The 72,089-nt window shown below is 37.2% G+C and overlaps 3 protein-coding genes, 2 long non-coding RNA genes and 2 pseudogenes across 22 annotated transcripts; 4 read left to right on the forward strand and 3 right to left on the reverse strand.

Moving 5' to 3' along the window:
- Window positions 1-4,095: 4,095 nt before the first annotated feature.
- On the reverse strand, window positions 4,096-11,490 carry LOC113319007. Of its 5 annotated transcripts, XR_003345005.1 has the most exons (4): window positions 11,057-11,490; window positions 9,090-9,172; window positions 5,262-5,346; window positions 4,096-5,089 (listed from the first exon to the last, which is right to left on the reverse strand). XR_003345005.1 is itself a non-coding variant. In XM_026567312.1 (2 exons), exon 1 carries the CDS (start codon window positions 7,835-7,837, stop codon window positions 7,010-7,012), a length of 828 nt encoding a protein of 275 aa, XP_026423097.1. In that variant the 5' UTR covers window positions 7,838-8,229; the 3' UTR covers window positions 4,096-5,089; window positions 5,262-7,009. The 5 variants fall into 5 exon arrangements, 1 of the variants encoding a protein (XP_026423097.1); XR_003345004.1 differs by having other exon boundaries at window positions 4,096-5,346; window positions 11,057-11,482; XR_003345003.1 differs by lacking the exon at window positions 5,262-5,346 and having other exon boundaries at window positions 11,057-11,435.
- A 5,242-nt stretch (window positions 11,491-16,732) lies between these two features.
- LOC113315290 lies at window positions 16,733-18,805 on the forward strand (annotated as a pseudogene).
- Window positions 18,806-19,112: 307 nt separating this feature from the next.
- Window positions 19,113-22,990, forward strand: LOC113316868 (putative cysteine-rich receptor-like protein kinase 43). The gene is made up of 7 exons (XM_026565025.1): window positions 19,113-19,928; window positions 20,311-20,650; window positions 21,155-21,414; window positions 21,497-21,707; window positions 21,975-22,212; window positions 22,333-22,483; window positions 22,577-22,990. The coding sequence occupies exons 1-7, from the start codon at window positions 19,470-19,472 to the stop codon at window positions 22,916-22,918; spliced, it is 2,001 nt and encodes a 666-aa protein (XP_026420810.1). The 5' UTR covers window positions 19,113-19,469; the 3' UTR covers window positions 22,919-22,990.
- Window positions 22,991-26,562: 3,572 nt separating this feature from the next.
- On the reverse strand, window positions 26,563-29,662 carry LOC113318831. 10 transcript variants are annotated; one of them, XR_003344877.1, is made up of 5 exons: window positions 29,308-29,661; window positions 28,841-28,993; window positions 28,379-28,578; window positions 27,783-28,282; window positions 26,563-27,551 (listed from the first exon to the last, which is right to left on the reverse strand). It is a non-coding gene; the product is annotated as an uncharacterized LOC113318831 (long non-coding RNA). The 10 variants fall into 10 exon arrangements; XR_003344880.1 differs by having other exon boundaries at window positions 28,379-28,583; XR_003344879.1 differs by having other exon boundaries at window positions 28,797-28,993.
- Window positions 29,663-30,297: 635 nt separating this feature from the next.
- On the forward strand, window positions 30,298-34,796 carry LOC113318917. Of its 4 annotated transcripts, none has more exons than XR_003344957.1 (12): window positions 30,298-30,445; window positions 31,860-32,117; window positions 32,231-32,320; window positions 32,425-32,524; window positions 32,658-32,771; window positions 32,902-32,983; window positions 33,076-33,143; window positions 33,346-33,405; window positions 33,488-33,607; window positions 33,693-33,882; window positions 34,027-34,098; window positions 34,221-34,796. It is a non-coding gene; the product is annotated as an uncharacterized LOC113318917 (long non-coding RNA). The 4 variants fall into 4 exon arrangements; XR_003344956.1 differs by having other exon boundaries at window positions 31,860-32,104; window positions 32,629-32,771; XR_003344958.1 differs by having other exon boundaries at window positions 31,860-32,104; window positions 33,982-34,098.
- Window positions 34,797-35,951: 1,155 nt separating this feature from the next.
- On the forward strand, window positions 35,952-39,914 carry LOC113318950 (cysteine-rich receptor-like protein kinase 42). Of its 2 annotated transcripts, XM_026567244.1 has the most exons (8): window positions 35,952-36,690; window positions 36,892-37,497; window positions 37,600-37,713; window positions 37,842-37,981; window positions 38,068-38,278; window positions 38,540-38,774; window positions 38,946-39,090; window positions 39,179-39,914. In XM_026567244.1, the coding sequence occupies exons 2-8, from the start codon at window positions 36,894-36,896 to the stop codon at window positions 39,560-39,562; spliced, it is 1,833 nt and encodes a 610-aa protein (XP_026423029.1). In that variant the 5' UTR covers window positions 35,952-36,690; window positions 36,892-36,893; the 3' UTR covers window positions 39,563-39,914. The 2 variants fall into 2 exon arrangements, with proteins under 2 accessions (XP_026423029.1, XP_026423028.1); XM_026567243.1 differs by having other exon boundaries at window positions 35,952-37,497.
- Window positions 39,915-40,075: 161 nt separating this feature from the next.
- LOC113318951 lies at window positions 40,076-43,882 on the reverse strand (annotated as a pseudogene).
- Between the last annotated feature and the right edge of the window lie 28,207 nt (window positions 43,883-72,089).

Genomic DNA, 72,089 nt, shown 5'->3' on the forward strand with positions numbered 1-72,089 from the left:
TCTTTGTGAGAAAGGCGAAACCCTGATTTGAAAGACTATATAAGGGGACATCTAGCAACTCTACAAACTAATCCCCACATGTCCGTGTGTTACTAGTTTGTAAGCTAGAGTCGATTCTCCTTTAACCTTTGGTTTTCTTCTTTCAAAACCAGGTTAACGACTTAAAGACTTCATTGGGATTGTGAAGCCAGACCGATACTAATTTTATCGTAGTTGTGTAATCTGATCTTGTATTTTCTATCGTACGAGTACAATCAGATTTATTGGCTTGAGATCGTGAGAGTTCTCCGATATGAAAGATATAAAAGTAATCACAAAGATCTTCGTCTCATTGTTTGTGATTCCACGACGTCTTGTTTCGTTACCATTCGATTAAGATTGTTGTGAGGCGATTGATTAATCTAGGATAATCTTCAGGAATATAAGACCGGATTATCAATTGGTTTCGGTTCACCTTGATTATATATCAAAAGACGAAACAAAAACTTTAGGGTTTTTCTGTGGGAGACAAATTTATCCTTTGATAGACTTTTCAGTGTGAGACAGATTTGTTTATTGTTAAAGCCTGCGATTTTGGGTCGTAGCAACTCTTAGTTGTGGGTGAGATCAGCTAAGGGAATCAAGTGCGTAGTATCCTGCTGGGATCATAGGCGTAGGGGTGCAACTGTACCTTGGATCAGTGGGAGACTGATTGGGTTTCAACTACAGTCCAGTCTGAAGTTAGCTTGGAGTAGGCTAGTGTCTGTAGCGGCTTAATACAGTGTGTATTCAATCTGGACTAGGTCCCGGGGTTTTACTGCATTTGCGGTTTCCTCGTTAACAAAACTTCCGGTGTCTGTGTTATTTCTTTTCCGCATTATATTTATTTATATAATAGAAATAATACATGTTGTGCGTTAGATCAATCAATTGGATAGTCCGACCTAACGGTTGTTGATTGATATTGATTGATCCTTGGACATTGGTCTTTGGTACCGTCCAAGTTCATCTCTCTTTGATAAAGACTCGCAGATTTTTATTTGCTTGAGTAAAGATCAAATTGAGAGATTGAGATATTAACTCTTTGAGATACTTTTACCTAGATTGAGTCTGATTGTCTAGTTGATTCTTTAGAAAGTGTTTCGGAGTTAGTCCATACATATTTCTAAGAGAAATATTGGGTGGTGTTGTTAGACCCCCGTTTTTTCAATTGGTATCAGAGCAGGCAAACACGTTAAAGACCTTATAAGTCTGTGTTTATAGCGATCTGATGATGGACGAGTCTATCTCTGACAACGTACAAGTTAAAATATTACCATATGTTTCTCAAATCTTGAATTCACCTAAGAGAAATTTCACATATGGGTCAATATCTAAACATCCTCATGATGTAGAAACTGTTGATAACTGGGAAACTCTCCTGGAAGAACAGTTGGATGAACTTTATGACGAAGGTGACTCAGATATTGATAGAGATGTTGATGAGGAAGTCTCAGAGTATGTTAACTTTTTGGATTCGTTGAAAATGAAGAAGATTACAACTTCTCATGTCACAGCTCTTCTGACTCCTCTCTGTCGAGAAAACAATAAATTGAAAAGGAGTTACGAAGGTCTTTATGGTCGGAATCGCTCTTGTGAATCAGTCCTCAAAGATTTCGAGGAAAACCTGAGTAGAAAGTCACTTGAATGTGATCATGTTTATCAAAAATACTTCTTGTTAGAAGAGAAACTTGCAGAAATTGAAACTAGGATTAATTCCCAGCAAGCAAATTTCGATGACAGAGAAAGCGCTTATCTCGCTCGAGAAAAACGCCTTGAGGCTGATTTAGCTGCTGCTCTTGATAAAATCAAGATGTTGGAAGATGACATGAAAAAGTTCAATACTAGTTCAAGCAAATTAACCACTATGCCAGGATCAAGTAAAAATCATCGTGATACGCGAGGATTGGACTATAAGGGAATAGATGCTCTAAGTACTAGCAAAGAGGTAAAATTTGTCAAGGCTAGTGATTCTTGTCAACAAAAGGTTTCCACTGATGAAAAAAGTGAAATACCTTCATCAGCAGTTAAGGTTCAAAAGAGAAAAGTGTATCAACCTCCAAAACCAGCACACATGAATCCGGGTAAGAACGTTCCTTATATTTGTCATTATTGTAGAAACAAAGGTCACCTGGAAAGGAGATGTCGTTTTCGTATAAGGAATGAAAAACTTCATGATATTCTTGTTTGGGTGTCAAAAGAAGTGATTAAACAGGGATCATATGTTAAGGCTAACACTCTTGACATTACGGGTTGTAAACGTCCAACCTTTAGGCAAAGGAATCAGTGCTATGATAATCCTAGATTTGCCTATAAACGTCATACGAAGTCTTTTCACAATTGTAATGATTATCAAAAGAATAACTTCGTAAAGACGAAGACAAGATATGATGCTCCCAATTGGAGAAAAACTAACTTGCAAAAGAATAGTCAATCCAATTCTCTTCCGAGAAATCTTGAAGAGAGTAATGGGAAGAAGGTTCTGGTTGTTCCTAAACGCACTCAGAAGTGGGTACCAAAGAAAGCTAATGATGCTTTGAGTGTGAAAAGGAATGATCTTCCATAAAATTCCATGACTATGGAGAAGGAAGTATCCATGATGTTGGAACTTAACAAGTTTTTTGGAAAAATGGAATTGGATGTGAAAGGCTCTAAAAGTGATCCCTTTCATGATAATCCAAAGGTCAATTATGGTGAACAAGACATTGTTCACCCCAACACAACTTGATTGTGTTGTAAGTGCATCCTCACCAAGGAATGCCTTGCTATGTATACGGTGAGGGAAGCAGGAAAATTGGGGCGCACAGATTATGTTCGGTAAGGCTGTAGAATTCAATTGGATTCATCTAAAAAGGTATGTCTATAAACTTGAGTAAGATTTGTTCTTTTATTCACGTACCTGTCTTATCGTTCTTTTCTACCTAACTTGATCTGTGTTTAAGGTTCTTAAACGTTTAGGTTTGAAAATAGTAGTCCGGGATGTTTGGACTTCATGGTACACCTACCAGGTATGCATAACATCTTTTAAAATCAAATTCCAGTGGTTTAAGTTCGTGGACTTGAAAATTCGTTTGCAAACCCGTATGCATACTTGACGTCGATATTCGGTAAACTTTTTTTGGCCGTAATTTCTTCGTCCGAACTCGGATTGACCTCATTCTTTTTGCAATAGCTTCCTATTTGAATTCTATTCAAAATGGAGATGAGAAACCTTGAATTTGGATGAGTTAAGATTGGTATTTTTCCTGACTCTTGTTTTTGAGTATCTTGCTCCGTTTCGTTGCACTTGTTCCATTTCTCTTGAACTTGGGCACTTGGATTCTTGGAGTACTACTCTTCTAAGCTAACTTGTAGCTTTTAAAAGAATGTTGTTGGTGAATCACAAAGAAGGAAGTTAAAGAATGAAAAGTAGTACGCCGTGCTATGGAATTCTAGAAAGTTCACAATCATCCTATGTGAATTATGGTGCATGGTCGTTATTGACTTTGTATGTTCTTCTTTGTTAATAAAATCTTTTTATACGCCTGGTAAAAACTTGGTAGGCTAGGAAGAGATACCTACAATTATTCTAACCGCAAGTGCACGGTGTCAACAATGTAAACAGGGCAAATACGGGTCGAACCCACAGAGACTAGGTCGGTGTAACCTTGAATTTCAGAGCCTTACTTTACTAATTCAAATTAAGAGGTTGTTGTCGATACGACAAAGGTTATGAATGATTAGATTACGCAAACAAGATTAAAACAAACACAAAGAGAAACAAGGGCTTCGAATTCACCTCCTAAATGCATAGAAATCCTAAATTTTATAAACCAGTTCTCCTTTCAATCAAGGAGCTATAGAAGTTCTAGCCTCAAACTACCTTGAAGGTGTGATAAATCTCTTTTTCAAATGGATAATGTAACATCAGCAAAATATGTCAGTTCCTAGCATTATCTATCTGTTTAAGGCATGGATAATCACAGATTGAGCTAAATCAGTTCAAATAGTGCTTGAAAACATAGAAAGAATTATTCTAACAACCATGCATGCATGACATACAAGGTGAAAGTAATTTGATGTTTTTCAGAGATTCAATTATGCTTTCAATAAAAGTTCCATGAAGAACAAAGTAAAATCAAGCCAAAAGATTCTAATTATTTAGGGGTTTCATCTCAACCCTAAGAAGAGATTAAAACATAACTAAGAAAATAGAAAATTTAAATTACATATACTACAGCTTGTTGCACCGGCTAATCCGGGCTTGTTTTTGATCTACATCTGCCTCCCCTATTTATACAAAACTCTCCCAAATTCTCAATCCCATTTTTAATGAATTACAATTAGAAAATTAGGGATTTGATGTTTTTGGAACTCACCACTAATGCATAGTCTTCATTATAGCCACCCTATTGTCGGTTGATGACTCGATGTAGTTGCCAGTATAACGTCAGCGGACATAATTCATCATATCATTTTCCTTCTTGCTCAATCAATCAAGCCACCCTACCTATCGCTAGGTTACAACGACAAGAGGAAGTTGATGGTTCTGACCATAAAATGAGAATGGGTTTTGGTTTAGATTTTAGAGATGAGAAAAAGGCTACTAGACAGAGTCTGAGATAAGTGGGGAAGAGTAGCTTTCTCGATGGTGATGGTGGAGGTATGGGTTTAACAGGGAGAGGAAGAAATTGGGAAGTGAATGATCCGGTGATGTCGGCATGATTTGGTAAAGCACTGAAGTTAGGTTTCTAGAGGAAATGGTATGGTACATTACACGTGTGAATCCAAAGTTGAGTGGGTCTTGGTTACCTTTATGGACTCTGGATTTTATATCTCGGACCGTGGAGATTTATATGAACTAGCATTTCCATTTCTTCTTTTCATGTGACTGCCAAGAATGCTCCACTGCCTCATTTATCATTTAACCGTACGACTTTGCAAAAACAATCTCTAATTGAACCGACAGGGGGCAACACCCTTGTAACTCATCATTTTATCAATTCCTTGAGCCAACAAATGCCTCCAAATTAATTTTTTTACGCTCCATTCACCGTCCCGCTGATCTCTATTTCATCATTTGCTCAACCACCTATAATACAATACAAAATGAGATTATTCCGACAAAATTACTCGCTAATGGACATATGCACAATATACAAGATTTTGACATAAAATAGAACATTAAAACACTAGAGATGTGATAAACAACAGCAAAATGATCTAGATATATGCATTATAAGGCACTGATCACACCCCCAAACCTGAATTTTGCTCGTCCATGAGTAAAACAAAAGCTAAGAAAAGTTCTAGGACAAAATATAAGCTCAGATTCCATGAAAGTGATACCTGCATTCAGTTTTAGCTCACATCAATTGGATATGTCAATCTAGCTTTCCACGGCACAATTCTAGCATTGAAACAACTAAGGACATGGGATAAGAATGTAAAGTGTATCTGCCTTAGACATGCATAGAGAATGATTTACTCTAGGAAGTTGTGACTGCCAATTACTAAGAGATAGTTTTTAGGCTAAGAACTGAATTCAAAGCCAAGCTAGCTGTCCGGCTTTACAAGAATTGTGAATGTTCACTTAAGAGTTGGTGATATTTCAGTTTACCCGCATTGTACATCGATGGCTACACCCTCCTTGCATATTACAAGACCATTTACAACACATAACAACAAAGAACATTGACTGCAGTATTTACATCGACTACTCTCATTTTGAGGAAAGAGAGACACTTTATAATTTTTACTGAAGTAGAGCATAATAGCAAACAATGAGTACTTTTTCTTTTCTTTTCTTTTTCTGATTTTTTTTTTTTTTTACTATTGAATTTTTCATCTGACTTTGCAAATACAAGAGATACGAACACAAGATGACGCAACAACTTTACACAAAATCTCAAAAATACATTACATGACACTTTTAGCAAGAGGCACCCCTTTTCGATGCACCCGGTCAAATTCAATGGTTGCTTTCCTTAATGTATCCTCCAACTTCTATCCCAGCCAACCAAAGAACAAGCTAATCAAGTCTCATTCAGTATTCTAGATGATTGGCAGCCTACTTAACCTATGAAACACCGACGCTATACACGCTTGGTTGATCGTGCATGTGCAAATTTTCTATATCACATGTGAATTGTACTAGAATCAGGGGTGCCTCATCATCTAGACTAAGAACCCTAACATATCATGCATGCACAGGTATCATAATTCAAGGAAAATGAGCTCATTTTTTCATTTTTCCATTTTTATATTGCAGAGTTCAGTTTAAAAATATAGCACAGTGACAGTCGATGGTATCTACTTTTCAACCCCAAACCTAAACTAAACATTGTCCTCGATGTTCCTAATAAACAGAATTATAACAACATAGTGACATACCATGAGTAACATGCTGAGTTGGAGAAAAGGAAAGAGATTACCAGATTTCAATGACAGTTCCAAGTGAGAACTCTTTTATTAGCGGTTATAATCCAATCAGAGATCAGCTGAGTGTGGCATTAGATTAGCATAAACATATGTACCACAGTAGTAACAAAAAAAGGGTACAAAGTACAGAGACTCAAACTGATTCGGAACAAAATGCAAGAAAGATTCACCATAGATCAACAATCTAAAGAGTTGAGGATCAACCCAAAAGAAGACATGCAGAAATATCGACAGCCTCAAGCATATATAACATGACAAGGTAAGTAAGACTACGGATACAAATGAGCTACCCCCAAACCTGAAATTTTCAAAGGATACGCTTTTGGGCACAAAATCTGACAATTTCAGGGGTTCATCATGCACAAGGTCTAATTCGAAATGGACTTTGTCAGTGGATGGCAGAGAAACGGGTGGGGATTCCAGATGTGGTATCTCAATAACAGGATATTTGGTGGACAAAAAGTCCAAAAGAATTTGAGATGCACATAACTCTAGCTCTAGGTTTGGAATTTTCAACAACTTTGATTCGGCATACTCTAAATAAACAATTTCCAAGTCAGAAGCAAGACCATCAATTTGCGACTTTAAGCAGGAAAATAGATGTGCCCAAGTTATATTCATTTTTAGGCTCAAAAATATCACCACGCAGTCTAGTTCCTCCCCAGTCAGAAGCGATTAATGCCCTATCATGCTCACAGTCATTGAACAAATTAACAAGCCCTGATTCAGAATAATCATCAAAAGATTTATTCTCATGCATAGACAAATCATAAGAAGCATCATGTTGTGACCTAGGCATGGCATCAGACATGTTAAATTTATTTTTATGCATAAGAACATCATTGTCAACAGCAAATTTAGCCTTCTCTAAGTCAGACACAAGTTGCCTACCATTCTCTCGTTCACAAAACAGTTGCACAAGACCCAAATCAGCACCATTGCGATGAATATCAACATTAGAAGAAACATTATCAACGTAGGTTTCTACATTATGGTCTAGCATTTCAGAAATACAAGACTCGGAAATTTCATTTTGAGAATTAACGACCTCCTCTAACATTGTATCATCATCGTCATCACAAATACATGAAAATCCTACTTTGTCAAAACCATTAGTGTTTTCCGTCCATACAGCTGCCTCTAAAATAGGTGAATATGGATTGACATTTTCAGCAATAGGGTATGAAACACTATATTCAGAATTAAGCTCATCGGGAAAAACAAACATTTCACATTTATAGTCCACATGCTTATCACTTCTTTCATTTTCATTTGGTACAGTGACAACTTGACTCACCGCAGGTTGTAAACCTTGCGTAGAGTCATCAATACATGAAATATTCAGATTGTTTCTCCTTCCTGGTTCACAAGTTGATGAGTATAGGTTATTCTCATGCATTTGATGGGAAGTATTGGCACAATGCAATTTAGACTGCTTAACGGCATGCAATTCAGAGCAGTTCTCAATCAAATGGCCTAAGCTATCACATAAGATACAAAAAGAGAATTCAGTCTGGCTACATAACTTGGGTGCATCAAATTTTCATTTGTGCACCTTTCTAGAGCTTCAACTCTCCTAATTAAGAATTCTATATTTGTATCAGAGCCAAAATCGACATCTGACTCATGGAGATCACCCATATCATGTGACATTGTCCTAGTTTCTCTAATGGATTCCCATTGATGGGTTTTCTCTGCAACTTCAGCTAGAAATGACCATGCATCATCCACAGTTTTATCAATGAACTCACCATTACACATAGACTCAACCATGGCTCGAGATTTAAAGTCTAGACCCTCATAAAGAATTGCGACCAGTCTCCACTTCTCAAAGCCATGGTGAGGACACTCGAACAACAAATCATTAAACCGTTCAAAATAATGAAAAAGTGTCTCTCCATCTAACTGGACAAAACAATTGATACTTTGACGAATATCAATGGTCCTATGATGTGGAAAGAATTTTCTGAAAAATATATTTGTGAGTTGGTCCCAAGTGGTGACTGACTGTGGTCTCAAACTGTAAAACCATGATTTAGCCCTTTCTTTTAAAGAAAACGTAAACAAACGCAACTTTAGAGAGTCCTCGGACATATTTTCAAATTGCATTATCTGACAAATTTGCTCAAACTCTCTTACATGATGATAGGGGTTTTCAGAATCATCCCCTCGAAATTTCGGAAGCATTTGTATCATGCTTGCGTCCAATTCAAATGGGCCATCGGTCTGGGGTAAGACAACACACGAAGACAAACTCACTCTTGCAGGATACATATACTCATGGAGAGTAGGGGGCGGTTCTGAATATCAGCCATTTTCATCCTGTACATGTATATCACAGTTAAAATGGGGTTTCAACTATGTCCTCTTAACCAAATCTAACTAGGCGGTCATCTTGGTCATTGGAAATGAAATCATAATCGAGTATGCACAGCATACTTCCCAACAACAAATTTATGAGTATACCAACCAAATATATGCACAATTCAGATGAAAGATGCTTACGGAAGTGAGAAACTAAATCATGATAGCATGCACACCGTACATTACAGGAATTAAAAATATGCACAGCAAGGACATAGACTCAACAAGTAGACATGGCAATCATTTATCACAGAAGCATCATTCACATCATTGTTCAGGAAAGTTACCAAACGGGGGTAGGCATGACCACCAGATCTATTCTTCCCTTCTTTCTCTTCTTCCTTGGTTTGTATCGCAGCCTTGTCAGCACCTGATAGCTCAAAAGAAATTTTTCAGTACCCAGATACGAAAGCACAAAGCAAGGAAGTAAATAAATTAAACCTATTGACACCTACAGAAAATGAAATGATATGTTACAGGATGACTATGACCTCTAACTACAAATTAAATCAGTAAAAGAACGACGAAAAGCTAAGCTTATTCTTGTTTAAATTATCAATAACAACTAAAACACTAGTATTCTATTACAAAAAAATTGCAAGTGGGAAACATAAATGAATTGACAAGGTACAAAGAGATTCAAAGTTATACTAACAAGACCGAAAATAAAGAGAAAACATAGCTTAAGACGGAAGGGAAGAATGTTGCTAGACTAACACCAATAGACACACTAAATAAGCAAAAGCAAAAATAAAAGAAATAATATGAAAAATATATACAACTGATGCTTAAACAAACTAACACAAGTACTAACGAAAGCTAAGACTAACCCCATGTAATACTAAAACTACAACTACTTACAGTAAAAGACAAAATGAAATGCTAAAACTTCTTAAGACCTGCAGGTTTAGAGATAACTAACTTGACTATTTAAACATGACAGATGCAATCTTAACCAAAATGCAAAGCTACAAGACAAGTGAAATATGAATCAAAAGGCTAGTGAACAATGAATACTTTCGAACTAAAACTTAAAAAAAAAATGAAACACTAAAGAATTCTATACTATTACTATGAACGCTAAACAATACAAGAGCAAACTAAACCAACATATACAAGATACAGAGCAACAAATTCCTAAACGTACTATCAACACAAAAGCTACAAATACAAAGGAATCAAAATGGAATGCAAATTCAAAAAGCTACAGGGTAAGGTCTAATTATGTACAGTCCTAATATATTACTACAAAGATATTTTATGACTGACAACTATATTACTAACAGCACAGCTACAGGTTTTGATTTTATTTTTTTTGATTAAATTGCTTGTAATCTAACTATAGGGCTGAAGCAAACTAGAAGAGATATGATAGCAATGACAGAATGCAAAAGCTACATATTTATAGTCCCCGGCAGCTGCGCCAAAAACTTGGTAGGCTAGGAAGAGATACCTACAATTATTCTAACCGCAAGTGCACGGTGTCAACAATGTAAACAGGGCAAATACGGGTCGAACCCACATAGACTAGGTCGGTGTAACCTTGAATTTCAGAGCCTTACTTTACTAATTCAAATTAAGAGGTTGTTGTCGATACGACAAAGGTTATGAATGATTATACTACGCAAACAAGATTAAAACAAACACAAAGAGAAACAAGGGATTCGAATTCACCTCCTAAATGCATAGAAATCCTAGATTTGATAAACCAGTTCTCCTTTCAATCAAGGAGCTATAGAAGTTCTAGCCTCAAACTACCTTGAAGGTGTGATAAATCACTTTTTCAAATGGATAATTTAACCTCAGCAAAATATGTCAGTTCCTAGCATTATCTATCTGTTTAAGGCATGGATAATCACAAATTGAGCTAAATCAGTTCAAATAGTGCTTGAAAACATACAAAAAATTATTCTAACAACCATGGATGCAGGACATACAAGGTGAAAGTAATTTGATGTTTTTCAGAGATTCAATTATGCTTTCAATAAAAGTTCCATGAAGAACAAAGTAAAATCAAGCCAAAAGATTCTAATTATTTAGGGGTTTCATCTCAACCCTAAGAAGAGATTAAAACATAACTAAGAAAATAGAAAACCTAAATTACATATACTACAGCTTGTTGCACCGGCTAATCCGGGCTTGTTTTTGATCTACATCTGCCTCCCCTATTTATACAAAACTCTCCCAAATTCTCAATCCCATTTTTAATGAATTACAATTAGAAAATTAGGGATTTGATGTTTTTGGAACTCACCACTAATGCATAGTCTTCATTATAGCCACCCTATTGTCTGTTGATGACTTGATGTTGTTGCCAGTATAATGTCAGCGGACATAATTCATCATATCTTTTTCCTTCTTGCTCAATCAATCAAGCCACCCTACCTATCACTAGGTTACAACGACAAGAGGAAGTTGATGGTTCTGACCATAAAATGAGAATGGGTTTTGGTTTAGATTTTGGAGATGAGAAAAAGGCCACTAGACAGAGTCTGAGATAAGTGGGGAAGAGTAGCTTTCTCGATGGTGATGGTGGAGGTATGGGTTTGACAGGGAGAGGAAGAAATTGGGAAGTGAATGATCGGGTGTTGTCGGCATGATTTGGTAAAGCACTGAAGTTGGGTTTCTAGAGGAAATGGTATGGTACATTACACGCGTGAATCCAAAGTTGAGTGGGTCTTGGTTACCTTTATGGACTCCGGATTTTATACCTCGGACCGTGGAGATTTATATGAACTAGCATTTCCATTTCTTCTTTTCATGTGACTGCCAAGAATGCTCCACTGCCTCATTTATCATTTAACCGTACGACTTTGCAAAAACAATCTCTAATTGAACTGACAGGTGGCAACACCCTTGTAACTCATCATTTTATCAATTCTTTGAGCCAACAAATGTCTCCAAATTAATTTTCTTATGCTCCATTCACCGTCCCGCTGATCTCTATTTTATCATTTGCTCAACCACCTATAACACAGTACAAAATGAGATTAATCCGACAAAATTACTCGCTAATGGACATATGCACAATATACAAGATTTTGACATAAAATAGAACATTAAAACACTAGAGATGTGATAAACAACAGCAAAATGATCTAGATATATGCATTATAAGGCACTGATCAACGCCTTTAGTAGTTATTCTTGGTATAAATCCGGGCGAAAAAGAATGATTCTTCCCTCTAAGGACAAATCATCTTGTATGTGCATTACGAGTTTGTCTTGATGCCTAGTAAATCTTCTATTTTTCATGTTTTTGTTAGAAGAATAACTAGAGTTTGGAATAGCCATTATTGTGATTACACATAGCTGTGTCCAACGTTTTCATCTTCGTGTTTTTAGATTTACTGGTTTAAATTCTAAAACTGTTTGGAAGATGATTTTTGCAGTATTAATCTTTATGATTTTATATATTGCAATTTATTATGGGATATATGTGTTTGCGTCCGTGAACTTGAATGTCCCATACCTTGTCAAAAGTAAAGTCGTTCATGATCGTTATTCATGTATTGATTTAATGATGAATAGACTTTTGACAAACACAAAAGTTAAGCCTAAGCCTATATTGTCAATTCTTTAATGGAAGATAGGTTAGAATCTTTTGTGAACAAGGATAAAGTCTATTATTGTTATGCAAATAATGATTGAAAAATAGAATAGATCCTTACGTATTCCACAGTATTGATCTTCTTTGATTCATATCCTATAAAATACTGTGAGACTCCGTAATATGTCTTATGTTGAGCACGATACGACTAAGTTGATTATTTTTGATTAGCTTGGTTGGTTGTTCCGTAAGGTATGTTATGTTGAGCATTTGTAAACTAAATTAATCATCTCGTTTGGTTATTTAGTTAATTGCTCCGTAAGTTCTCTTATGTCGAGCAAAACAAATGACAATTAAATTGATTGCTTTCATGATTAGTTTGGTTATTTGTATTCCAATTAGATTAATTATGGGTTCTCTTGTAATTAATCTAGTTGAGCATTCATATATTCCATAAGATTTTTCTTGTGTTGAGTATATGAACGGCTATCTTAATCATTTTCCAATGGTTTTGGTAGTCATATGTTCCGTAAGTTTACATATGTTGACTATAAACAATTAAGTTGAACAACTTGTGTATTTAATTTGATTGTGTATTCTAATTAAATTAATCATGGGTTTACTAGTGATTAATTTGATTGAGTTTTTAGATATAGAAAATCACTTATCATGGTTCTTGGTGTCCAATAAAAATCCTTCTTTCCTCTCGAAATTAAGGTCGCTCTTGTTGTTCCCTTGGGAATGACATCAAATGGGGGAGAGTTCTTTTGAACTTGTGCTTAATGGTAATATCTTGAGGGGTGTGCGGCTGTGGAATTTTAGAGGGGTTATCTTGTATCTTTAAACTCCTTGATGAATGCTATTAGCTTCGGCTATATGATTGCATCTAAATTAAGATGATGTGCGTATTTTATTTTAGTCATGAAATGTATCTCGTGGAAATTTCATTATGATCCCGTTCTTGTACCTTTACCAATTTTATTGACAAAAAGGGGGAGAATTAATATGTAGTTCACACTACAAATACATATGGTTTTCGGATCATTGAGTAAGGGGGAGTGGTTTCCATGATCGAGATGGAGTACTGACTAAGGGAGAGTGATACATATCACCATAGTATTATTGTTGAAGTTGTGATACAATTGGATTTAAACACTGTGTAGTAATACTATGACACTTTATAACGATGATCGAGAATCTCGAGTTTTCTCATCGTTATGGCTACGGATCTTCAACAACGGTGATGCTAAACTTACAACCTTTGGGATCATTGGAGTACTTGGAAGGACGAAGATTTCAAGGAATGTTGAAGATTAGACTTATGGAATAGGAGCTACTAAAGTTTCATTATCTTTTTTGTATTTAATATGTATTGATAGTTTTGTCAGTAAAATTGACAAAGGGGGAGATTGTTAGAGCACTGCTTGGTCAAATTCGCATGCGTTGCTATCTCAAGCATGTTTGTCAATGTTAGTGATCAAAACTATAAGTCTTGATTTCTAGTCTATTATAGCTAAGTCTCGGACTAGGATAGTAAGTGTAGTTGAGTTCAAGGACTTCATGGCGATTCATCATACAAGTGGAAGAACTACTCAAGGAACCGGTGGAACTTCTCGAAAAAAGGTATGTGAAGACTTGAACTTATCTGTCACTCAAAAGTCTATCTATTCTATATCCTACTTCTTGAGACAAAAGTCGTATGCTATATATATAGACTTAGATTATACACATTTGGTATTTCGAGCGGAGTATACCTCGTCTATCTATATCTCGAAATATGTGTTGGTAAGTGTTTCGCTTCGATCATGTTTTTTTTACCTAGTGACGCAAGTCATGTATGTTTCGATCATCTTGAAAATTGCTTTGACGAGAAATAGTGTAACAACTATATAACGTCCTCTAAGAAGGTTTCAATGATTGGAATGAGAGTTTAGATTACATAACCATAGTGGACATAAGTATGTTGTGGAAACACATATGTGCATAAGTCCCATGCTGGAAATCGGCTAGTAGCCAAGTCCGCGAACTGCCGAAGTTCTCAAACCCTAGAATTTCTGTTGAGTTATCAAACTGTGTTGCGTGAGCCAAGTCCATGAACCCAGTCCGCGAACCAACGAAGCTCTCGAACCCGAGAACTTCTGCTGAAGTTTGAAAATTATTTCCAGTACTTCAAGTCCGCGAACCTAGTCTGCGAACTTGTATAGGTTATATATCTAAAGATGATTTCTGAACTTAACTAATAAATACTAAGGAATGCTTTTGCAAACAGTGGCTACAAAGTTCATGAACCGATTCATGTGAATCGAATCATCTTTGCTTCAATTGTGTCTTGTGTAGTACATGAGATTTCCTTGCAATTGAACAACTCTCTAACTAGTTCATGTGAGTCATTTGAACTAGTTATGGTGAAGAAGAAAATGGTTGGTATGAAATGCTCGAATGGATAACCTTTTGGTTGAATATTATTGAACCAACAATGCACACGTTTGGGTACGGTTTACAAACCTAGAAGCGTGCAGTTCATTTGTGTATGACAAGCTAAGATTTTGATCTAACGGTTGAGATATATTAGCTTGAATCTAAATCAGTTTTTCATCTAAAGGTGGATAGCGTTTACTTTGTGAGCAAGGAAAAACCCTGATTTGAAAGACTATATAAGGGGACATCTAGCAACTCTACAAAATAACCCCCACAAGTCCGTGTGTTACTAGTTTGTAAGCTAGAGTCGATTCTCCTTTAACCTTTGGTTTTCTTCTTCTAAAACCAGGTTAACGACTTAAAGACTTTATTGGGATTGTGAAGCCAGACCGATACTAATTTTATTGTAGTTGTGTGATCTGATCTTGCATCTTCTATCGTACGAGTACAATCAGATTGATTGGATTGATATCGTGATAGTTCTTCGATAGGCAAGATATAAAAGTAATCACAAACATCTTCGTCTCATTTTTTGTGATTCCACGACGTCTTGTTTCACTACCATACGATTAAGATTGTTGTGAGGTGATTGATTAATCAAGGCTGTTCTTCGGGAATATAAGACCGGATTATCAATTGGTTTCTGTTCACCTTGATTATATATCAAAAGACGAAACAAAAACTTTAGGTTTTTTCTGTGGGAGACATATTTATCCTTTGATAGACTTTTCTGTGTGAGACAGGTTTGTTTATTGTTAAAGCCTGCGATTTTGGGTCATAACAACTCTTAGTTGTGGGTGAGATCAACTAAGGGAATCAAGTGCGTAGTATCCTGCTGGGATCAGAGGTGTAGGGGTGAAACTGTACCTTGGATTAGCGGGAGACTGATTGGGGTTCAACTACAGTCCAGTCCGAAGTTAGCTTGGAGTAGGCTAGTGTCTGTAGCGGCTTAATAAAGTGTGTATTCAATTTGGACAAGGTCCCGGGGTTTTTCTGCATTTGCGGTTTTCTCGTTAACAAAACTTCCGGTGTCTGTGTTATTTTTTTTCTGCATTATATTTGTTTATATAATAGAAATAATACAGGTTGTGCATTAGATTAATCAATTGGATAGTCCAACCTAACGGTTGTTGATTGATATTGATTGATCCTTTGACATTGGTCTTTGGTACCTTCCAAGTTCATCTCTCTTTGATAAAGACTCGCAGATTTCTATTTGCTTGAGTAAATATCAAATTGAGAGATTGAGATATTAACTCTTTGAGATACTTTTACCGAGATTGAGTCTGACTGTCTAGTTGATTCTCTAGAAAGTGTTTCGGAGTTAGTCCATACAGATTGCTAAGCGAAATATTGGGTGGTGTTGTTAGACCCCCGCTTTTTCACTATTAGCGAGATGATCAAGCACAACAAAATAAAAATAAAATAGCGAAAAAAAATAAGCTAACCAAAACGGAAACTAACCCTCGCTTGCAAAATCAAAACGGATAATCAATCAATAGTAAAGGCTCTTTCATGGAAAATATTTTTTTAAAGTTGTAGAGAACAGATGAAATTCAAATATGCACATTCAGCCTCTATTCAAGAAACTGCGATCATTTACCATTACATTCAAATGATATAAATTTATCAAATCAGACATGCTCGGCGGTGTGTTCCCTTCAGAGTTCTCATGAATTCTCACCACGTGATGGATCTACTAGTACTGCCTATACCCGTTTTTACTCTAGGTTTGATTTTTGAGCTTTAGGAATTTTTAGGTAGTTACAGAATACGACTGAGCTGCGCGTTACATGCATGTTATGTCCTTTTTCATTCACGTTTCTATATTTTTTTTGTGTTTCCATATTTTTTGTGTTTCCTTCTTTGCTCCGGACTATATTTTATGTAATGTTCTCTATATAAGTGTTAGAAAACATTACAGGAGGATCAGTAATTTCTTGTTCCAGCTAGGGTTTTACAATGTCGGCAAAAATAGTTAAAAAACAAATTTCAAAACTTACGACCAGTATTAACGAATTATTAAGCGCTCGAATCACAACTGCTACTAGTTTTGAAACATCAAACGCCAATAAGTTTGCTACAAAGATTGATTATCTCACCGAACGTTTACAAGATTTGAAAACGCTGCTGGGTGTGCAACAAGTACCAAATCATGCTGAAACGTTGAGGTCATCTGTAAGTTTTTGATGTTTTTTTTATTTGTTAGGGTTTTTTCTTAATTTCTTAGAATCAATCTATATATATTATTTCCTCATGTTTCAACAGACAAACAATGAAGAACAACAACAACAAGAAGAAAAACAAATTGTAACACCGAACGAAGTATAGGGAAGAATTAACTACGACAAACTCGTTGATGAATTTGGTTGTCAAAGATTAGACGAAACCCTTATTGACCGACTCGAACGGGTTACAAAACGCCCCGCTCATGTCCTTCTGCGGCGCGGCAAATTCTTTGCTCATAGGGATCTTAATTTGATTCTTGATGCATATGAGAAAGGGGACAAATATTATCTTTATACTGAAAGAGGACCATCATCTGAAGCCTTGCATTTGGGACATCTCATCCCCTTTTTGTTTACAAAGTAAGCCTTTTCATATAATATATATATATATCCTTTTTCATATATATATCCTCATCTGTTAACAAAGTTATATATGTAAATATATGAGATGTGATCTTTGGTTTTGTACTGGTGTTGCAGATATTTACAGGATGCATTCAAAGTCCCCCTCGTGATACAACTAACAGATGATGCGAAGTACGTCTATAAGAATCTTTCAGTAGAAGAGACCAAGAGACTTGCTCGTGAAAATGCCAAGGACATCATTGCATGCGGCTTTGATATTTCAAGAACCTTCATTTTCTCAGATTTTGGTTATGTCGGTGGAGGATTCTACGAAAATGCGATCAAAGTTTTAGGTAACACCACAGGCAATCAGATGCATGGAACATTTGGTATCACTCTTGCAGATCCTTCTGCGAAGTTCATTTTTCCAGGTCTGCAGGCAGCTCCATCCTTCCCGGGTTAGTTCCCTCATTTGTTCACGGGCAAAGAAAAGTTACGCTGCTTGATTCCTTGTGCGATTTTCCAGGATCCGTATTTCAGAATTACACGAGATGTTGCTCCTAAGCTTGGATATCAGAAGCCTGCTTTGATCGAGTCTTCTTTCTTACCTGCTCTCCACGGGGACTCGGGGAAAATGTCTGCTAGTATTCCGAATTCTGCTGCATATGTTACTGACTCGGCTGAAAACATTAAAAGCAAGGTAAACAAGGCTCACACTGGTGGAGGGGACTCGTTAGAGAAACAACAAGAACGTGGTGCAAATTTGGATAAAGATATACCATTCAAGTATCTAGAATTTTTTGTGGAATACGATGCTGAGCTTGAACATATAAAACAGGCATATGGACAAGTATTCGCAGATTTCTATTTGCTTGAGTAAATATCAAATTGAGAGATTGAGATATTAACTCTTTGAGATACTTTTACCGAGATTGAGTCTGACTGTCTAGTTGATTCTCTAGAAAGTGTTTCGGAGTTAGTCCATACAAATTGCTAAGCGAAATATTGGGTGGTGTTGTTAGACCCCCGCTTTTTCACGAGATGATCAAGCACAACAAAATAAAAATAGCGAAAAAAAATAAGCTAACCAAAACGGAAACTAACCCTCGCTTGCAAAATCAAAACGGACAAAAAATCGAAACGCAGTCACTGAGATAAACAAAAATCAAAAGGATAATCAATCAAGAACCCAAAACTACGTAAAGATAAATTTACCATAAAGCACAATCAGCTACCGCTGCCGAAATGAAAATAAGAACACGCGATAAGACTGAATCTAAAAGGAACAGTGAACAAAAGAAACAGAGAAAAAACGCAGAGATGTGACAGCAGAGAAAAATAAGAACAGGAATTAGGGTTTTTCAAAGAAATTGCTTTATTTGTTTTTTTGACCGGCCTGCTAAAACCATAGGATATTAAAGCCTCTGAACAACTGGGAATACAAAAGAAAACAAATGGATGAAAACCTACATCCTAATCTCCGTTTTGCACCTCCGCAGTAGTAACTTCATAAGAGAAATGGAAAAAAAAAGATGTTTTAGGGGAAGATGGAAACGAAGAAGCAGAGACCTAGGGTTGTGAATAGTAAGTAACAATCTTGGCGAGTGATAGTCCGGTATTCATCGCAGAAAAAATTTCAAATCCTCGATTTCTATTGGTCGTGGGCCAAGAACTCTAAAATTCAAGCTTTTGACCTAACTTTCGATGTGAGGCCACCAATTTGTACTCAAATTATATATACAATCGCATACCACCTACCTAGATCTTTATAAGATGTGATACGCATACAATCCACACGAATCATTCACCTCTCCTTCTTCCCCTTCTTCCCTGAATTTTATAAACCCTAAAAACTTATGAGGCCTCATAACTGCATCATCCATCCAAGATCAACTTGATTAATAGACAAGCGTGATCTTCCAAAATTCCTGTTGATCATTTAGTGGCTAATTTAGGTGATTGATCACCCAAATTAGCCAATTTCAGTTGATGCTATGTATGTATATTTTTAGGGATTATTAGTTTCACCACTTTTGTCTTTCAACCAAAACTAAACCACATATCAAAACATTAACTTAAAAAGCCTAAAACAAATCTCTCTTGTTCTGCATGTCTTCCTCTCTTGCATGGCAGAACATCATCATTCTTTCATGTTCTTCCTCCTACGTCTATTATCGGTGATACAACTAGTAGCAGCGGCACAAGAACTAAAAGAACCGTCGACAAAGGAGGGTGGTAGTCATTTCGATTTGCTTACAAAGGTTTGCGAAAAGAAGGAGTTTGAAAACGTGACGAATTTTGTAGTGAATTTCAACGAAGCTAATAACATTCTTATAAGGGAGAACTTTTTTGCTCCAAAAGCAGGGCAAACATCGACTGGGAAAGAACCCTACAAAATATATTTAATGGCCGCATGTTATGAAGACCTCTCAGAGGATCAATGCAATAGTTGCTACATTCAAGCTCGTTACCATCTCCCAACCTGCTTCCCACGGGCAGGTGGCCTTGTTCATCTAGGTGGTTGCTTCCTTAGAGCTGCTAATTACAATTTCTTCCATGAATTTCTGTCTCCCATGGATGTAACGGTACATATACTACCTACTGCTTAAATCCCTCACATTTTAATTTTAAATCATGTCCTGTAATATATGCATATCCCCAGGTAACTCCATGCGCTTATAGTCCTTATTCCTTGGATCACTAGGCTTGAATGCATCAAGGCTAGACAAAACCCCTAGGTCTTGCTGTAAACTAAGTACATCTAAATAACCTATGCTTTTAACACTCAGTATTGATTGTTTGGTTGTTTTAAACCGGCAACAATCTTATGTTCTTAGGACAGATATATAAGTGATGCATTAAAACGATTACCTAATACATTTACTAGGTTATTATTATTAATAACAAATAGATTAACGATCTTGGTTTGGTTCTCCTTCATTTGGCATTGGACAAAAATAATAAAAGATTTGTGGACCGACACTGAAAGATGACAAATCCCGCAAAGAATCAATTAAAAGAATGGTGTATGACACGGTTAAGAATTTCAAGAAGGCAAATGGGGAAGCTTACACAGAAGATGAGTACACATGGCCACTGTTCTGGGGTTCACCCCTTTATGTCCAAGCTAACTGCTGGAAGACCTTGGACAAGTTTTCATGTGCCTCTTGCCTTGATAAGTCTGCCTCAACTATCGTTTCTTGTCTTCCTGCTACTGAAGCTTGGGATCTCAGAGCCGGTTGTATGATTCACTACTCTGACTATCCATTTTTTAGAGAAGGGAAATCATCAAGAAGCTCTGTTCGTAGTAAGTTATCTTAATTATAATCTGCTATCAAATTCCTGCAATCCTGCTAATGTCACTTTGTTTCCAAGAGACTCGGTCAATTTTGAAGTAACAATATACACTGACTAATTTCAATTTTATCTTGGCAAGTATGAAGAGCATAAGCTAAAAATCATGCATATCATAAAGTCTACTTCCATGGAATATGCTGTCCTTCACACCCTATAGGCACTCTGTCATTTCTTACTCTCAGGAACTAGTAAAACTGAAGATGTTTCATGGAGTTTGTTGCTTGTGTCTGGTTGATGACAGCTTAATTATGCTAGATTAATCTTCGTTAGTATTGGAGTTTGCTCCAGAAGTCAGAATATATTTTTTGCTACCTTATACAGCCTTTCATTATATCACTTCCTCTAAAATTGGGGCAAAATGTCACAAAGCATCAATTTTTAATTAATGAAATTTTTTACTTCAAGTTAGAATTCTGACTTTGTTCGTCCTTTTTTTTCATGATTCTTTGCGTAGATACGACTATAACGTATATCGAGATTGTTCTTGGTGCTACTATGGTTTGTGCATTCGCTATTTGTATTGGAATCTTCGCGGGGAAATTCGTATATGATCGAAAAAACAGACAACAAGCTACAATGATAGCAGGAGCTGATGGAGATCAATCACTGTTCAAGAGGAGTTTGAAATTCAAGTACTCAACTATAGAGAAAGCAACTCACTACTTTAGTGAAGCAAACAAACTTGGTCAAGGAGGTTTTGGTGAAGTATTTAAGGTACTTAAAGTGATTCATAAAACAAATCCAACCTATTTATTTATTTCTTAGGTATTTATACAGTTGTGTGTGTGTCAAGTAGGGAACTTTAGCTGATGGTAGAGAAATTGCCGTAAAACGTCTTTACGTAAGCCCTACTAACAGAAGTGAGGAGATATTCAATGAGATGAATGTGATCAGTCATTGTCACCACAAGAATTTGGTTCGGTTCCTTGGTTGCAGCATTACAACTCTAGATAGCATTCTTGTATACGAATTCGTTCCGAACAAAAGCCTCAACTTGTTCCTATTTGGTAATTTCAAAGTATTGTTCAAGCAACGCTCATGAAATTAGTACTTGACTCGAGATTAGTTAATCTATTTCCAACTCTCACTCGTATACTTTGCTTACACATCTCATTTGTGTGAGATGATCTGTATGAGCAAGCGTGAGCGAAGTGGGAGAATAATTGAGTTTTGTGACTGTAACCCCTCCCTTCTATTCATTATAATGCGAGGTTTTGGCAAATAGATAAGCTGATTAGTGTTACCTGACGTTTCTTTTCGTGTTAGTAAAACAGATAATGAAAAGAAGACAGAATTAGATTGGAAGAAGAGGTTTGGAATCATAAAAGGAACTGCAGATGGCCTAGCATATCTTCATGAAGATTGTCAAATTGTTATTGTTCATAGAGATATCAAGGCGAGCAACATCTTATTAGACCTCCGATTTAGACCCAAAATTGCTGACTTCGGTCTAGCCAGATTTTGTGCAGATGATACAGGAAATCCCAAGGGTATAGTCATTGCTGGCACATTGTAAGTACCTAACTGTTAGCATGGTGTCAGAGCTTATGCAACTGCATTCAACATGAGAACAATTGCATACATTATTGAATCATTGCTTGTTTCTGTTTGTTTTTTTTTCCTTTTGACAAGTGGGTATATGTCCCCGGAGTACCTGACTCATGGACAATTAACAGAAAAGGTTGATGTTTATAGTTATGGAGTTATAGTCCTCGAAATAGTCACTGGTATCCAGAGTAACCATTTCACTGCAGATGAATCGCTCGAAACATTAGTAACTTGGGTATGTCATTTCTCATTACTCTTAATCAGAAAACTAGGCAACTACATTCTGTCTCGCTAAATCATCATTATTAGCTATTCTCTTGTTATACAGACATGGAAGCATTACAAGACGAATAAAGTGTCAGACATAATAGACGAAAGTATCGAAATAGTAGAAGATCATGAGGAAGTGAAAAGGGTAGTACAAGTGGGTCTGTTGTGCACACAAGAAGCAGCAGCATTAAGGCCAACCATGAAAGAAGTAATACAAATGCTGAGGCAAACTGATCAACCACTTCCGGAACCTTCTAAACCTCCTTTCTTTGACGAAACTTTTGGAAGCGCCAAAAACGCCAACTTTTTATACGGGTCAAGTCACGGTCACAGTCATCATCACGAAAATGTTCCTGATTTTTGTAAATCTCATCATAGTAGTACCAAACAGCGCCACTAGTTAAATTAGGTTCTTTTTTTCCCTTTCTTTTGGTATAAAACAGTCTCATTCGTGCATTAGACATTTCACAAATTTACGACTAGGTAAACATATCGCTACTAACTGCCCCATCAACAGCACCAGATGTTGATTGTCCATTGAAAACATTTTCTTTTTAGATCAAAATCAACATCCTCGGCTATAAAGAAACTCGCGAAAGTGAAGAAAGACTCGTGTCCATTACAAGCTCATGCATTGTTGTCCCTCTTTATTTTTGCCTTTGTTTTTTCTTCATTCCATTTGAAGAAAGAACCATGTCCAGTACAAGCTCACACATTGTTCTCCCTCTTTATTTTTGCCTTTGTTTTTCTTCTTTCCACGCAGAATTATAGCAACGATTCACGCTAAAAAAGATCTAGTCCTAGAAATTTATTTGGCGTCCCATTTTCGTAAATTAAATTTCCAGAAATGCTAGCCCAGATAACTCTCCCGCAAGGTGGCCAAGTAAGAGAATAACTTTACGGTTTCTAATATGGAGGGAGGATCCGCTCACACTTCTATTCCCAGATTATCTCACGTTAAGAGCACCATTTTTAATATGGAGGGAGGATCCACTCACACTTCTATTCCCAGATTATCTCACGTTAAGAGCACCATTTTTTTTTAGTGAAATTTAACAATAATTATTGACAGCATAATTTTCCGTAAAAAATCTCGTGCCCAAATGTTTTCTTACGTGGTTGGATCAATGCTATATTTTAGGTACGTCAATTTTGAAGTTTCTTTTTTGCTTTATACATCTGTAAATCTAAACCGTTGATGTGGTTGGTCAAATCGACATTAAAAACATGATTAACTCAAAAACCATAATTATTTCATGATCATCATCTCCTTCGGATCCAAAAAACATCACTATTGTAATGAATATCGGATGTAAATTGGAATTAATGAAACTCAATTAGTTACAGAAATAGGGAGGTAGCTCTATTTATTACACTGTAGAAAGAGAGAAAGGAAAGAGAGACGACCACTAGACAACCTGTGTTCATTCATAGACAGACACGTGGACTAAAAAGGACACACAATAATGACCAAATATAAACTGAATGTAAACCAGAACACAACAATTATCCCCGCTCAAGCTAAATTTGCCTGTAAGGAGTGACTTTCAGCTTGCTCCTAAGGAAAGAAAATCTTGGACCTGTAAAACCTTTAGTGAAGACATCTGCCACCTGATCAAGTGTTGACAAGTAGGTAACTACGAGTCTACGACGTCTTATTTTAAACCAACTCTCTTACAAAGTGATAATTAATAGCAAAATGTTTCATCCTAATATGAAAAATTGGATTTGAAGATGGTGAAACTGCACTTAAGTTATCACAGGAAGTCGTTGGTGGAGAAGCCAGAAAAATATGTAGATCCTTTAGCAATTGACATACCCAAACTGCAACAATATTAGCTAAACATATGTATTCTGCTTCAGTTGAGCTCCTAAAAACACCATTTTGTCTCTTACTAGACCAGGAGATAGGATTAGTTCCAAGAAATATGCTGATTCCCCTGGAGACCTCCTAGTATCAATGTAATTTGCCCAATCAGCATCACTGAACTCACAAATAACCAACATTCTTTTATAAAATAGTAATCCATAGTCAAGAGTATGTTTAATATATCTTAGGATCCTTTTGGATGCAATAAGATGCAGATGTGCAGGTAATTGCATATATAAGCATACTTGATTGACATCAAAACCAATATCAGGTCTAGTCCAAGTTAAGTACCACAAAGCACCAACTAGTAATCAATATCCACTGGCATCTGATAAAACAACACCATCATCCTTAGACATCTGTCAAACAGGAGAAATTGGAGTTGTACATGGTTTGCACTAAACATATTGTATTTCTCTAGTTAGTCAAGTTCATACTTAGTCTGACTAATTAAGAAAGAGATCCTGGTTTGACATCTGATAAGATAACAACCATCAAATTGAATTTTTTTTCCAACTCTATTGCACCATTCGAGCCGACACATTTGCTCCACATCAAATGCGTTTTGGCCATTTTGTCGGTTTCGATAGCCTTCAGCAAGTGCAGCATCAAACAACTTCACATCCTTGTTGATTATTCCGAAGCGATGACACAATCCATTTGCATTTCGATTATTGAGGTTCAATGTTTCTTCTTGAAATCTCTGAAATATGCGGCTCCATACAATCTCTTGATGTTGATGTTGTCCATCATTGACCATATCTTGCATAACAAAAACATAATGCCTGCAAATGCATTCTCGAACTCGAACTGACATATTGGATTTGTGAAGTGAACGAATGGAGATTGAAAAAATGGTGTGAGTTGAAATGAAATTTGATATCGTATTTATAGGGCTGATGAAATTATGACCGTTAGATGAGATGATCCCAGTGTCGAGTCTAGACCGCTGGCGGTGGAAACTACACCTAACGGTCGAAACAGTTTCGACCGCTCGGTGGAAACTTTACCTAGCCTGGCTAAGTGGAAAATTTGTCACTTAGCCAGGCAAGTTTGCTTGTTTTCCAACTCCATAGTGGGTGCAAAACTAGCAAATCAATTGATTTGAACACCCAAAGGAACCGCCCTAAGAATAATCCGGTTGACTGCCACGTACACTTCCATGTGTTTCTCCATTATACTTCACTCCAACTATAAATACCCACTAGATTTGTGCCCGTGCTACGCATCGGGCATTTTTCTTCTTTTTATAGCTTGGTGTACGCGGGGCTTTTTCGGCCCCGTGGTGATGTGCATTTTTGATTTGGTGTGCGCCAGTTGCCCCGTCCCATGGAAATGTATTTTTGATTTGGTGCTGCCCAAGTGTGGTGAATTTTTAATTTGGTGTGTGCGAGGCTTCGTCCCACGCCAATAAGCTCTTTTCTTGAAATTTTTAGTAACCGTATATCCGTAGCGATGCAAAAATATATAAACCATTTTTTTTTTGGAACGTTTATCAATTATTTTATTTTATTTTTGAAGTTTTACTAGTGCTTACAAACCAGTTTTCCATTTTCTTGTCTGTTTCTCTGAATAACCGATTTTTTTTTTTTTCTGAAAATATTGTCGTGTTTAAATCTAATGGAACATAATGTTACATAGAAAGGTTTTAGGAGCAAAAGATTCTGCCTCAAGCTCCTAGCAATCCTAGTTGCTTATTTTTCGAAACTCTTTGAGTTGATGTTGATTATAGGCTGCCATGATTTTGACGGAAACTGTTCTGTAGGATAATTTTCTGAATAAATTAGTTTCCTTTCTAACACGAATTCCACACTAACACAATTTCCTCAATTAAGCTGGAAACAAATAATTTCCTATCATCGGAACAATTGTGAAAGTCTGATTTCCTTATTGACGTAATATTGTGTGTCCTAATTAAAAAAGAATACCTTAAACAAAGCAGGTAATGGTTGAAAGCTCACGCGTCATTGCAAATGGTATAAACATTGAACAACACTACTTTAGGGACAAATAAACCAAACGTGGTATAGCTAAACTATTCACCACCCAGCCAGATCCTTGAGATATGTATATTACTGAATTATTGATCCAGAGTATAAGTGTTTTAATTCCCTTTGCAAATAACTTGCACAAAGAAGATCAAATTAATAGTGAACGAAAATGAAAAAATAGTATCACAACAAAAAAAGGTTACCGAGATTTTATTCACTTAAACGCAAACAGCGATAAACCAATTTGAGAACTCTGAATACAAATATTATTTACTGCATCAACTACGTACTGCGTACAGCCACATAATTACCACATGGATGCCAACAACGGCCAATTTATCGATACCGCACTTCAATCAACTTGTCAGAGAGAACAGTAGGAGGTCGTCCACATTGAACCTCCTCCTACGCAAAGACTATGTCACTTTTATTGTCTACATCACCATCTCAGTCAGCAGTGGTATTCTCTCCCTTCAATTTGACAACAAAAATCACTCTTTTATCAACTTCACGTACATGTTTCAATCCCAAAAGAATTTCTGTTGAAAAAAAAAACAGTTGCTTCGCAAAGAAAATCATTAGTTGCATTGTCTAGAACATAGGATTAGTAAGTAACCTAAGGGACAATGAACTGAAGTTTCTTTAAGCATATGACCCACTGCTATTCCTAAGTTATGAGCATCAAAAACATCTCTAGCATCAAAAGGTGGAGGCTAATTTTGTATGAAACCTCCATGCCCATTATGTTCTCCTCTTCTTGCTATTTTTGGTCATTAATACACTATTTTCAATTACTTTTACTACTTTGTAGGACTCACAGAGTGAAAGAGTTGTTTTTGGTGTCTGCAAGTTGAGATACTAAAAGTTGTTGAGATTATCCAAAACTTAAAATTTTCACAACTGACTTCTAACAATAAGAAAATGTATTTGCAGTGGATTACTCATCATAATATCTGCAAATTCACTCTAAGACCACAAAGTAATTATTCGAATTAACATAAATTATAGTTTAAATAACACTTACTGTGCCAATATATAGTCGACAAATTCAAATATCCATTGATAAGAATAAGTAGATATGTAAGGAATTGGATTAGGCGAACACAACAGAACCACAAACAGTCGATTGAAGATCGTAAGAAGAAGGAATGCCAGCTCCAGTCATTCACTCTCTGTAAAACCAGAAGACATAAATTAGTATTGATCTGACAAAAAGAAAATCAGAGCGACTACCGTTGGATCGGAAGATGTATCCTTTAAATTTACAATGAACAACAAAACCAATTATGGGAAACCTAATGGAACTGTTTTGCAGTTTTCTTATCTCTTGGGAAGTTCTAAAAACAACTTTTATAAAATTAATTGGATACATACAGTACCAAGAGTATACATGGTAATGGTACCTTTCTTTTATGTCAAGCACCTCACTTGATTTTTTCAGTTGAATCTGTTAGCGCCAATGGTTGATTAACTCAAACTGCAATCTGATAACTAAGGAAACAAAACTAAGACCAAGAAAATGAAGAAGTGAAAAAACAATTTCTAATTAATAACATGCACATGATTCCAATGTATTATCCAGTCAGTACACTCTCAATTAAATTACACTAAAATAGGCTAATCCAATGAGCTATATATTGTATCTATTAGTCAGTACACTCTCATCAAAAAGAGTTAGTTAAGACTTGGTTATGGTGTTAATTAAACCACTATCCATGGTTTTTAATAGAGATGGGAAATCAATAAGATTACAGTCCAACCTGGGATTCAAGCCAAATTGACGAAGAAGAGCATACCTGTCCTCAAATATCTCGGTATTTTGCATCTATCACGACTTTGCCACTACCGAAAAATGGTGAATGGTCTAGTGCAGATCCAGCATTCCTAAGCGGAGAACAATAACCTTCAAACCAAATACCAATACCAATGACCCTAAGTAGAATAGAAAATTTTATATCTTAAATATTTTGAACTCCTCTAAAGTTTAGAAGTCTCTTACATTTTAAAATGTACCCGACATCTATCATTGGTGGTTCCGTTGCTGTGTAATCGTCCAATTCCAAGTCTTCAATACCACTATCCATGGTTCTTGACACTGTCTTTTACAGTGACGTCCTTATATTCAAATATCTCTAGATCTTTACAGTTTTCCACAGTTCCATTATCATTGTATGTAAGTGTGCAGCAACATCAATAGTCCTGCACTTTACCGATCAAAAAAAAAGAAAAGAAAAAGACATCAATAGTCCTGCAAGTAGCATATATATATAAATCTCTCATGCATGGCTAATTAAATAGGACATTTTAGGTGTAAATTAGAGTTGTAGAAAATAGTGAACTAACCAATAGAAGGAAAATAAATGGAGAACTTAATAACAAATGACTATAAACCGACTGCACCCGATACAAATTCTTACTTCTTAGATTTAGTAACACCAACATCAACAGAAAACAGAGAGACCTGAATTTTTAGATTCATTGATTGTGATTCTTTCTAACTCTTCTCCACAATATTGGATCTTCAATTGCGGAAACCCCAACTGTCAAAATACCACATCCTTGCAATTGGATTTGCAAATAGTTACGCTATCTCCTATAACAATTCCCAGCAGCCCTAAAGATTTCAACAAATTCATTGACACCAGGACTAAAATGATTATTGATAAAAAAAATAAACACTGCACTCAAATAATTACTAAAGAAATCAAATACACACCAACAGGCAACAAAAAAATACAGAGTTTCAAAACCCTGGAATTACAAGCCCAGATAGTAAATTTTGGGTTTGTCTCAAAAACCAAAATTCAAAATTTAGGTTTTTTCCTGTAGGGGAAATTGAATTGTACCTGAATTACTATTTGTTATTTTTATCAAAAACAACAAATCAAAAATCTAAATCTAAGTTTTTTTCCTGAAATTGAATTATACCTGAAGAATTTGAAGTAAAAGAGATTTGCTCGAACGATCCTCAAGGAAAAGGTTTATTTGCATCAACCTGTAAAAAATATCCAGAAGCTTAGAGATGCTTTATTGATGATGGAGATTCTCTAAGATTTTTGTAAAATCTCTGTTATCATCCACAACGAATATTGTTTTGCTTTCTCAATTTTATTAAAATCTTGGTGGATTGGAACACATCTAAGAATTTGTGTAAAATCTCTTCTTAGATTTAGTACAACAAACCGATGGTATGTTCCCTGGTTTCTCCGCAAAGTTTTTATTTTGAAACGATTTTTTTTTTTTTTTTGGTGTCAACGATTTCCTTTTTAAAAGGATTTAGTTTTTAAGAGTTTCATGCATCAAGAATTCACTTTTTTTTTTAAAACTAGTCATAAAAATCCAAGGTGATCAAACTTGTGTCCATTCAAATGTTGGGATCCATTAAAACTTCATCGTAAATAAAATGATACAAAAACGCCAAATTTTTAAAAATTGATACAAAAACCCAAATTTTTAAATTTTTTTATGATGAAACCAACATTTAAATTAGGGGTTTTTGTATTAGTTTTGTTTTCATGGGGTTTTTGTGTTACTTTTGTTTTGATGGATTTTTTGTGGAATGGTGACACCTCTGGGGTTATAACTCGCGGACCGAATTATAGGTGTAAACACGGTTTAAGGTTTGGACGTGAGTTTTGTCCACCCTTACTAAAGTACAGTTAAGTATAGGTGTAAACACGGTGTAACTAAATAATTCAAACTTAAATTCTAACATAAGTATTGTTTACCTACTTTTTTTAACACCATTACTAACAAACAGTTAAGTATTTATCCAAATTGTAATCAAATTTTAATTATTACAACCAATGGAGTTACGTCAAGTGTCCTCACCATAATTTCAATATTAAAAAAATTCTTTCTAGGCCAATAGAAAAACGTGGGTTATATCACCATTTAACGTGTCAGCTTTATGTTATACCCATCGGAATGTACGAACAGAAACAAGTAAGAAGTAAGAAATAAGAAATACAGAAGGAGGTTTCGTTCCCATATTTTCCCCATTTCAATCTTCTCAGTTTACTTGGCTAGTTGTCTAATTTGTATACAACTTGAGTTAACGTTTCAGGTAATAAAACATTTCTGTTTAATTCTTTATTGATATATATTGTCCCCAAGTTTTGTCTATCGGTTTAGGTGTTTCTAAAATTTTGATTTTGCCTCTTTTTTTGTATGTGGATAATCTTTGATCGATTAGTCTGAGAGATTAGCCTTAGGCTTTGATTTGTGTTAGATTCAGTGAAATCCGATGTGTCTTGGGGATTTTTGATGAATCTGAGGATATGGTGGATTTGGCTAGTAGATTGATTTGTTCATGATTGATGGATTTGGCTAGTGGATTTTTGATGAATTTGTTCATGATTGATTTTTTTAGGCACTGTTACATTATCTGATTCGGGTATTAGTATGTGTGCATAGTAGATTTGGCTGATGTGTATATCTGTGTTGACCAGTTTCATTGTAGAGATAGAAATATGTATAGTTGAAAATGTGATTTGAACTAATTGAGGCATAAGTGACCTAGGTTGTGAATTATATAGTACATTTACGGATTAGTGTTCTTATAAGATAGATAATAATGTTGTCGTGCTTTCATAGTTTCATTATGGTTCCAATTTTTATCTTGAAATGAACTAGTTCCATCAGAATATAAGCTGGCAATACCCGTGCTCCATTATTAGGATTCCCTGAACAAGGATCTCATTTTCGTGATCCATCTAGAGCTTCTCTTGTCTTTAATTTACTACTTGTGAAGACTTTCATCATTTTGGCGCGTTTTGGCGCGCATTTTGAAGTGAGAAACAGCCGAGCTATTTGATGAATTGTTCCATTAGTGTTGTTGGTCAATATTTTCAGTACTTCAAATGTGCAAGTATCCACTAACATCTAGCCTATGTCATGATTTTTTTTTTGTAATCAGTTTGTAATCAGAACCTGGACACCTATGAGTTAATTTGATGAATTGTTCCATTAGTGTGGTTGGTCATTATGTTTAATACTTCAAATGTGTTAGTATCCACTAACATCTAGTCCATGCCATGATCCTTTTTTTTTTTTTTTTTTTTTTTGTAATCAGTTTGTAATCAGAACCTAGGCAATCCTACAGAGTGCCTATGAATTAATGTAGTATGTTCAGTTATTTTGATATTAGTTATACAAGCTAACCTGCAAGCCCGCAAGCTTTACCCGTGTGACCCGTAACAAGCCAGCCCCGGCCCGCCCATTTGCCAACTCTAGGTCACTACTATACTGGTCCACAACCTTTGGTGAAATTTTCCTTGGAATTTTTGTAAATTTTATATTTTCATTTCTTGATTCCTGTCTTAATAACTGCGTTCTTGATTGAATTTGTTGCGTGAAAGCTGGTGTTGTACTCAGATTTGGCACACAATATCAATGCTTATATGCTGCAGACGTGCAACGCACGTGCACCCTACTTGTATAGATAGAGAAAGATATCTGACCCAATTTTGTGATTGCAGCTTGTTGTGGTATTGTTGTTGTTGGACAATGGTCAGGACTGCTATGAAAGACGCATCAAAGGAAGTTCAAACCCATGCGAGGCCAAAAGCTCGTAAGGAGAACATATTTGTCACGGTACGAATGAGACCTTTGACCAGAAAAGAACAAGGAGAAAATGAAGAGATTGCATGGCACTGTTCTGATGAGCATACCATTTTGCAGAAGCAATTGAAAAATAAACGGTCTATGGAGCCTTACACCTTTGGTATTACCTAAATGTAGAATAAAGAATACTTGTTATACTGTGTAAAGTAATGAAATCAGATTATAATTTTTTTTCCGGAATTCTGAATGCTGATATTTGGGTTTGCTTTTTTTGTATGAATGCCAGATCGAGCATTTGATATGCATTGTTCAAATCAGAGGGTTTATGAGGAGGGAGCCAAGGATGTTGCGTTATCTCCTCTTGCTGGAGTTAATGGTGAGAGATGTTCTTCTATTCACAGAATTGCCCCTACTTGTTTAGTGATTCAATAGTTTGCACATGTATGGATGCCTTAACTTTCAATCTGTTTCTTCCCGCAGCAACAATATTTGCATATGGACAAACATGTAGTGGCAAGACATACACAGTGAAGGGAATTACTGAAAGGCTGTCAATGATACAGAAGATCACATTAGAAAAGTAAATTTATTAGTACTTTGTTTTGCTGGAAGAAGCATTCCGATATTATTCAAACAGTTTTTACCGATTAACTTCAGTTTTTGGTTATGATTTTGTATCTGAAGGCGTCATCACATATTTGTGATATGTGCAGTCCCCGGAAAGATATTTTGTACTAAAGATTTCTGGCTTGGAGATTTATAACGAGAAGGTCAGTGATTTGTTCAATCCAGGTTCTACCAACCTTATACTTCAGGACCATCCGGAGGTATGTGCTTGCCATCATTTTACGAAGTTTTAAGGCTCCATTTGATTCATTTTTTGCCTTTTTTAAAAAAAAAAACTTTTTGACGTATTGGATATTTGGATTTGTTCTGTATGCTGTTATCTGATTGCAGAAAGGGACAAGTGTTCGAGATCTAGTTGAAAGAGTAGCGAAGGATTGCAATGAGTTGAGGAGTTTAATAGGTCAATGCGAAGGTATGCAATATCAGCTGGTTCACTTGTAAGGTGGTGCTGTTTTAAATTTGGATGTTCAACGTCATGGTATTTACCAGGATTTTTGTTTGCAGCTCATAGGAAAGTCGGAGAAACTGTGCTAAATTGCCAGAGCTCAAGGTCGCATCAGATTGTAAAGCTGGTGAGTCTGATTCTTTAGTTCATTGATTTTTGTGGATTGTCGACAAGTCTGAATATTGATTGAATTTGCCATCTTCATTCCATGCAATATCATTAGTGAATGAGAGATAGAGCATGTGATTTTTTTTTGTTAATCATCAGCGAACAATGTATGTTGACTTTTAAGTGATTCTGATGAGGCTAATCGAACCTATTTCTTTCAGACCATAGAGAGTCGAAGCCATGAGAATTCCACCCATGCAGAGTCATTCGTAGCAAGTCTGGTGTGTTACACTTCTTTTTCCTTGTATGAATGTGCGGGTTGGAGTTTATAAATGCTAATAGGGTTACTGGCTATGCTTGCAGAATCTTGTGGACCTCGCAGGAAGTGAGTTTGCAGAACAAGCAGAAACACGCGGTGTAAGACAGATAGAAAGGGGTCAACAGAAGCCTTTTGGCTTTAAAGTCAGCGATAAGAGCACTCAGGTTTAAATGAAAACAACTTTGATTCCTCTGAATGTGTTTCCGTTCTGACATACACAAATACTTAGTTTTTATCTGGGTTATACAGTGTTGGAGATCGTGTAAAATACCGAGATTCAAATCTTACACGATTGTTGAAACCTTCTCTCGGGGGGAATTCACGATCTGCTATTATATGTACCATAAGTCCTGCCTCGAGTCATTTGGAACAATCACGAAGCACACTCTCATTCGCGAGTAATGCAAAGAAAGTGAAAAACACTGCTGAAGTGAATGTGGTATGTATCCATCAACATGCAACAACCTACATCTGTTACATAACTTGTACCTCTGCCAGAGAAAAAATGAATCATGCTTGATTAAGTTTCGGGTGATAGAAACGCATGTGTTCTTTTCATCCCGTTGCCTTTCATTTCTGTCAGGTTGTTTCAGAGAAGCAACAGTTGAAGCAGTTGCAGGATAAAGTTGCTTCGCTTGAAGCGGATAACAGCAAGGTGTGGTGCTCAATCATTCAGTTCCAATTTTCCTCCAAGGCTAAAGGCCAATAGAAGTCAAGATCGTTATATATTTGCACGTAGTGCCTTAAATTCTAACACCGATTCTCTTCCTTGTACAGTTGACAACAGAGCTTGAATTAGAAAGAGCGAAGAAGAAAAAGAGAACTAGAAGGGCGTCTTTTGAACCTATTATTAGAAGTCCTGCAGTCTTCCCTGAAAATGAATCAGATTCTGAGGAGGATATCTGGTTGGAAAGAAAGAGAAGCGTACTGGCAAGGAATAGACAGTTCAAGAAGAAGAAGAGGAAGTGCAAATGCAATTGCTCTGCTAGTTCTAGATGTATGAACAAGAGGTGCTCATGTTTTATTGGAAATGATTCCTGTAGCACTGAATGTGTTATAGATTGTGCAAACTATTCTGATGGTGATTAGAATACTTTTATGTGGCATATAGAGAGTATGTGGCTGGTATTTTTTCTTTGTGGATGCGTTAAAGGGTAAGACCATAGACAGTTCTCAGATTGCGTGTGGAAACTTGTAAACGGGTATATGACTATCTCAACATTTCTATATTTCTTTATGGGTTGAGATTAGAACATATTCACAGTTTTAGTTTTGCAATTTTAACCAAATTAGTGCTCAATTTGACTAATAAGTTTATCCACCTAAGAAGTTGGCAAGGTGTGTTTCATTTTAGATCGCAAGGAACAAAATAAATGTTACAGAAGTTTGGGGAAAAACCACATGTCTATCTACCCTGCGCCAAATGTTTCGTTTCATTGTAAATTGGTGCAGGTTTTTCCATATGTTTATGCTTTGGTTTTTCTCTCAGATCGCAATTTCAAAAGACATTCAAGACAAAGTTCAACGTTCATATATAGTTTTTTTAAGCAGAAAATGCAAATCCAAATTGGGTTGTTCACATTGTTGCTATTATCGAATATTTGCTTCTAACATATACAGCGTTTGTCCTATCGGTGAGTAAACTCAGTTCTATCTCCGATATCCTTATTATTTTAGTACTTCCATGGTGCTGGTGCATCATACATTTTCGTAGTCAGAATTCACAAAGCCATCAAAGAAATTTAAGTGGATAAGCATAATAATAATAATAACTCCTAGTAGATGATGGTGGTTCTGACTGCAGAAGGTGGAAGCTATGTGAATCGGGTGGAAGCTAAGTGACTATATATGTACTCAAAGTGAATCATCATCATTACAGAAAAATACTACCTAGAGTTAAAAAAAAAAATTCTTTTGGATAGCTGTTGGACACCTTGAATATGTTGTAGGTGAAAGGATTTCGCCTGCCTGGTAGATGTGTCATTGAATATGTTTCCAATGATCACATGCTACTTCATCGCAAGCATGCACATAAAGTTTGGATGTTGTAGATGCCCAAGGAAAACTGGGCATGGGATTTTCCTAACACAGTGATGGATGTTGCCAAGTGTTGTGCGTGAAAGGTTTTTCAGAATTGGGAATTTATATTTGGCGATTAATACCGGCAGCTATATGGAAGGAAGGAGTAAAAGGGCATTTGAATGGGCGGTCGTCAGGTCAAGCATGGTCATTCACGGTTGACCAAAAGACCTTTAATTCTGGAAGAATAGGTCCCAAACCAATGTTCTGGTCAAAATCTGGGTATTTAATTTCCACAAACTAAAATGCCGATCTGTCTTTCTTTTCCACCAACCTCTTATTTAAAAAAGGACAGAGGAAAAACGAAGGATTGGAATGATTAACACCATGAAAAAATGACAAAGAAAAATTAATTAGATAATCCAATTAGATTAACAGATGTATACAACTTTTGCTCCAGTCTAACACTCTAACCCCATCCCCATGGGTTAGATTTTGAGTTTTCAACATCATCTACTTGAGAAAACCTGATAAACTAAAAATCATACTGTATAGAGGGTTTCAAATTCAGTCAAACATTTCTGTAGAAACATCTCCTTTGTTTCATTTTCTTCTGGTTGTTCTGTTTGCAAGTGCAGTGAGGACATCTTTCTCTCAACCTTCTTTTTTGTTGGCTGAGTTGAGTTGGTTGGTGCACCCCATTGTCAAACGTCAAATCTATTTTTCTAAATTAATACTAATAAGTATTATTCTAAATAAACAAACTAGCTACCTTTTCAAACAAACATAAAGAAGGAAAAAAAACACTTAGCCACCAATATAAACATTTTAATAGATTTATGCATCACATTTCATTTCTTAGAAAATCATGTTTTTAAATTACTAGATTTTTTCTTAATTTCTTTCTTTTTCTCTCTTTCCATGCATGAGAGAAAGAGAAAGAGAAAAAGAAAGGAAGAAAGATCATCCCATCAACAACTCCCATTATTACCCGATTCAAACAAACAAGCACAAAAAGGTTGAAAAGAAAATAAGAGAGAAATGGGTTAAAGAAGAATATTAGGAGGAAATTCAACCGACAATATCCTTCGATTACTCCATTCTTAATTTCTCTTCATTGAAATCAACAGAGAAGCAGAAGAAGAATTTGGGTTTGGGTTTGGAAAACATATTCAATCAAGATCAAGAAGAAGAAATTGGTTTCGGAGGAAAAAAGTCCCCAACACAGGTATTAAATTCATCAATATGTCTAATTTAGCCTCATCATCAAATACCCGCCAGTTTCTTCTCATCATCATATTCATATTATTCTCATTTTTCATCTCTATATCATACTCAGACTCAAGAATTCAAGAAGCTAGTTTAAATTGTAGTACAGCAAAGTATCCACCAGCATTAACCAATACATTGATAACAACTTTTACTGCAGTAATGGAAGGATTATTAGGACAAGTAACTAATCAGAACTGGGGTTCATATCATCAAGGAAACAATCCACCCATATATGCATTAGCCAATTGTATGAAAGATCTTTCAAATACTGAATGTCTTCTTTGTTTTGCTGAGAGTCGAACAAGGCTACCCCGTTGTATACCTTCAGTATCAGGACGAGTTTATTTAGATGGTTGTTTCTTACGTTATGATAATTATAGTTTCTTTGGAGAAGCTGTGGACAAGAAGCATGATAAGGCTGTTTGCGGGAAACCATTTGCGAGTATAGTGAAACAAGACTACTCAAAACTGGAGTTTACGCAAAGCGTTATTCAACTTATTCATAATGTAACCAGAATTGCAATTGAGAACGACGGGTTTGGTGTTTCTGATATTAAAAGTGGTCTTGCAACCGTGTACTCAATGGCACAGTGTTGGAAACCCTTGTCGAGTCATAAGTGTAAAGAATGTTTAGATGAAGCCGCGCATGAAATTAGAAATTGTACGCCCAGCATTGAAGGGAGAAGTTTGAATGCTGGGTGTTATTTGAGGTACTCAACAACTAAGTTTTACAGCACCGTCGCTGAAAATATGAACGATACAGGTAATTTTTACGGTTTTATGTTGTTCTTCTTGATAATGTCAGAAATGGTAACGTCATGTCCTTCCACAAGGTTGTTTTTTTAGCTTATTTTTATCTTTCCAGGGTTCTCACATATAGGAGTTACCGTTGCGATTGCGTTAGCAGCTTCAGCCTTTTCTTTGCTATGTCTATTTGGTGCTTGTCTAGGCTACAAAAGACTAGAGGTTTTGAGAATAGGTAGATTTCCTAATGCAGCAACATTCTTACTTCATTCCTATGATAAAATTGGTTTTCTAGTTGCTTCCATTCACAAATGTTCTTTTTCCTTGTTCTGATAAGACCGATGTTCCTTTGTCATGTTATAGAACGTAATAATCTCGGGCGGCTTTCATCTGCTGTTAGCAAGTCTAATCTGAATTTCAAATATGAAACACTTGAAAAGGCAACAGAGTTTTTCGATCCATCGAGGAAATTAGGACAAGGTGGAGCTGGTTCAGTGTTCAGGGTACTTGAGCATTACTGTTGCCACTTTTGTTTTCTCTATTTCATCTTCTTCATCTTCTAAGAATTTATAGCATATTTGTGAATCAGGGGACTCTGCCGGATGGGAGGATTGTTGCTGTGAAGAGATTGTTTTTTAATACTAGACAATGGGTTGATGAGTTTTTCAATGAGGTCAACTTGATAAGCGGAATTAGACACAAGAACCTTGTACAGCTATTGGGATGTAGTATTGAAGGACCTGAAAGTCTTCTGGTCTATGAATATGTAGCAAACAAAAGTCTTGATCAAGTCATTTTTGGTAAGTCATTAATTGAATGCACATTTCATTATCTCCAGGTTTACATTCCTTCTCCACCCAGTTTTTTGACATCAAATCAATGGAGGAAATTTGGTAGACTGGCACATTTCTGATAATCAAATTAGATGTTCACTCTTGCATTTGATGCGATCTTTTCATGTTAGCTGAAAGTATGTGAATATTTGTGCAAAACATCTATACGCCTCTGTACTATATTCCTCTCATACTTTCACCTTTAAAGAAATGGATCCTTGTATTCAGATAAGAACGCAACCCAAACTTTAACATGGCAGCAGCGGTTTGATATTGTCGTCGGTACTGCCGAGGGGTTAGCATATCTTCACGGAGGTACTCAAACTAGGATAATACACAGGGATATCAAATGCAGCAACATTCTCCTCGATGAGAATTTAACAGCAAAGATAGCAGACTTCGGACTTGCTCGATGCTTCGCAGCCGACAAAACACATCTCAGTACAGGAATCGCTGGAACACTGTAAGGGAGTTTATTCATTTAGTTTGTCTGTCATGTTGACTTCACTAGTCTCGCGAGTTGTCTTTACGTAACCTGGTCATTTTTTCTTGTGGTTCGATGTATAATAACAATTCATTCACCGTGGGCAACTTTTGCTTAGTTTTTGTTAATTGTAACTTGCTTTGGTTGCAGTGGTTACATGGCTCCTGAGTATCTTGTTCGAGGACAACTAACAGAGAAAGCAGACGTATATAGTTTCGGTGTTCTGGTTCTTGAGATTATATGTGGAAAGAAGAACAATGTTTTCATGCAGGAGTCGGGTTCCATCTTACAGAAAGTAAGCCTATATCTCTCTTCCTCATGAAGTTCGGATGAGGATTCGAAGCAATCCTAACTTGTACTTTTTGTTCATTTACAAATGTTAGGTTTACAAACATTACAAGGGCAACACATTGACCAATTCGGTAGACCCTTCCCTTGAAGGTAATTTTCCTGAAAAAGAAGCATCCGACGTACTTCAAGTTGGCCTATTATGTACACAAGCTTCTGTTGCGTTAAGACCATCCATGTCTGATGTGGTTAAAATGCTTACTGATAAAGACTTTCCTGTTCCTCTGCCGAAACAACCTCCATTTTTAAACGCTAGTGTGATGGATCCAGATGCCTCTCCTATTTCCTTTGGTATGTCTAGTAAGTCTTCTACTCTTACTAATTCAACATCCTTCAAATCTTCTAGCTCATCAAGTGCATTTGCCCTTCATGATCCTGCATCAATGGGAACATCTACTTCGCAATGGAGAAAGATTTAGTTGAGCAACCAATAATATAAAGAGAATCGCAGAAATCTTTCCTATCCATTTTTCGCCTTCCTGTTTTAGTAATTCATTTTTGAGGTTTGAGAGATGGGTTGCAAATCCTTGAGACATGTAATTGTACGCTCATCCTTGGATCGATATTGTAAGATTGCATAATATTAGAATCTGGGCGTAGAAATTAGAAAAGATGACAGATAGAGACTGCTAGGCAAACTTACAATTTCAAAAGAGAAAAATGTGGTTGACATTCTGTACACCACATTGTGACATTGGATTCATGTCTCCCTTTATTGTAGATATATACTGTAATGCTTCTTTGAATATCAATAGTCAACTAAGTTAACTGAATGTCATGTGTCCCCATTTATGTTCTCCATTGTTCAATATATATGGAAATGTGTTTGGGGTAGGTAAATGAACTGATTCTTGCTGATCAGAGACTGATTCGTTGTAAACTAGATTAGTGGTGGTATTTTAAGCAAACCATTGTTTCAATAAGACTGTCAATTCATAACTATGTTAATGCTAATCTATCAGATTCATTTCAGTAAGGACCAAATGGCCTTTGTTGTATAATATGTACTGTTCATCAAACTCAACTACATACAATAAATGCACAACCAGCCTAGTAATAATATCACTCCCGTCCTCGCATGACTTGTGCTATTTGCAATTTCTCCATCAGCACATGCTGAGCTTTAAAAGGATTTCTCGTTGAAGCTTCAACATTGTTGACATACTTCCACATAATGAAACCCATCAAGATCAGGAAAGCTCGGGAATTGAATAAATATTGCATGGATAATGACCAGAATCCCGAGTCAACCAAAAACCAACCTAGTGACTTGATGAGTATGCATTATAAGTCTATGGATTAGGTAACAAAAAAGTTGAAGATGTTTTAGAGCAGGTCATCTGGCTTCAACTAAGCTGTGTCATTCCCAGAAGATCCAGTGTAGGAATTGGCCTGGGATTTGCAAGTCTCATTTGAAGTGAATGACTTTGGTAAGCTACTAGAACTGAGAAATGGTGGCTGTGTTGGCTGAGGTATGTCATAGTTTTCAGTGAGCATTTTCACCACCATTGACATTACTGGACGCAATTCTGCAGAGGCTTGTGTACAGAGAAGCCCTATTTGGAGTACCCTAGAAGCCTGATCAGCTAGAAACCTACCATCCAGAGCTGAATCAACTTCGTCGCGTAATATCCCTGTACCATAATTGTTCCAAACCTGAACACAAGAAAGTTGTCAGACAAGTTTACAAGCTGATTTTTAGCTTTCAAATGATAAAAGTGCAATGTCTATAGCAAGAAAGTAACTCATTACCATCTGTAAAATGGAATACGAATCTTCAGAGAACGAATTGCTTCTCCTCCCGCAGACAACTTCGATAACAAGCACACCAAAACTATAAACATCTGCTTTCTCAGTTAACTTCCCGCAGACAACATACTCAGGAGCCATGTAACCTCTGCCAAGTGTGAAATTACTCATAAAACATGTAAGCATTTGGAACACTGAATCCAAATGAAGTATGACGGGTCAATTTTGGTGAAGAGGTGAGAATGAACTCAACATGGAAACTTCACTCTCACAATGATCTGAAATTTCCTAAGTAGTGCGGATATCTTCCACACGGGCCTAGCTAAAACAGGCAGAGACAATAATCTAAATAGCACATAAATGAAATGAAGCCTGAACTCACAATGTTCCTGCTATGACAGTGCTGACGTGAGTCTTATCTTCTGGGAAAAGTCTAGCAAGCCCAAAATCAGCAATTTTTGCCACAAAATTGTCATCTAGCAATACATTGCTCAACTTAATGTCTCTGTGTATAATCCTCAAAGTTGACTCTTCATGTAGATAAGCTAGACCCTGCGCTGTTCCCACAATAACATTGTATCTTTCCTCCCAGCTTAGCGGCCGACTGTTATGTCTATCTGCATCAAAGGTAGAATTTCTAACCAAATGATCATACAAAGAAAAAAATTATTTGATGAGAAAATGGATTCACAAAAGGCTTTAACATAGAGGATATCTTTTACCAAAAATGTGTTCCTGGAGACTTTTGTTTGGAACGTATTCATAAACAAGAAGGCTTTCGGGGCCAGTTATGCTGCAGCCCAGCAGCTTAACAAGGTTTTTGTGATGGACCTCGCTGATCAAATTAACTTCATTAAAGAACTGATCCACCCATTGCCTCGTGTTAAAGAATAACCTCTTTACAGCAACAACCTTCCCATCTGGCAATGTTCCCTATTCACAATGGAAAGAAAGCCATCCAGTTGAGACTCTACTGATAACCAAGAAATAGAACAGTCCCTATGAGTGACAGACTGGGTAAGTAGAACTTACTCTAAACACTGAACCGGATCCTCCCTGACCAAGTTTATTAGAGCTGTTAAAGTAATTTGTGGCTCGTTCAAGTGTCTCGTATTTGAAGTTGAGTTCAGATCTATATATAGTGGCTGCTAGGACGCCAAGTTGCTTTCTCTCTGAAAGTAGATGTCGGCATAAATGACAAGAATTGTGGAAATACATGAAAGACATAGAAAATTTGAGTGTATCGTGGATTTGAATGAAAGTACTCTCCTACCTCTTTGCAAGTTTGCTCTTGCCAAAGAAAACACCAGCTGCAACGATCATCAGAAACGCCAAAACAGAAGAAATGACTGCTAGTATAACAGCTAAACGACGCCTTCCTAATCACCATTTGAGAATTACTTTTCATCAGGTTCAGATTCAGAAATTATGTTATATGAATCTAAGAATCAGAACTTGGTAACACTGTAGCTCTCAACTAACAAATCAATACTACAACGTCAATGGATAATCGACTGCTTGACATATTAGTTTTCAAGCAATACACGTTGATCGTTGATGGAAAGAGAAATTCAAATAAAAAGTTGTGCTAAACACAACTCAAGGTACAATAAAACCGAAAAACGCCAACATTTTCACATCAACTACATTATCAAGTATCTTTCAATCTAAAAGATCCAAGGACCTAATGTAACCTCAAATATTCCAGATTAATGAAAATCCCCAAACACACTTCATATTTTCCTTGATTATTTCATCTCCAGAGACTAGGGAGGTGACGTTTGACAAACTACAATACCTACATTATGCCGGATAAAACTCCATCGTTGAGGAGAAAGAAACACAAAAGGAACACACACAGAGATCAACTATCATTACCTTTTCTTGACCATGAGGACTCAAACTAGTAACCTCAACTATCAATCACCATTGCTTCAATACCAAATTTTAATGCTTTAGATATCGAAATATAATCATCACTAAACACATTAAGAAGTTACAAAAAAGGTGATATATAGAATTTACCTCCACTTCCACTTGCGGATGGGGACGCCGTTGAATTGTTATAAAACTTCTGTGGCGAATAGCGCAAATAACATCCAGCATTCAAGACCCTTCCTTCCTCCTTAGGAAGACATGAAGTTATAGCCACGGTAGCATTTTCCAAACACTTTCTACAAGAAGTTTCATTCACGAATGTCCAACACTGCACTAATCCATAGACACTAACATTCCTTCTCTTGAGAACCCCTACATGAAAGCCATTGTTGTTTTGAGCTTCAACACTCAAATTCCTGACCAATTCGACAGTATTCTCCTTGTAAACACTCAAATTCCCACCACCATAATCATTTATAGCACAAACAGTTTTATCTCCAAGACTCATAGCTTCGCCAAAGAAACTATAATCATCGTATCTCAAATAACACCCATCATAATAATTTCTACCACTCTAGTTGCCAACTGAAAAGGGAGACATCTAAGTATCTGCGTTTTACATTGAGCAAAACACATATCACAATCATTTTGTGATAAGTCTTTCATAGATTCACAAAATGCATATACTGTATTGTCTCCTGTACCATTAATAGTTCTTGCATATGTTTGAGATGCTATTTGAGGTGTAACTGAATCCATAGCTGATAAGAAGTTGGAAATGAATATTTGCCTGTTAGGATCTGTAGCTGTTCGGTTAGTGCAAATGAGAGCTGCTGGTGTAGCTCTTGGATCTGACTATGATGAGTTTGTATAGAAACATAGCAAGTAGAACATAACAAAGAATAGAAAATCAAAAAGTGAAGAAGAAGACATGTTTTTTATACACAAAGAAAGAGATGATATTTTGACAAGAGATTAAATGGGTTTACAGAAAATTCTCACTTAGAGTTTTCCATGGGTTGAAAAATGAGAAAGAACGAAGAAATGATGATGATGGTGGTGGAGGAGATAATAAGATAAAAATCAGAGTCTTGTTGTCTGATGAGGATGTTTGCTTTACTTGTTTCATTTCTCCTCCTCTTGGTGTTGTTTGCTTTCAAAGAGGGGGTCGGTCAAAAGTGGGGTAGGTGTAATCAGACACTAACAAGTCAATGGAAGAATTTGGTGTGAGAAGAAAATAAGGAGGATATCAGAAAATATGAGAACAAAGAAACAAGGTGATCAATTTGAGAGTCGAATCGTCTTTACAAAGAGTGTACATTACCTTCTTTCGAGTTGGCTGATATTTGACGGTGTTAATACATTTTCTCTTCTGGACAACGTTAGTTAGATCTTGACCGTGTCATCATACGCTGGGAAACGGGAAGGGAGAGAGAGACTTGCTTCGGAGAATATCGGATGAGGTTGAGTTTAAGAAGAAAGAAGACAAAACAAACGGCTGATGTATTTATATCTCAATCAACCTATGGAATTTGGGTAGAAGTTGAAAATTTAAAGAGGGAGGATCCATGAACACTCTTAGATGGACAAAGTCAGATAAGATTTGTACCATTTTGTCCGGCAAACTCAAACGACAATGAATTTAAGGCTCATATTTTATTTATATGTTCCTATTATAAGACTTTACATTCCTACCAAAAATGAATGTAAATCGAGATAGCAAACCTGACCATCTACCGATCTTAATATCAACCGTTAATTTTGAACGGCTGATATTCAAAGGGGTAAATAGTGGTTTTATACATCTCGAATTGTGCTCATCTTTCGTAGATGTAGAGTCTTATAAGAAGAATATACCATCAAAATATTAGACTTAAATTCATTGTTGTTTGGGTTTTGCGGAAAAAATGGCGTAAATCTTGTCCGACCTTGTTCATCTAAGAGTGCTCATGGATCCTCCTTCAAATTTAAAAAGATCTAAACTGCAATTCACATTTATTTTAACTCAACAACATAGATTCAATGCTTCAACAAAAAAAAAAAAACAGAGATCCATGGAAGACAAGTGTTTTAATTGATGTTGGAAAATGGCCACTGGAGTAGTGAATTCGGAAGAAATAGGATATGCAAGATTGCCGAAGCCAGTACAGACCCCCGAAGATATCCCCAAGTTACTCCCCCAATTGGTGGCATCGGTTTGGCCTCAGCTAAAGATTGTCGTAGCTGAGGAAGAACCATTTCTGCTGGCGCTAAAGCGGGAGCCTTTGATTTTGGTAAAGGAGGGAAGCGTGCATCTCTTGTAAATAAAGTTTTTTTTTTAATCGAAAGAGAAGATATATTAAAAAGTGAAGGAATGTACAAAGAGTTCTACAAGAGCTAGATTAGAACAAAGTAAAAACATAAATCTAAAAATTACATGAATATTGCATTCCAATTAGACAACACTATATTGGAGTAGTTCAAATGAACTTGATGACCTGCAGTTGTTGCCCACGCTAACACTGATGATTTAGTTTCATTAAAAAAATAAAAAAAAATAAAAAAAAATATGATCAACTTCGGTTTTTTCGGGAAAACAAGACAAATATATAAATGATAGAAGAACTTACAGAAAGTAAAGTGCGGGTTAGCTCTAGGAGCACAAAGCATTTTCGCAAGATTGCCTTCTTGGCACAAAGAAACTCTTTATTCGTTCGTACTAGACTATATATGTATATATATATTTTTGATGTTGGAAAGTGGCTTTCCCTCATACTGTGAAGCTCGTATAATTTTTATTTTCTAAATTGCACTCACCCAGGGAGAAAAAAAGAATCAAATAAATAAAAACGAGAAAAGAGAACAAATGGGACAAAGCCTCCAACAGGAAACGACAAACACAAACTAACAAGCTTAAATACTAAGGCGAAGCACTATGGTTAGTGTCACATGCCCATATAATCGCCAAAAAATTTCATGGGACATGACCAGCAATACTATGTGGTTCAGTGAATCAACTTCACCCAAAAGTATTTATCCTTGCGCACTTGCATCAAAGTATGCATTTTCCTTCACTCATAAGGCTTTACGCAACGAAAGTCTTCATTTTCTTTCTATCTACTCTTTATGCCCCCATAAGCATGAGAGGTTTGCCGTGCATCAAACCAATTGATTAACTCACAAAATCAGCAACATCATAAACACAAAGACATGACACAATTAACCCATTTTATTTCATCAAAGGAAGATTACAAAACTTATGTCCAACCAATGGACTAAACAGGCTATCGCCCTCTTGGTGATGCCTTATTCTCCGAAACTTTCCATTCTTCCAAATCCTCTTCGACCTGTGATTCTTCTTTCTCTCAAGGAAAAAAAGAAAATACCTAATAATTTAAACCAAATAACTCACACCTCAATCATTCACAAGTAAAGGAAAATCACTCGATCTCTTCAAAAGCTCCATCGATTATCAACCAAAAAGCCGCTCCACTCAAACAAAATAAGGAGACAATTACCCCTATTTTCCTTCTTACAGAAAGGATGCAGAATCTTTTGAAATCTCACAATGAACACTCCCTAGCAATCAAAGTTTTAGGAATCCCAGTAGATTTTTTCCAACTCAAAAAGGCTTTCTCTAACAGACTTTTCCCGATCCAGTTTGAAAACATGGAGACGAGCTCAACGCCATATATAATACAACTTTCCTTGAAGCATCAGAGGGACAAAGATTTCATCCTTGCAAATCAACCTTGGATCGCTGGAAATCAGGTAGTGTTATTCGAGGACTGGGATTTATTCTTGTTACATCCTAACAACTGCTTCAAGTTTTTTCCGTTTTGGCTTCAAGTCCTAAACCTACCAAGGTTTTTCAATGATGAAACTTCAGTTCCAGATCTTGTTGAACAGTCGAAGACAGGTACAATTCTGCAAGTTGATCTCTCGGGATCAACTCTCCGGGTTTATGTGATGATGGACATCAACAAACTGTTCTTACCAGGAGTAATCCTACCCATAAGAAAAGGCCAATGGGTCCAGTTTGCTTATGAAAACATTCCACTTCTATATTTCTTGTGTGGTTTTCCAGGTTATGTTTTCAAGGATTGCACAAATTTCATGGGGATAGAGCAAGCAACCAGAAACAGTATGTTCACAGACTATGCATATGAGCGACTCAATGCAAAAATGAAGGCAACTTTTACCAAAACCCAGAAGCTGGACTACAAGCAAGGACCAACACTGGCTAACTATTTCTCAGGAGAAACGTCATCACTATAACCTAACAGTATGGATGTAAATGAACCATCGCAACAACAACAACAACAACGGCAGCAAGAACACCACAATCCAAAGAACAAAGATCCAACAGGGAGAGAAGGAAAATCTCTACAGGAAAATCAAAATCAGACTAGGGTTTCCGGTCCACATGCACCACAAACATTCCCAACTCAGCTGTCTGAAGAGATGACTCGTCGTGGACTCACTTGGAACCAGGTGAAACAGCAGACAAACACTGCCACAAGCAAAGAGTGTGAGCCGCAAAAGCAAATCTCGGAAAATCTTGTACATGCAAAAGTACCTGGAAAAACTCCAACCTGCAGCAACTTTGTCGGATATCAAACTAAACAAGATGACCTACCTTGTGACACATCAGCACTACCAACTAAGGAAAAAACAAGTTTCATATCGCATGTGGCAGAACACCTGGCTAAGACTTCTCAGCACCAACTAGGAAGTAAAGGAAAAACAGTATACCAACCTTCTGAGGCCCAACAGACATCACCTGGTTCTACAAATCCATACCCGGCCCGGAAAGCACCTTTACCTGCAAACCTGAAATCCATTCCAGACATTAAAAAAATGTTAGCTTTTCTCACTCTTGATTACACTCAAACTTTACTGAATTGATTGCAGAAGAAAGATGCAAAGGTCAATCTTCTGGTGCACAATATTAATGGGAAACCAGAAGTAATTGTCACCACTAATGCAAGGTCAGAAGAGCGACATCAAGTAATGAAGCCACTCCGTACCTACAAGAGGAGAACCATCATAACTCCAACAAAGTTGTCAGAACACATTCAAATTCCAAACACCCCTGAATTTGCAGCGCAACAACCATAAGCTAAAATGCGAAAATTTGTATCCCTTGCACAGCCGGAACAACACATAAGAAGGGAAGCACCGGCCTTCGAAATACCAACGGCAAGAGCTAGGAAGCCGAGAAGTACCAGAATTAATTTAGACAACCATTCTTTGAATACTAAAGCAATGCAACAGGGAGAGACTAGCACACCACCAACCACCACGGCAGCAACCAAACCAGCCTGGAAACTTTCCTCCGATGAGGCGATTGTTAACATAGGCAATTCGGGAATTTCGCGAGATGTTGGAAACGCCCAACACTCGCAGCTCCCATGAGTTACTTAGCTTGGAACTGTCAAGGGGTTCACAACCCATTTATAGTTTCGAAATTGCGTGAGTTTACACGCAAATTCAGTTTAGATATTTTGTTTTTATCAGAAACTCTAGCACTTGTTGATCACATGTATTTTTTGCAAACTAGCTTAGGTTTTAGTAGTTCTTTTTCAGTTCCTTGTAATGGGCATAAAGGTGGCCTCTGCATGATGTGGACATCCTACTACAATGTCTCAATTTTAGTTGCTAATCAAAGTCTGATACATGCCTACATCGAGCCTACTCAAGTACAAAATACTCCACCGTGGTTTTTTACTGGAATCTACGCTCCCCCACAACGAGCAGCAAAAAAGGACATGTGGTAAAACTTTAACCAAGTTGTAACAACCCCAACATCACCTTGGCTCCAAATGGGATATTTTAATGAAGTGGTAGCACAACAGGAAAAAAAAGGTGGACGCCCTGTAAAAAGTAATCAGGTAAAACAATTCAACAACTTCATAAATTTAAATGCACTCATTGATCAAGGATACCAAGGGGATGCTTACACTTGGACAAATCGACAAGTGAACAATAATTTCATCATGGAAAGGCTAGATAGGGGTCTTGCAACACAACTTTAGCTGGATAAACACCCACAGGCACTCATGAGACACCTACCAAGAATTGGATCAGATCATGCACCACTCTTGCTGCAAGAAAAGGCCATTTCAAGAAAAACTTCACAAAATTTCAGGATTGAGCACCTTTGGTTCTTACATCCACATATGAAGGACATTGTTATCACGGATTGGCAGCAACACGAGACCACTGATCTAGCTAGGAATTTGCAGATAAAAATGCAAAATACAGCTCAAGCTCTCCAACTCTGGCATAAACAAACGTTCAGTCAACTCCCACTACTCATGAAGGAATCAGAATTCCAAATACAACTGGCACAATCGAAATGTGCAACTTTGACTGGAGCTGAACTATTATTTTGGTTGCAACATGAGAGGGATACTCGAAACTCGCACATGATGTTACAACACTGTCATGACACGTACTGGAAGCAACGGTCGAGAATAGAATGGCTCAATAATGGGGATCTCAACACCAAATTTTTCCACAGCAAAGCAACTATAAATAAAAGGATAAATCATATAAGTCAACTCAAGGATGAAAACAACTTGTGGGTAAATAACCAGAGACAACTCGAACCAACGATAGTGATCCATTTTGAAAAGCAATACACTGCACCACCAAATACTATCGACATGGAACTGTTTGAAAATTTTTCTCCAAGAATTTCACATCATCATTGCCTAGAAATGATGCGGCCACCAATAAAAGGTGAAATCCACAGAGCCTTAATGAGTATTGGCTCAGACAAGGCGCCGGGACCGGACGGGTTTACAAGTAAGTTTTCAAGGTTTATTGGGATGTTACTCACCCTGAAATCATTGCCTTGGTTTCAATTTTTTTTGAAAAAGTTGAACTCGAGGCCACATTCAATCACACAAACATCACCCTAATACCGAAAACAATAATCCCCTCATCTCCAGCCGATTTCCGACCCATTGGACTATGCAACGTAGTCTATAAAGTTATCTCGAAATTGTTAGTTGACAAACTACGACCTATTCTCCGATTCATGAATATCCCTTACCAGAGTGCTTTTGTACCCAACCGAGCCATCCATGATAACATTGCAATTGCAACAGAAATCTTTCACCACATCAGAACCGCAAAACCCACAAAAAATCCAAAATTTGCACTGAAATTAGATATCAAAAAAGCTTACGACAGTCCCGACTGGGGATTCGTGAGACAAACCTTGTGTTCCTTGGGTTTTCCACGGAAATTCATTCAATATATAATGTTGTGCATAACTACGGTTACGTATTCGGTAAACGTAAATGGCACACCACAGGGAAAGATTCAACCACAGAGGGGGATCAGACAAGGAGACCACCTATCACCATACATTTTTATCATGTGTGCAGAAATACACTCTACAAATTTGGAGAGACTGGAAAATCAGGGGAAACTAAAAGGGATAAGCATCTCTTCCAAGACGCAACCTCTCCTACATCTTATGTATGATGATGATCTCCTTATCACGTGCTCGGCAGACAAAACTACATGTGATTCACTCAACAACATCATACACTCGTTCTCAAAGTCTGCGGTCCAGGAGATCAACAAACACAAATCGGTATTGATCCATCATCCAAAGCTCCAACAACCAATGATTGATTGGCTGAAATCAACTTTCAACATTCCAACCACTTTACCTCCTAAGTATTTAAGAATGCATTTCAAACAAGGAAGGAATTCATTACCGATTTTAGCACAACTTTTACAAAGAATGGAGAGAAAAGCCAAAGGATGGATGACAAAATGTCTCAACCAGGCGGGAAGGTGGATGCTCATCAACTCTTCCTTAATTCCAACGGTGAATCATGTCATGCAAACCCAACTACTCTCTGCACATGTCCATCAAAAAATGGACAAGATTCCAAGAAACCTTTTTTGGGTACATGAAAAAAACAAAAGGAAAATGCACATAATTGGGAAAGAAAAGCTACATCTTCCTATCAGCCAGGGAGGACTCGGAATTCGAAGTATAAAGAAACATAATTTTGAAATACTAGGAAAAAGAGTATGGTAGATACATTCATCACCAGAGACTACATGCAATCAAATGTACCGCACAAATTACCTGCAATAGAAGTCAATTCTGACAGACTCGATCAAACCTCCAGCGTCAGCCATCCCGACATGTAAAAACATACATAAGGTAGCCTATTTTGTGCAACTGAACTATGCAACACAAATAAGAGATGGCAACTGAATCTGGGAGCAGCATCACCAGCAGGATATCTTTTGGTAAGTACACTCATTGAACCACACTCTTTCAGCTGGAACATTCGTCAAGTACTTCAAGTTTTGCACCCACATGTTGCCAACTCGATTAGATGTATACACATACCAAACCCATAGGTACCAGATATGCCAGTTGTCCCCACTCGAGGAGTGGACTTTACACGGCAAAAACTGGTTATCAGGTACTAATAACACCAACCACCCACACCACCACCAACCATCACCATCAAAACACACATCCCCTTGGTATCCATGGATACAAACAAATTTGGAAAGCAAAGTGCCCACAAAAAATCCAAGTTTTCCTATGGAAAGTCAGCCATGGAGGTCTACCAACCTTCAAAACCCTTAATACTAGACACATCACTGCCTCTAATATTTTCCCAATTTTCCAACTAGTTCCGGAAACAGTGCGACACTGCCTTTTTGAATGTATAAAGGCAAGAGAAACCTGGAGGATTATATGCACTCACCTGAACATGAGAGACACTACATTCAACCCTTATGGACAAATAATTCTTCCCCCACATCCAATACCAAATACAGTGTCACAGCATCATCCTGGTGACTCTCATACACATGATCCTTAACAACATACTCGAGGAAGAAGGTCTAATATATCCGCAACAAACTCTTACAGAGTGTCGTGTAACTTTGAAGATTTCATGAAATTTTCGGATAACAAAGACGACTTCACGTGTGCTGCTATACAATTTGGAACATCTGGCTAGCTCGGAATGACCTTGTTAACAAAAACAGGACACAGACGCCGCAACAAACAAGTACCATAGCAATACTGCTTGGACAAGAATTTCAATGGGCGTTAAGGCACCAATTAAACGCCACGGGAGAACACCAACAATAACAACAATGGAGCAACGTCGAAGGGAGAAGCTTAAATATCATGTGGGTTAAATTGGAGCCCCCGCATGCACATTGGCTAAAGATCAATACAGATGGAGCTAGCAAAGGTAACCTGGGAGAACTATTGGAAATGGTAGGAGCTGGATGGATCTGTCGAAACCCTTAGGAAGAAGTGATTATGGCAATTGCAGCTCTAATTGGCAGAACTACGGCAATGGTGGCAGAAACATGGGCCTTACTACTGGAAACTAGAATGGAGAGTAACCAAAGATGGACCAACATCGTCTTTGAAACAGACTCCAAAGCATTGTTGTCCCTCCTGGAAAATGACAATAACCAAGCACCGTGGATCACTCGAAATATGATACAGGAAATACGACTCCATCTTCAACATATTGGATCCTACTCTATAGCACACATCTACAGAGAAGCAAACCAAGCGGCGGATGGATTGGCAGACCTGGAAACACAACAATAATTACAAATAGGAGAAAACATACGCACTTGTATATGGGACAACTCATGTACGGACTTTCTTAATGTAATTGTAACGAATGATGCGATGGGGCTATCTTATCCCAGGAAAGTGCAATGTTAGTAATAATAAATGGACTGTTCATTCAAAAAAAAATAAAAAAAAATCATTTCATAACCCTTACAACTTGTATTGCACCTTTGGCACGCTTGTGAATCCAATAACCAACTTATAACCGCCACATGAGCCATGTTGCACGCATTTCTGAACTTGGTGTTGATCCAATGCACAACCATTGGCCTTGCATCCTTCTTGCTCTAAGCCAATGCACTTACAATCCTTGTGCTTCAATCATCAAGTCCAACTCCTTAAGCTCATTCTAGTTATTCATGCGTCATATGCTTCACTTTGCCAATTTGCTTGACAATAACAATGCCACTCTTGAATTCCTAGCTTGTTTTCATTACTCAAGCTTTGGCCCTGCTTTGAACTAATGCATAGACCAATTGTATAAGCTAGAGGCGGTTTAACCTTAGGTTTCTTCTCGAGACCCTGTAGGTTAACAACTTGAAGACTTCATTGGGATTGTGAAGCCAGACCCAACTATCCTCTCTGTAGTTGCGTGATCTGATCATACTTTTTCTATCGTATTTAGTACAATTGTAAGATTGGATCGAGATTAATTTCTCCGATAGGCAAGATAGAAAAGTAGTCACAAACATCTTCGTCTCATCGTTTGTGATTCCATAATATCAAGTTTCGACACCATATGATTTAGATTATTGTCAGGTGATTGACAATTCTAGGTTGTTCTTCGGGAATATAAGTTTGGGTTATCGTTTGGTTCTGTTCGCCTTGATTTATCAAAAGACGGAACAAAACTCGTAGGTATTTCTGTGGGAGACTGGTTTATCTATTACTGTAGACTTTTATATGTGATACAGATTTGTTTATTAAAGTCTTCGACTTTGAGTCGTAGCAACTCTTAGTTGTGGGTGAGATCAGCTAAGGGAATCAAGTGCGTAGTATCCTGCTGGGATCAGAGACGTAAGGAGCGCAACTGTACCTTGGATCAGTGTGAGATTGATCGGGGTTCAACTACAGTCCAAAACAAAGTTAGTTTGTAGTAGGCTAGTGTCTATAGCGGCTTAATCCAGTGTGTGTTCAATCTGGACTAGGTCCCATGGTTTTTCTGCATTTGCGGTTTCCTCGTTAACAAAACTTCTAGTGTCTGTGTTATTTCTTTTCCACATTATATTTTGTTATATAATTAAAATATCATAGGTTGTGCGTTGAATCAATCAATTGAAAAATCCGACATTTGGTTGTTGATTGAAATTGATTGATCCTTGAACATTAGTCTTTGGTACCGGTCAAGTTAATTTCTCTTATATTCTATTAGACTCGCAGATTTCTATTTGCTTGAGTAAAGTATTGAATCGAGAAATTGAGATATAACTTTTTGATATACTTTTTCTAAGATTGAGTTTGACTGTCTAGTTGATTATCTTAGAAGTATATTGGAGTTTGTCCATACATATTGCTAAGCGAAATATTGGGTGTGGTTGTTAGACCCCCACTTTTTCAGTTGATATGATTTCGCAACTGCCAAGAGTACGCATACTTAGTATGCATACTTGGTCAATCTGACCTAGTTCCGGAGCTTAAGTACGAAGGCAAAAGTACATCAACTGCCTAAGGTTAAGCATACTCGTTGTGCATACCTTGACGGTACCACGATTATAGTTCGATACATATACACTTCCAAGACAACTTTAATTCATAAATTCTGTCTGGACTTATGGATTATTGTTTAGTCTTGAGTGTTCTTGAACACCATTATTGCTTGTAAGTTCACGGCCTTACTTGGGCTCTATGGACTATCATTGTGCATGGTTTCATAGTGTCCGAACCATAATGCATATTCTTCTGTGTAATTTCAAGAAAATATTGCACGCTTACATGAATTCTTAACTTGGAATTTAATCTAAATTGAGAAAGTGTTACCTTGGATTCTTAGAAATCTTATCTTGAATTCAAATCTACTTGTAGCCTTGAAAATCAATAAATACAGAGAATATTGCAGTTGGATTTCTTAATCCCTGACACTCTCGTGTCCTAGTTTGAAATGACGAGGGTATCAAGTATACCACAATCTATTTGGTATCAACCTATAAAAGACATACCTTGTGTAATATAATACAGACAAGAATTGTCAAGGAGATTACAACAACAAGATGTACGCTTGGTACATAGCATAAGTTCGAAACCGGAAAAACTATGAGATCAAACCAAGTGTTTGATTGATGTACCAGTGTATTTACTTTAATTATAAACACAAAACAATATAATGCGGAAGTAAAGTAAATCACACGTCACACAATATATTTTGTTAACGAGGAAAACTACAAGGCACAAAAACCCTGGGACCTAGTCTAGTTTTGAATATTCCCAGAATTAAGCCGTTATACGTAGACTACTAAACTTCATATAGTAAATTAAGACCAGGCAAACTAACTTCAAGTTACTCAGTTCCTTTAGTATCCCTGCGCCTAAAAGTAATCTGGTTTATGCACTGAATCCTAAGATAGAGTCAAGTATTTAAGTCACTTCACCTGCGGCGAAGACTTCAACCACTCAACTCCGTTGGATCATATTCCGAAACAATAGGACTAATCAATTTCAGTAACCGCTCTATGAATTTCCAAGATCAACAAGTTAATCAGAGATATAGTTGGTTACAAAGGTTCTTCCGTTTAATAAATATAAACTATTTTGTATCAGTTAGTTCAACTAAAATCAAGATTATGGAAATAATCAATCTTAGTTACAATCTATCAAAGTAGATCTCAAAGAGAAACACAAAGATACATTGTGAATCTATACAACAAGCTTAAAAAGTCTATATGAGATAAACAAGCTTTTCATATCCTAATCAATCAAATGTGCACAAAGTTATCATAAAGATCAGAATAACAAAAAGAAATCTTTTAGTCTTCAAGCTTCAGTCTTCAAAGTACTTGTAACAAATAACTTGATTCTATTAATGATCGATCACACACATAATGGAGTCTGTTAACAATGGATGATCAAAAGTCTTATCTTAATATCTTGAATCAAAAGATCAGATTTGAGATCGTTAATCCTTGAACTAGTTCGAGTGACTTTATAACAAAAGAGAAGGATCACAGTGAAAATGATAGGATACCAAGTACACCACCAAATTTTTTGTTCGGCAACCTGTATGGACAAAACCTTATAAAATTGCAAGTAGACCACCTTAATGATCCTTGACAATATGTATATATAGTTTATATCTCTATCTCTTCTCAATCAGAACGTATAGACTATGAAGTCCGTGAACCTGATTATTAAGAAGAGTACTTGAACGATCTCAAAAATTAATATCCAAGATCAATATAGTCGTATCCAAATAATCCAATCAGAATTTTTCCAAGTAATAAACTTGTTATCTATCTTTTAAGATACAAATTCTACAAGAAACAAGTCTCCTAATCGATTACAATTATATGGACGTATTTACTAAGATTGGATACATACTGCTTAAGTAAATCCAATTATAAAGATAAACAATATAATACGAAAATGGCAAAACACAGCACTAGAAGTTTTGTTAACGCGGAAACCGCAATAGCAGAAAAACCCCGGGACCTCGTCCAGATTTGAACACCAAACTGTATCAAGCCACTACAGACACTAGCCTACTATCATACTTCGGACTGGAATGTAGTTGAGACCGAATCCACTCTCCAAGCGATTTAGTTACAGCCGCGCTCCTTACTCTCTTGAACCTCGCAAGGCTATGCACAATTGATTCTTTTAGATGACATCCTTTACAGCCTAAGAGTTGTTCATCCTAAGTGAAGACTTTTGATACCAATCTGCCTCTAACAGATAAGCATATTTGTTATCCCTTTATATCAAAGATCAAGGCTTGAAAATATGTTTGTAATAGACAAATATGGCAAACCTCACAAATCAGGAACACTTACACTCACTTAGATGAGAAGCCTGGATTCTTTACTACCTCTAAAGAACAATATTCAACTTATCAATTAAAAATAGTTTTGAGATATCTATCTTGAGGAATCACAAAGTCTGAGACGAAGAAAACTTTGCGGTTACTATATATCTTGCCTGAAAGAGATTATGAGAACCTCGATAATAGAATAGCAAGATCAAGATATACGAACTATAAAGATAGTCGGACTTGGCTTCAAAAATCCCCAAGCACAGTCTTCTTAGTCATAAACATAATAATGTTTCGTAGAGGAAACTTAGGTCTATAGAGGACGACTCTAGCTATCGACTAGGACACAAAGTGTCGGGGATTAATTTTCCCAGTTGAAAGAGTCTCTCTCTTTATAGATGTTCAAGACTAAGGGTTGCTTAGAATTCAAGCTAAGATAACTTGAGATTCAAGTAAACACTTTCCCTGTTCAGATGAATCTCTAATTAGGGTTTTAAGTAAGCATGTGAAAATAAGTCTCTAAATCACATATAAGAATATACACAGTGGTCCGGTTATGAAACCGTGTATAATATGCTTTATGAATTATAAGTAATTTGATGTTCATTTAAACACTTAAGATTTTAATCATGATACACATACACAAGTGTTTTAGTGATCAATGATGTCTTATAGGTGTTTAAGAGAGTTATAGCAATATTAAACATATTAAAAAAAAATGAGTCTTTGAGCATCTGCTAAATTCTACTGGGACCATTGGTGAAATGGTTCGTTAACCGTAAGGCAATAGTTCACAAGTCAGGGTTGCTACGGTTTTTGAACCGGGTTCACCAACCCTACTCGGGTCAAGAACTCAAATGGACACGGTTAGCCAACTGCTAGCCTTTTTACAACAACTTGAAAAATTCAGATCACCACGGTTCGTGAACCAGGCTTGTGTCCTCTATTTTAGAAACTCAGATATCCATGGTTTACGAACTGGCTCGCCAACCTACCCTGAGTTGAAATATTAAAAGTTTTGAATATCTCTCTTTTGATGTTTGGAACATTCTCAAATGATAAAATTATTGCTTGGGAAATTTTCAAATGATCCACAAATTAATTCTTGAACCATAAATTTTTTGAACTAATATTGTTAAGGGCCTTTGAACATCCAATGCTTGAATCATTTTTCGAGATGTTTAACAATACAAGCTTGAATCGAAATTTATTCTTTGCAATAAATCTACTGTAAGTCATACGATAGAATGGTGAGTAAAATAGAATGGTTCGGTCTTCACATACCTGATTGATGAAGTTCTCCAAATGTCTTCGTTGATATTTAGTCTTCGAGGTTGATGTCTGGTACTCAACTACATAATTCTAACCTAGTCCGAGACTTGACTTAGTAGACTAGAAGTCAAAAAATAGTTTTGATTAAAAAACATTGACAACAAGCTTGAGATAATTTGTGGGTTCAACCAAGAATTGCTCCAACACACGGAATAAACAAACTAGATCTATCAATATTCTACTTTACCATTAGTTAATCAAATAATTAATCAAAAACGAAAATAAACAATACGAATATAGTTTTCCACCAATGGTACTACTAGTGCTTCTTTGATCCCGCAGAAGTATTTAAATGAAGCGCACATAAGATATTTCACCTAATTGGGAGACTCCCTTCTCGAACGGGCATTACAAGAATACTCCACTGGGATTATCACACAAATGGTTAGCTCAGTGTATCGAAGGGATAAATTTGTAAGAATGACAAACTTCACTATTTATAATGACCAAGGTAGTTTGGGCAACAAGGAATTACCAAATCCAAAAATAGTAGAGATATGCAATAAATGTTAATTTTTCATTTTGTTAAAATTCCAACTATTATACTGAAATCTTTCTTGAATGACAACCAAATTTTTGTTAGCATACAATATAAACTTTACTATATAGTTATAAGAGGTATGTGAATCCACTGGGATGTGATTATTCCGATTATCAAAAAGATATTTAAAATATTTAGTTCGGAATCACACCTTGAATATCAAGGAAAATACTTGAACATTAAGTAATAATATTTAACACATGTTCAAAATATTATGTCGACGTCTTATGGACTTTCCATATTAACTAAATCATATTTTTGATAGCTATCCAAACCCTAAGTTAATAGACGAATCGAAAACATATTGTTTCGGCTAACATAAGGATCCGTCCTGGTAAAGATCCTTGAGAGCGGTTTTAGTAGAGATCATTGGTAAGGGATCGATCCTAGAATATGTTCTTTGATTCCTTTAAACTACGAAACAAGTTTCGCAAGTCTAATTCCTTAAAATCATATACTTAAACATAGTTTTATAGGTAAGGAATCAACAGAAAGTTCAATACAGTAACTAGTAACGAATTACCAAATAGTGCTATGTCGAATCTACTAAATCCAAAGAACTAAATTGTACTTCGTGATCCAACAAATTGTGTAAAACAACTAGAGATTCATAAATATACTTTTTGTGTTATGTTTTAAATCTAACGACTCGAAAGAAAAGTAGATAGAAATGGAACAAGTCAAGTTTGTGTTACTGACCTCGAACATAAGAATGATGTGTTCGTTGATGCCGATACGTCTTCAAGTTCTTCAAAGTAACGCGAGCGAGTCTCAACATTTATATTTTTCCTAGTCTAAACTAACGAAGTTGACTCTAGTAATCTAATCAAGCAGCCTCCAGTTTTGGAGCTAAAATATAACAACCAAACTTGACATACCAACATTTGGTGGATTCAACTGAACAATGGACTAACTTAGTTGCAAAGTTGGAGTCGTCCTATAGTTTCTTTACAGAACTGTATTATGTTACGAGTTTGAAGAATTCACTTGGAGATTCATGAAGCCCGGTAAGACTATCTTTGTACTTGATAGTTCTTGTATCCGGATCTTGTTTTACTGGTTATTGAAGTTCACGAACTTTAGATGAGGAACAAGATAGATAGAAAGCACCAAGTTTTTTTTGTCTCATACTTTGTGATTCACATGTTAGGTATCTAAAATTGTTAGAGCATAGCTCGGTTGGACCCACCAAGCGTTGGTATGTCAAGTTTGGTTGTCATATTTTAGTGAACCAAAACTCATTCAAAGAGTCACTTGATTATGTACTAGAGTCAACTTCGTATAGGTTAGCTTGAAAGTATTAGGATATGAGATATTACAAGTATTGCGAAGACTTGAAGAAGTGAAGAAGTAAGGAGCTACAACGACAACATCATCCTTCCACTTGAGGTTAGTGATATTTGACTTGAACTATTTCATTCCCTAACGTATCTTTCAAGTCGTGCATATTGAAAACATAACTGCGAAGCATGAATGATTACACTCTAGTTAGACGTAGTATTAAGGAATACAATACAAATTATAATGCTTATCTTTTCAACTTCGTATATAAGACATCGACATAATCGTTTGAATGCTATTGTAATTATGTATGGGTATGAGGTGAATATTGCATGCTAGGAAACAATGTTTTACATTAGTTTAAAGGAAGTAAATTCATGAACTTGTTTCGTGAATCGAAAGGGAAATCGCTAGGCTTATTGGTTTTGTTATTCATTTCATATCTTTTGAACTACCAATATGTGTGATTAGTATAACCGCTCATGACTTGTTTATTTTCTTGGTAAAACTATTCACAATGCCTGAATTTTGTATTGGTATGACTTTTATTAGTGAAACCTATCTTAAGTAATTACCTGAGACAGTATGATCGATTTATTGTTATTGGTATGACCAACTCTAGTCAAAGGGGAACCGATCCTATGAAGAGATGCAACCGATCACAAAAGGGGAATCGATCCTTTTAAGAGGTGCAACACGTTTTTAGTAGATGGGGGAACCGATCCTATGAACATGTGCAACAAGTTTTTAGTGAAAAAGGAACCGATCCTATGTACATGTGCAGCAAATACAAGTAGTTACCATAAGTATGTGGGGAACCGATCCTAGTACCTAGTCAACCGAATTTTTGGAAAGCTAGTGTGACTATGCACAATACTCACATGGAGGTAGAACCGAAACTTGTTTTGGTAGAATCGTGAAACCCATGATTTGTGATTGAGTGTTCTTAATCAATCACATAGTTCTTGAAAGTCATATGAACCAATTCTAAATTCGTTTGGAAGTGTGGTAAATCTGTTTCAAGATTGTAAGTATGAAAGAGGACTTACAAAGTAAAGATGTCGACATACTTTGAACATGTGCAGTAACGCCTATCTTTTATTGTTCAAAGATATTCCTTAATAGCTAAAGGAAAATCCAGGATCGAAAAATAAGTTGAGAATCTTTTAATTAAGGTTTTTAATTTTATTTTTGGAAAACGAAAATTCGTAATGTGCATTTACTAATTGGAGATTTTATAAGAGATGTTCGGTCAATGTTTGCACAAAGCATTTCCAGGAATTATGGAAATCGAATCTGGAATATATTGCATATCTTGAGAATATTTTTGGTTTTGGAAATTCCTTGGTGTTCAAACTTCCTTGGTCTATAAATATCAAAGTTTGCATTTCTAGCAAACTAATCCTCAGAGCCAACAAAACTACCTAGTTGTGTTGTTACTGGTGGAGCCGCCTATTCAGAGAGGAAAGTAACCTAATATTGATGGTGGTTTTTAGCTTAGGGTCAAAATCGTAAAACTGTACATCTAACATGACGTCACTATGACCATTAGCACATTTATTGAATCAATCAGCATGCCTATGTAAGAATTACCGGGGTACCCTTTTTTTTTACATGGGTCATGTTCCACGGCAGAACCCTTAACACTGACTGACATCATCTATGCCAAACCCTAATTTTCATGCTACCGCGCCAAGGCATGCCAACCATGCCAGCTGCACCACTGTGCCAATGGCATACCATGCCAGCCACGTCACCGTGACAAGGCATGTCAACCATGCCAGCCACACCACTGTGCCAATGGCATACCATGCCAGCTACATCTCCGCGCCAAGGCATGCCAACCATGCCATCCGCACCACTGCGCCAATGGCATGCCAACCATCTTGCTGCGTGCCATACCATGCCGGCCTTCCCTATGCGGCTACCAAAACGAAGGCGTGCGATGATCAACGACCACCCTTCCATCTTAGATGCAAATCTTAGTCGTCCAAGATCGCCAAACAACACATGGTAACCTTTTTCCCAAACCCTAGTTTTGGCCACGCCAAACCGCGCCAAGGCATGCCATGCCACATGTGCCAATGGCATGCCAACCACCTTGCCGCGCCATACCATGCCGGCCTTCCCTATGCGGATGCCAAAACAAAGGCGTGCGATGATCAACGGCCACCCTTCCATCTTAGATGCAAATATTAGCCGTCCAAGGTCGCCAAACAACGCATGGTAACCTTTGGCCCAACGCCAAAACCCTAATTTGGCCGCACCTAAACCACGCCAAGGCATGCCGACCATGCCACATGTGCCAATGGCATGCCGCGCCATCCACCTTGCCGCGCCTAAGCCATGCCATGACGGCCTTCCCTTTACGGCTTCCAAAACGAAGGCGTGCGACAATCAACGACCACCCTTCCATCTTAGATGTAAATCTCAGACGTCCAAGGTCACCAACCAACGCATGGTAACCTTTGGCCCAACGCCAAAACCCTAGTTTGGCCGCGCCTAAACCACTCCAAGGCATGCCGACCATGCCACATGTTCCAATGGCATGTCGCGCCATCCACCTTGCCGCGCCTAAGCCATGCTATGCCGTCCTTCCCTTCACGGCTGCCAAAACGAAGGCGTGCGACAATCAACGGCCACTCTTCCATCTTAGATGCAAATCTCAGCCGTCCAAGGTCACCAACCAACGCATGGTCACCTTTGGCCCAACGCCAAAACCCTAGTTTGGTCGCGCCTAAACCACGCCAAGGCATGTCGACGATGCCACATGTGCCAATGGCATGCCGCGCCATCCACCTTTCCGCGCCTAAGCCATGCCGGCCTTCCCTTCACGGCTACCAAAACGAAGGCGTGCGACAATCAACGGCCACCCTTCCATCTTAAATGCAAATCTCAGCCGTCCAAGGTCACCAACCAACGCATGGTAACCTTTGGCTCAACGCCAAAACCCTAGTTTGTCCGCGCTTAAACCACGCCAAGGCATGCCGACCATGCCACATGTGCCAATGCCATGTCGCGCCATCCACCTTACCGCGCCTAAGCCATGCCATGCCATGCCGGCCTTCCCTTCATGGCTTCCAAAACGAAGGCGTGCGACAATCAACGGCCACCCTTCCATCTTAGATGCAAATCTCAGCCGTCTAGGGTCACCAACCAACACATGGTAACCTTTGGCCCAACGCCAAAACCCTAGTTTTGGTCGCGTCCAAACCGCGCCAAGGCATACCGGCCATGCTACATGTGCCAATGGCATGCCATCCACCTTGCGCGCCATACCATGCCGACCTTCCCTATGCGGTTACCAAAACAAAGGCTTGCGACGATCAACGACCATCTTTCCATCTAAGATGCAAATCTTAGCCGTCCAAGGTCGCCAACCAACGCATGGTAACCTTTGTCCCAAAACCCTAGTTTTGGTCATGCCCAAACCGTGCCAAAGAATTCCGTCCATGCCACATGTGCCAATGGCATGCCAGCCACCTTGCCGCGCCATACCATGCCGGCCTTCCCTATGTAGTTACCAAAACAAAGGCTGGCGACGATCAACGGCCATCCTTCCATCTAAGATGCAAATCTTAGCCGTCCAAGGTTGCCAACCAACGCATGGTAACCTTTGGCCCAACGCCAAAACCTTTGTTTTGGCCACGCCCAAACCGCGCCAAAGCATGCTAGCCATGCCACATGTGCCAATGGCATGCCAACCACCTTTCCGCGCCAAACCATGCCGGCCTTCCCTATGCGGCTACCAAAACAAAACCTTGCGAATATAAATGACCACTTTTCCATCTAAGATGCAGATCTTAGCCGTCCAAGGTTACCATCTAACGCATGACAACCTTTGGCCCGACGCCAAGCCCTAGTTTGGTCGCGCTCAAACAAAGCCAAAACCCTAACTTTTGGCCGCGCCTAAACTAGGCCATATTAAAGATGTACCGGCCATGCTTTCATGCCACTGGCTACCAAACTAAGGGTTGCAATAATCAACGGCTACCCTTCCCCTCAAGATGCAAAATCTCGACCGTCGAAGGTCACCACCGAGCCGGCAAGTCTCCCAAACTCAACTTTCCGAACAACAACATGCTACATGTTTTCCATGAAAACACTCGAGACATCAACACATGTCACAAACTGGGGGATGCTCATTGGGTATTGGTTTGGCGGTTTACAGCGTGCGGCGTACACTACGCCCGTTATAAGACAGTGTCATAAGGATGAGGCAGTTAGTAAATACAGGGAGTAATGCTGAAACGCTTTCTTTTATGGAACATCAATTCCAGGCGTTGCCGGTTACCACCTCCTCCCATGTACTCATCTGTTTTCCATTTCTTACGAGACCAGAGTACGTTTCACTTCGACTTGTATAAATAGGTCTTACCTATTTCCACCGAACAATAAGTTCAGGTCAGGAGGATCCAACACTCAGAAAATATTTGCTAGATTTCCATCTTCTAGCTTCCTACTTTCTGATACAAGTCTTGAAACAAATACTCTTCCAGAATCAACTATTCTGGTCTCAACACTCTCTTCGCTTCCCTCCCCAAAACCAACCCTTCTCCTTCACTTTGTGACCGAAGCAAGTATGGAACGACCATTTCTTGGTTTAGGCCGGATTTGTACAGATTGATCTCTCAAATCTAAAGTAATCCCTTGCAGTACATTGTTTAGGGTTTAAACTCGTTTCTCACCCACACACCCGAAATTACCAAAATCAGCAGAAATCGTTCACCCTTAAACACCTAATTAGGCGAAATCTCTTACGGCCACTCAGTTTAAAGACTTCTTTTGGATTGAGAAGCTCTATTAGTACCGTTGGTGGGAAACTAGATAATTGCAGTTTATTATTAGTTTTCGATTGATATGATTGACTAACGGTTGTTGAACTTTGATTCCACCTAGTTTGTTTATGCTTCAGAATGTTTTCTTCTGATATAAGATTAACTCAAACTAGATCGAAGTTTCGACGGGGATCTTTAGACTGTTTGTAGTTCTAAAGACGTCTTGTGATAATACATTATTAAAAAACTCTGTTCTGTGCGTGATTGATCACAAGAGATTCAAGTTGATTGTGTGCAGGTGTTTATTGAAGATCTAAGAAAACTTTGAAGATTTCTGATTTGGGTTCATAATCTTTGGTGTGCACAATACTTGTTTCGGTTAAAGAGGATCCAACTATAATCAGTTTATCCTTGTGGTAGATTGGATTGATTAGTTGAGTAGATCGTCATCAATACGTTTCTTTGTGATTCAAAGTATTGATTTCAAAATCTAGACATCTACTTCGGTAATTGTTAGTAGATAGATATAAGGACCTGACAAAGGAGTTTATTGGGATAAACGGAAGAGCCTTTTGTCAAACTCACATCACTTGGTTGAAAAGAGTTGATACCAAACAGATTTTTTGTTCCTTTACTGTTTGGAATACGAACCAAAGGAATTGTTCCAAGTACGTGACTTATTACAAGTTGGAGGCGTGGAAATACAGACGGAACTAGGTGAACTATAGGTTTAGGTTCTTGGTCTCAACTATACGAAGTTGGTTTGATTTTGTATAGCGGCTTAATCCTGAGAGTATTCAATTCTGGACAAGGTCCCGGGGTTTTTCTGCATTGCGGTTTCCTCGTTAACAAAATCTTACTGTATCTTTTACTTTTCTCTTTCTGCAATTATAATTGTTTTTATTATAATTAGAAGTAAAATACACAAACGTTAATTCCTATTTACTTGATAGTAATCCTATTGTGTTTGGTTAAGTCCGAATTTCTTATCAAGTAAATATACTTCGTTGTTGTATTGTCTCGATCTCGTATCCATAGAAGAACACACGAAGTGTGAACCGATTAGTTGTATTGTCTCGACTTAGTCCATAGACAATCACTTTCGGAGAAAGGACTTGAAAAAGCGGGGGTCTAACAACACCACCCAATATTTTTCTTAGCAATCTGTATGGACAAACTCGAATATACTTTTAAGAGAATCAACAAGACTCAATCAATTAAAAGTATATCAACGAGTTTATATCTCTCTCTTGATTTGATTTACTCAAGCAAGAACTGCGAATTCTAATCAGATACAAGGAATAACTTGGATGGTACCAAAGACCAATATCCAAGGATCAATCAATGACAATCAACAACCAAAGGTTGGATTACTCTAATTGATGATATAACGCACAACCTGTATTATTTAAATTATAAAGATAAAACAATATAATGCGGAAAATGAAATAACACAAACACCAGAAATTTTGTTAACGAGGAAACCGCAAATGCAGAAAAACCCCGGGACCTAGTCCAGATTGAACACACACTGTATTAATCCGCTACAGACACTAGCCTACTCCAAGCTAACTTCGGACTGGATTGTAATTGAACCCCAATCAATCTCCCACTGATCCAAGGTACAGTTATTCTCCTACGCCTCTGATCCCAGCAGGATACTTCGCACTTGATTCCCTTAGCTGATCTCACCCACAACTAATAGTTGATACGATCCAAAATCGCAGGCTTTGATAGTAAAAAAATCTGTCTCACACAGACAAGTCTATCAAAGGATCAATCTGTCTCCCACAGATAAACCCTAAAGGTTTTGTCCCGTCTTTTGATAATAATCAAGGTGAACAGGAACCAATTGCTAATCCGGTCTTATATTCCCGAAGAACATCCTAGAGTTATCAATCACCTCACAACAATCTTAATCGTATGGTAGAAAAATAAGATGTTGCGGAATCAAAAACAATGAGACGAAGATGTTTGTGATTACTTTTGATATCTTGCCTATCGGAGATATCAATCTCAAGCCAATAAATCTGATTGTACTCGTACGATAGAAGATGCAACATTAGATCACATAACTACGATAAAAGTAGTGATGGTATGGCTTCACAATCCCAATGAAGTCTTTAAGTCATTAACCTGGTTTTAGAAGAAGAAAACCAAAGGTTAAAGGAGAATCGACTCTAGCATGCAAACTAGTATCACACGTAAGTTGTGGGGATTAGTTTTGCACAATACTAGATGTCTCCTTTATATAGTCTTTCAAATCAGGGTTTACAATCAATGTTAGCTTAGTAGCAAAACATTCAATATTCACCGTTAGATGAAAACCTGATTTAGATTCAAGCTAATATTTCTCAACCGTTAGATCGAAAACTTAGCTTGTTACACACACTTGACGATGCACGCTTCTAGGTTTGTTAACCGTACCCAAACGTATGCACTTGTTGGTTCAACAATAGTTAACCAAAAGGTTAGCCATATGAGCATTTCATATCAACCATGTTCTTCTTCACCATAACTAGTTCAATTCATTCACAACGTCAAATTAGCTTTGACATACCATGATGAAAAGATAAAAGAACCATCTTCAAGTTTACAGAAGACACGAAAGTCTAAAACATAACGTAGAATATTTTGAAAAATAGATAAAATTCAGTACAGTTGAATCTGACAGAAAACGTCTGAGTTTTGTACAGTGAAAACAACTGATAAAAAAATACTTCTGGAACTCAGAAAATTCTAAAATTTTTATATGTGCATATTGAAAGAGTTTTACATATACGACAAAAAAAATGAAACAAAAAAATATTATCTACTAATTATTATGGACAGTCAAACAGATCTGATCCAGAAATTTCCATTATTCAATCAAATAGAGTAGTCTAAACAAAACCTTATTTTCATTGGTTATACGTTAACCCAATAATATCTAAAGTTTTAATAACCAATAAATAACTAATTAAATCATCTAAAAGAGTTGATGATATTTTATTACAATTCTCAATCATAAATCCTATGCAAACTACTACTAATAACACCAAAACCGATCTCTACGCTTTTCCGCCATTAGCTCCTTGTGGTGCCATAAAATCTGGAATTTTTTGTCATTAAACGACGTGAGTTGTGACACCCAGTAGGAAAAGAAGCAACAAAACATTTTATCAAACATTTTCAATTCTTTTTAAAACAACTAGCATGGTTAATAGCATCACAAATACATGGAAACACCACATCCATAAGAACAATCAAATCAATCACATCAAATCCGCTCGCCCCAGGGAGCCCCACGTGGGTTTAGGGAACAAAACCATTCCCAAGGATATCTCGTATCCCATCAAAGTTGTTTTTAAGAATCACAATCTATGGACCGCAGCCCAACATACATAATCATACTCACAACATCGATTATCATTCATATATGAATCAAAACTTACAAAATAAAGTTAATTAAAAGAAACTTAAATAAAAAGAAGGTTTTTGATTGTGTTGCGCCTACCTCAAACGCTAGCAATAATCCTTAGGAAGAACAGTAATGAGATCAATAATCAACTAATATCAAGGCCGCTCCAATTCTACGAATTAATCACCGCCGTATTATTTTTTTTTTTTTCTACTGGAAGAACTTTTTTTATTTTTTTTTGTTTCGTCTGGCTAGGAATAACAATGAGATGGAGAAACAAAGGTGCGGCTTGGTTTTTATCTTTATTTTTTTTATTTTTTTTATTCATGCCCTAAACCTAACAGGAAACTAATTTAACCTAATTAAACTCTTCTCCTGATCGGCACCAAGTTGAGTATACATGGCCCAAATTCAAATTGGGCCCAATTAGCCAAACAACCTACTCACTATTGTTGGGCCCTCTTATATGAACTAAACACCTACTATTAATATTGTTGGGCCCTCTTATATGAACTAAACACCTACTAATAATATTGTTGGGCCCTCTTATATGAAACTAAACATCTACTAGTTAATGTCAAGTTTCTTTCTTTTTTTTTTTTTTTACAAAATACCCTTTTAGTAAAAGACAAAATACCCTTGAAATTGGGATGGATATTACACTTTTCCTAAATTTATAATATTTTCATGATTTAAGGGAAATATCATAAAATCAAGGAGTGTGTTGAAACCAAGGAATTTGTTGAAATCAAGGAGTTTCCATGAGATGAGGGAAACATAAAAAATAATAATAAAAAAATAAGGGGCGTGTGGGACCGGCTAGGGCATGACCGGCCAGTTAGGGCCCGGTCCCACGAGTTTCCCTAATTTTATATTATTTTCATGACTTGAGGAAAATTTCATGAATTCAAGGAGTTTGCTGAAACTAGGGAGTTTCCTTGAAGTGAAGGAGTTTCCGTGGGATGAGGGAAACAAATAATATTAAAATAATGAGACAAGAGCATGTGGGACCGACCGCGGCTAGGGCATGGCCGGATGGCCAATGAGCCCGGTCCCGTGCATTTTTTCTCTAATTTTACATAATTTTCATGAGTTTAGGAAATACCATGAAATCAGGGAATTTTCATGGGATGAGAGAAATAAAAAATAATAAGGAACCATGAGGTGTGGGACCGGCCACGGCTAGGGCATGGCTGGCCGGCTAGTGAGACGGGTCCCACGACACCTTTCCTAATTATTTTATTTCTTTGATGCGAGGAAACACCATGAGACTGGGGAGTTTCCTTGAAACGAAGGAGATTTGATCGAATGAAGAGATTTTCATGAGATCACGGAAAAATAACAAAGTATGATAAAATATGGAATTGGGTGTGGGACTGGCCACAGTGTGACTGGCCGGTTGGTGGGCCCGGCCCCTAGCGCCTTTGCTAATATTTCATTATTATTATTTTTCTTCCTATTTTACATAGGTTCATCGTTCCTTCGTGTTTTGGAATGCTCGTTTGCGCATTCAGGTGCTCGTTTGTGCATCATTGCTGAGTACACTCGCACCATTTTGGTCGGGGCTTACTCGATAGCGGCTCAGACGCCCGTACGTTGAACATTTATCACTAACTCGTGGAATTCTGCTGGGAAGAACCACGGTGACGAAATATTACGAAGAATCGTGGAATATTACTGAATATTCAGTTAAGGATTAGAGAAAATTAATTGATGGCTCTATACTAGCAGGCATGCTGTCTAGGAGCATTAATTATCTGACAATTGAGAAATATGAGCTTGTTGAAACGTCATATTCCTTTTATGTAGTCAGGGAAAACATTGTTGTATCCTGAAGACGTTGTTGCTCTATACTAGCAGGCAAGCTGTCTAGGATCCGTCCAATCTTTCGATTCTATATAGAAATAATTATCGAAATTGCTCAGTATTCATGAGATTTGCCGTTGCCTCACCTGAGAGACTACACATCTACATATAATCTGAGATACAGTATTTTCAGTCAGATATTTTGCAGCACAAGCTTTCGTGCTTTCGGCGAGAGACATGAGCCTCAATATTCATCTGATTGCTGGATCAGGAGCATGTACAATTATGGTTTTACGATTTAAGCTTTTGTCGAAAATCCACCATCTACAGTAATCACATGATATGGTATGATTTAGTTTGTGATTTTGTGTATGACCGACTCTGGGTGTAGGGGAACCGATCGTAGTAAGAGGTTCAACACATCACAAAAGGGAATCGATCCTTGTATGAGGTGCAACAAGTTTTTAGCAGAAAGGGGAACCGATCCTATGGACATGTACAACACATTTTTAGGCAAAGAGGAACCGATCATATGGACATGTGAAGGGCTGCACACGGTTCGGTTCGGTGTGGTTATAGGTAAAACCGTTCACCTAACCGTGTTCGGTGCGGTTATGACATTTGAAACCGTAGCCGAACTTATTAGTATTCTGTTCTGAAAAAGCGGGGGTCTAACAACACCACCCAATATTTCGCTTAGCAATCTGTATGGACAAACTCGAATATACTTTTAAGAGAATAAACAAGACTCAATCAATTAAAAGTATATCAACGAGTTTATATCCCTCTTCTTGATTTGATTTACTCAAGCAAGAACTGCGAGTTCTAATAAAATACAAGGAATAACTTGGATGGTACCAAAGACCAATATCTAAGGATCAATCAATATCGATCAACAACAAAAGGTCGGATTTCCAATTGATTGATTCAAATGCACAACCTGTATTATTTTAATTATAAAGATAAAACAATATAATGCGAAAATTGAAATAACACAGACACCAAAAATTTTGTTAACGAGGAAACCGCAAATGCAGAAAAACCCCGGGACCTAGTCCAGATTGAACACACACTGTATTAAGCCGTTACAGACACTAGCCTACTCCAAGCTAACTTCGGACTGGACTGTAGTTGAACCCCAATCAATCTCCCACTGATCCAAGGTACAGTTATGCTCCTACGCCTCTGATCCTAGCAGGATATTGCGCACTTGATTCCCTTAGCTGATCTCACCCACAACTAAGAGTTGTTACGATCCAAAATCACGGGTTTTGACAATAAACAAATCTGTCTCACACAGACAAGTCTATCAAAGGATCAATCTGTCTCCCACAGATAAACCCTAAAGGTTTTGTTCCGTCTTTTGATAATAATCAAGGTGAACAGGAACCAATTGATAATCCGGTCTTATATTCCCGAAGAACAGCCTAGAGTTATCAATCACCTCACAACAAACTTAATCGTATGGTAGTGAAACAAGATGTTGCGAAATCACAAACGATAAGACGAAGATGTTTGTGATTAGTTTTTATGTCTTGCCTATCGGAGATATCAATCTCAAGCCAATCAATATGATTGTACTCGTACGGTAGAAGATGCAAGATCAGATCACACAACTACGATAAAAGTATTATCGGTCTGGCTTCACAATCCGAATGAAGTCTTTAAGTCGTTAACCTGGTTTTAGAAGAAGAAAACTAAAGGTTAAAGGAGAATCGACTCTAGTATGAAAACTAGTATCACACGTAGGGTGTGGGGATTAGTTTTGCACAATACTAGATGTATCCTTTATATAGTCTTTCAAATCAGGGTTTGCAATCAATGTTAGCTTAGTAACAAAGCATTCAATATCCACCGTTAGATGAAAACCTGATTTATGTTCAAGCTAATATTTCTCAACCGTTAGATCGAAAACTTAACTTGTTACACACACTTGACAATGCACGCTTCTAGGTTTATTAACCATACCCAAACGTATGCACTTGTTGGTTCAATAATAGTTAACCAAAAGGTTACCCATATGAGCATTTCATATCAACCATGTTCTTCTTCACCATAACTAGTTCAAATGACTTCAAATGAACTAGTTAGAGAGTTGTTCAATTGCAAGGAAATCTTATGTACTACACAAGACACAATTGAAGCAAAGATGATTTGATTCACTTGAATCGGTTCATGAACTTTTATAGCCACGGTTTGCAAACTGCATTCCTTAGTCTTTTTAAGTTTAAGTTCAGAAATCATCTTCAGACATATAACCTTCTCAAGTTCGCAGACTAGGTTCGCGGACTTAAGTTACCGGGCAGAGTTTACAAACTCCAGCAGAAATTCTCGGGTATGAGAACTTCGCCGGTTCGCGGACTGGGTTCGTGGACTGAGTTCGTGGACTTAGCTTCACGCAAGTAGTTTTTCAACTCCAGCAGAAATTCTCGGGTTTGAGAACTTCGACAGTTCGCGGACTTGGCTCACGCCATTCTTCCGGTTCTCTTGATCAACAAAGTTCGCAAACTTTGGTTCAAGGAATATAACTTATACATAAATGTGTTTCCACAACAATGCTTATGTCCACCATTGGTTATATAATCTAAA

The sequence above is a fragment of the Papaver somniferum genome, chromosome 10 (assembly GCF_003573695.1).
Source record: "Papaver somniferum cultivar HN1 chromosome 10, ASM357369v1, whole genome shotgun sequence".
NCBI classification, from domain to species: domain Eukaryota; kingdom Viridiplantae; phylum Streptophyta; class Magnoliopsida; order Ranunculales; family Papaveraceae; genus Papaver; species Papaver somniferum.

Bases quoted from the DNA above. Each gene is read 5' to 3' on its own strand.
- LOC113319007 (XM_026567312.1), bottom strand. From the start codon at position 7,837: ATGCATGAGAATAACCTATACTCATCAACTTGTGAACCAGGAAGGAGA.
- LOC113318950 (XM_026567243.1), top strand. From the start codon at position 36,708: ATGTCTAATTTAGCCTCATCATCAAATACCCGCCAGTTTCTTCTCATC. The intron at 37,714-37,841 runs GTAGATTTCCTA...GTCATGTTATAG, and splicing joins ACTAGAGGTTTTGAGAATAG to AACGTAATAATCTCGGGCGG. The intron at 39,091-39,178 runs GTAAGCCTATAT...TACAAATGTTAG, and splicing joins CGGGTTCCATCTTACAGAAA to GTTTACAAACATTACAAGGG.
- LOC113316868 (XM_026565025.1), top strand. From the start codon at position 19,470: ATGGCAGAACATCATCATTCTTTCATGTTCTTCCTCCTACGTCTATTA. The intron at 20,651-21,154 runs GTAAGTTATCTT...TTCTTTGCGTAG, and splicing joins ATCAAGAAGCTCTGTTCGTA to ATACGACTATAACGTATATC. The intron at 22,484-22,576 runs GTATGTCATTTC...CTTGTTATACAG, and splicing joins TCGAAACATTAGTAACTTGG to ACATGGAAGCATTACAAGAC.